This window comes from Brachycentrus maculatus, unplaced genomic scaffold (assembly GCF_059751285.1).
Source record: "Brachycentrus maculatus isolate JH-2025_06_01 unplaced genomic scaffold, ASM5975128v1 h1tg000528l, whole genome shotgun sequence".
Classification (NCBI taxonomy): domain Eukaryota; kingdom Metazoa; phylum Arthropoda; class Insecta; order Trichoptera; family Brachycentridae; genus Brachycentrus; species Brachycentrus maculatus.
In genome coordinates, this window is record NW_028281274.1 from 4,158 (window position 1) to 76,246 (window position 72,089).

Sequence of the window (72,089 nt, forward strand, 5' to 3'; positions counted from 1 at the left end):
ATATTTTGAACTTAAAATTAACCTTTCGTTAACGATGTTATTTTTGAAAATTTAGACTTTAATAAATTTACATATTGTAAAAAAACTACGAAAAAATTATACGGAAGATGTTTAAGAAATAAATAATAGAAATAGTAAGTACTTAAATAAAATTTATAATGTAAGCAATGTAACTTCAAAAAGATTATTAATGAAACGAAAACAATTTGTAGACAATTTAAGTTATACTTTTGTTAGGTATATATAATATTTTTTATAATTTTAAAAATATATATTTTTATGTAATAAATATATAATACGATCTACACATAAAATATTTTATCTACATTCTAACATTATATTGGTGTATAATCTTATTATAGAACACATAAATATTTCAAGTTTATAAACGAATTTTATATAATAATTTAAAACTATATTTAATGTATTTTTTATCAGTAAGAAGGAAACATTTAATTACAGAAATAGAAAATTTTAAAGGATAGATTAATTTATTTTTTTAAATAAGTTTAATTTAATATTTTATGGATTATAATATGTTAAAAATAATTGAAAACAAGTGTCAATTTATTTTATTTACAAAGGATTTATTCTGTAAACGTATTACGTATTTTTTGCGCCAATATTTGATTCGTTGGTTATAGAGATTTCTATACTTTATTAGTCGTAATATTAACATAAATTTCAGAATCTATTCTCAAAAAAACAAAAAAAAAACAAAATTCAAACGTTTGAAACAATTTATCGTAGCTTTGCGATATAAGGTGTTTTGTGACCAACTGCTTATTTTTATAATCTTAAATATATAAATTTAAAAACAAAACACTTGTTTGAGACCACTTTGGAGTTTATTAATGATAACACGTATAGTTTCGAGAACAGTAGAGGTTCTCAAAACATAACATCACATTAATAAACATTAACATTAACTCCAAAATGGTCTTACAAATAAAATATATATATATATATATATATATATATATATATATATATATATATATATATATATATATATATGTATATATATATATATATATATATATATATATATATATATATATATATATATATATATATATATATATATATTTATATATATATATATATATATATATATATATATATATATATATATATATATATATATATATATATATATATATATATATATATATATATATATAATATACCTGCATATATTTCTATGCATTTAAGTTCATTGTAATCAAGTTTTTATCAATTACACCATGTGTTCACACCTAGTCGAAATAAGGTTAAAATATTTTCTGTTGGTGTAATAATTATTAGATTTTTTAATGGAGATTGTTCAATTTTATTGTCCGTTGCTTTAACAGTTACACAATGTCAGTATAAAAGTAAAAATAAATATTCTTGGATAATGCTTGGACCCAGAAAAGAACATTATTTAGTATGGAAAGGGATTTTGCACCGCTACTGAAAAATTACCCTTAGATTAATTTTGTATAATCCAATAAATAAAAACATGTTTTAAATATATATATATATATATATATATATATATATATATATATATATATATATATATATATATATATATATATATATATATATATATATATATATATATATATATATATATATATATATATATATATATATATATATATATATATATATATATATATATATATATATATAAATATATATATATATATAAATATATATATATATATATATATATATATATATATATATATATATATATATATATATATATATATATATATATATATATATATATATATATATATATATATATATATATATATATATATATATATATATATATATATATATATATATATATATATATATATATATATATACATATCCAAACATGTTTGAAAGGAGTATAAAGGATGGAATTTAAAGTTAAATGTATTTCATTTTTTCCTTTTAATTACAAGTTTCATATTTTTATTAGGTTAAAATGGTGTAAATTTATAATCACATTAAGTACGACTAGTATTTTTTGTAGTTTTATTGATTTAAAAAAAAAATAATATGTGACAATTTGAACTGGAATATTAAATAAAAGATATATATTTTATAACAGGCGATAGAAAAGTCATTACATTGATTTGTTTGACCTGTTATATGCAAATGGAAATTTTGTGTGTTGGTATTCCTATTAGTTGCTTCATAGTGTATTTAAATTATAAACACTTTAAATATTTATTTTAAAAGACTAAGTACTATAAAACATGTATCTACACATCAAATTGCAAGTATTTCATTTTTATGTTATATTTATTACTTGCTTTAAAAAAACAAGCTTTCCTAAATAAGTGTAATTAAAAGTGTTTTTCAGTTTTTCACATAAAAATGTGATTTTATATAACTTGAATGATTTTAATTTTATGTCCACGTTTTTGATATGACTATAAATTGATTATTTCGATAAGTAAAACACCATTTTTTTACTCCCCTTAAGATATGATTTCAAATTCATGCTGATATTTATTAAAGCAGATACAGTGCTGCTTTTTACATTTATTAATAAGTCCAATCGATACCAAATGTTAGTATTTACTCACAGCAATTATAATTTTATTTTGTCACATTATTTGTCTAAGAAGTATTATGTCACCAAATTAACATCCATAGCTTCTTTGTAAACCTCTAAATATTCTTATTTTACATCACCGTTATTAGAGTCTAAAGGGGCTGTTGTTCATGACTCTTCGATTAGTTTGCTTTCGAAAGCACATCTCGAACTCTATAGATTTGATCAAAGTTGTGTAAACAAGCGATATAATATGGATATATTATAGTTAGCTCGAGTAAGTTTGATACGAAGTGATCAATGTTCTGTCAGAACTGAATAGTAATGAGCCAAATATCACCAACAATGAATGAAATCATCCCGACGAGAGGAGTGTTACTACGTAGCTACATTCCTCTCGGAAACTTTAATTATATTTAGTTTATTAACAAACCATATTAACCTTTCACTTGCTTTCAATCATATTCAAATAGATACATTTCATTACTTCTTTAACAACATTATAATTTAATCATTTAAATTTTACTCGGTAAACATCACTATTTATTAAAATATATTTTGATACGTGTTTCGATGCATTCAACATCATTGTCAAACATCGTTATGTTAATGTTAAATCACCGGCTAGAACTCTCTAGAAGGGTGAAAAACCATGAAAAATAAGTAAAATAATAATCATGTTGAATGAATCGAAACGTGTAACAAAGGATTTTAATAAATTGGGATGTTAACTATGTAAAAATTAATTTAAAAGGTGAATGAGATAAACAAACTGTAATGATAATGATGTAAAATGAATCGAGGTACAAACGTATCGTTATAGATTTTAATAAATAGTAATATTTACCAAGTTTAATTTTTTTTATCAATAATACCATAAAGTGACCAAATTAAAAAGTGTCACAAAACATATTTGTTATAAATGAACATATTGATTAAGTGGGAAAGTTAATTCAAATGAAGTTTTTGAACAAAAATATTTCGCAAAAATTGTCTAAGAGTACAAATTTTCTTGTTAGGATGATTTCCAGTTCCACGTTCATATGTATGTAGTTACCATATTTAAAAAAAAATGTGATTCGATTTTTTCCAGTCTATCAGATCTTCTGAAATCGTTACCATCCCCTCGTCTTATTTTTTGAAACCCTCAATTCTTCTTTCTTATTCTTTGAAGTCGATTTTTTCTCGGTGTCTAAGATATGATGCAGGAGTTCCTCTTACCGCCAGAGTGCCTTTCCCTAATCTGCTGGAGATGGGCCAGTTGCGCCGGGGTGGGGACCGCGGCGGCCGGCGGGGGGGCGCCGGGCGGAGGGGGCGGCAGCGACTGCCTGCGGCGCCGCCTCAGCGCCGGGCTGAGGTTGTACTTGACCTTGGCTTGCGTGAGAAGTTCCTTGAACACCTGAGTGACGTTTGTGCCGTCCTTGGCAGACGCCTCCACGAAGCCGTTCTCCCAGTCGACTGTGACTACGGACTCGGTTGTATCGTAATCCATCTGTAACAAAAAAGTCACTTGTATCATACAAGGTGATTTGGTCGGGGTTGTGGACGTCTGTGTACCGGCCAACGTCGAGTCGGAATCGGATCTAGCTGACTAATTGAACTAAACACTAATCCCTTTCACTGCCTACACTGGGGTACTTCTAGAAAATTTTGTGATGGACTTACAATCTTGTATTAATTTAGATTGGCAGTGACAGGTATATTGAAAGCTTTTAAATGTAAATTCACAGTAAAATCGGGATACAATTTTATATTGTTTCTCATTTTCAATAAATTTCGCAAGTTAGTTAAAAAAATTCTTAGCAAGAACAGATCTGTCAGGAAGTCTAGATGCTTCTGTATCAGATCTGGGCATGCGGTGGGACAGCTTTCAATAATGTATCATACTATGTAGGTATCCTTCTAGACTCGATACTCAACCCGTGGTCCGCGGGCTACATGCGGCCCACCAAGCTTTTATGTGCGGCCCTAAGCGCATTTATTATCAGGAGTGTGATTTTTTAAATCATTAACACAAGTAACACCCGAAGAAAATTGTCACTATGGTCCATATCAGATGGAGTATAAGAATGTTGCTATTACACAGGCTAGATTTATTCCAAAAACAAATATTTTACAGACAAAAGTACACGCGTGAATAATTTTGTTGTGGAACAGTATGCTGATAAGCGATATGTACTATTATTATTTTGTTTTCTAAAGGAAATGGTGTTTCATAATTTTTTTCATACCAGTATAGTGTTGCGTAACATATTTTTTTTAAAAAATTTAATGGTTTTATACAGCGAAACAATAGAAAACATTTCACAAAATTTATTCCGAAAATTTTTCAAAAGCTTTTTATCTTATTATCGCTGGAAACAGCATTAACATCGAAATTCTTTAATTTTTAAGGTTAAAAACAAGAAAACAATGAGTATGCAAAAAGAACTCCACCGACAATACACACAAGGTGGCTTGGTAGGTCTCTGCAAATTTTTTATTATTTTTTCAATTTTTTTTAACAAATGTATTAAATTTATTGTTAATAAAAAAGAATAGTTTCACACAAAAAAGGTAAAACAATAAATTGAATCTGAGGTTCTTACCTAGCTTTTACAAACTTGAATTACTTTTATGGTAATTTAATAAACCTGCAGATTACCAACTTATCGCGAAAGAACTTTTCTTTATCTTTCTGAATCCGTAGCAAAGGTTTTGCCGAATTTCGATCAACTCTTCAAGTAAGGTTTATTAGCCGGATAAAGAAAATGAGTACGCAAATAGGTTTCTTGAGAATAATAACGAGAATTTAATTCCATTGAGTGAATGCTCGAGCAATTTAAGTCTTAACTGAAAACGCACAATAACAATTTTAAATAATAATTACAACAGAATAAGTTTTGTGCAAAATTTACATGCAAATGTGAAATTGGAAATGTGAAATTGTTCGCTTGGAATTAAGCCGTTGGCTTTGTCTTAAAAATTTAACGTAGTAAAACAACAACTTAATAGTTTTTTTCGCTTTTATTTTATTTGGCCAGTGACTGGGTCTCGTCGTTACCGACATCATCAGACTGCGTCATCAGTCAATGGTTAAATAAAGCCAAACTTGGTCACTGGTAAAATAAAATAAAAGTGTAAAAATAATCTGATTATTGTTTTATTGAATTAAATGCAGTTCCACTAAGAAATACTTTTGTGAGTTAAAATGGTTATGTAAATAATACTAATTTTTGTATTAATTTTTAAATCAAACGCGGATTTTTTTGTGTCTACTAAGTTATATTTTATTAACAAAGACACATAAAAAACTAATATTGTGACAATTGCTTCTCCTAGTTATGGCATTTTCAAATGAATGTGAAGATCAAATGGACTGAGGGTCCTTGTAGCTATTCAATTCTAAGTGAATAAAATACAACTAAGTGGACTCAAAATCTGTGTTTGATTTAAAAATTAATACATAAATTAAAATGGAGTTCTACTTATTAAACGCCAAATCAATAAATAAATAATACTAACCTCTCTGGAATTATCTGCAAGATCCAATTTGTTCCCTACGATCACTATAGGAACTGCAGTACTAGCCTTCGTTTCATGAATTTGATCTCTGATCATTCTGACTTCTTCGAATGTCGACTGATCCGTGACATCATAAACGAGGATGAAGGCGTCCGCGGAAGAAATGGACAAGGCCCTCATCGCTGGGAACTCGAAGGCTCCAGAAGTGTCCAGGATGTCGAGAGTCAGTTGGACTCCTTGCACGGAGAAGTCGCCGTGGTGCATCTCCTCGACGGTTCTCTTGTACTTGGGAGAGAAAGTGTTGTAGAGAAACCTGGCTATGATTGAGGACTTGCCAACTTTTGCAGACCCCATGACGACTATTTTGTGCCTGACGTTATTGGATGCCAGATTTCCACTGCTTGAATTTGTGTCTTCTGTCCTGTCATTCCTGTGAACACAGAAAACATAATTTTGACATCTCAACATAGATAAAAAAGAATATGGAAATCTGAGAATTTACAGGGTTTACGACGTGTAAAAGCCTGGTTAAGTGATCTCTTTACACACGTGTAATATTCATTCTACTTTTGATTTTTTTGAAGTCATACATATCGTAGTCGTACAGGAGAAAGTGACCAAGTGCATTTGTTTACAAAAACGTGAAACTTGACTATTTGATATCTTACCAGCTTAATTTTGCCCTGAAAAAATTCCAAAGCGATTTTAAACTTGGAAGTATAATATATTGACTTGTTAAAAATGACAAACTACATTGATGTTTATTTTCTTGCCAAAGAAAAGTGAGTTAAATGGCCCTCCTGAACTTTTTATATTTTGTTAGTTGGTCACTTTCTCCTATACGACTACGATATGTATATGACCAATCTCATGACGTTCCATGATAAAGTTCCATAACAAAAGCCATCTTATGATTGAATTTAGAAAGCCATTTTATTTGTATTCAGGATCCAACCCAATATTAAGTTACACACTAGGAAATGCCTGAAGGCCTGATTTTTTTATGCAGCTTGTACTTGAGCATTTATTATATTCTTATAATTAAAAAGTATTTTTTAAATAGGAAAAAAAAACTTCCTTATGTGTTCGGGAATTATACAGCTTTACATTTTAAAAAGTAAATAATAAACAATAAGTACATTAACAATAATAAACATAACATTACATTAATAAAAAAGTTACATTGATAAAAATAAAACCAATTAAACAATTCCACATTTATGTTATAATAACTTTTAAAAACAATTTTACAATTAAATTAGAATTTTTACTAAAGTAGAAATTTGTGAACATAGATTTTCTCAACTGGAGAAACCATTTTGCATTAATTGATTCGGTAGTCAGTTTGTGGAAACATCAATCCGTTTTAAATTTGAATTTTACAAAGCAAATACCACTTTAACGAATAGTGGTATTAACCTAGAAAAATTTGAATTAAAATAGAGAAACCATGCTTTAAACTCACATAACGTACATGGAATGTACATTATTCTGAATGGGAACGAAGGACAGAACAAAGAAAGTCAAAAGAGCATGTAATACTGACTTATGATTGGTGCGCCTGTCATCTTCCGGTTCCTCCTTGAGGAAGGAAGGCTGCAGGCTGAACCTCCTCCGGAACTGGTGGCGCCCCTTCATGCCTGAAGCGGAAGTGTGCGCGGGGGACATGCGCGGGGTACAGAGCTCACTTCACCCACCCTTTGTAGAGACCTGATTAGAGATCTGGCCTCTTACTGTTCGCGATATCAGTAGAGCACTCTAACTGGTATTTTAATCCACAAATTTATTTTTTAAGTTAACCGTTTTCAACTTACATCTTTTAGTGAATGTACTTAATTTTTAAAATCACATTTTTATTATCTGTCAACGATTTAGAAATTTCCAAAAAAGCCTGTTGGAGTTTTCCTGAAACAAAAGAAAAATATAATTTATACTTGAAGCGCTAACTTTGTGATTTTCCATTTTTTAAATAAAATGTAACTATGTTTTAAAATCACTATAAATATTTAATTATAACTTAATTATTATGTCTACCAGTTTTGAAGCTAACCGCTTCTTTATCAAGTATTAATTAGTCTTGATAAAGAAGCGGTTAACTTCGTACCGGTAGACATTATAATTAAGTTGAAATAAAATATATATAGTGATTTTAAATGAAAGTTGCATTTTAATTATAAAAAGAAAAATATTTTGTAAGTTCAAACTTAAAAGTTTATTAGTTTAAAGAGTAACAAACTACAACTGATAATTACAGTTTTAAATAAGCATGGAAAAATTAAGCTAGAAGTTTAAAAAAATAATGAGCGAATAAAGCAAAGTTAAACTAATTTATACGGTGAATGTGGTTGGTAAAAGAAACAGCTTGACATGATCAAGTATTTTAAATACTTCAAAAAGGTCGTGTCGGGTGTTGGAATAATCGGAGCATAATGTATGAGGAGATGCATTAATGTGAATATTGTTTGCATAGGCAGATTGGTGTGGCGTTCTTTTCTCTCTGCCTACCTCTGCGGGGAAGCGGCATGATGGCTTGTTATCCAGTTAATGAACTATAAACCGTACAAAACAAACTACTGACCCTTTTCCGTATCCAATGGTGCATAGGACACTGCATCAAATCGATGCAATGTTAATTTGGTCGTTACTTATATGAAGGCAAAGTGATTAGTCCGGCGCTTCAGGTGCCAGTCCAAGAAACGAAAAATAAATATTCGAGTAAAAAATCACTTGATGAATGATAAGGAGAGTCATGAAAAATCACTTTTATTTATGTTGACGCCTCTGGAAATCGAACCCGGGAGCATGGTAGTCAAATAATTAATCACTACAGTATGAAAACGGTCCCAAAGTAATAAAAGTCTGTGAAAATATTATGTTGTAACGCCGCCATCTAACGGACAGGATTTCTAGACCGTATATCATAAAATATGAAAATTAACAAGCTCTCAATTTAACCTTTTTGTATGATATGATTTTTATGAAGCTTTAATAGCTATAATAGTAAAATAAAATTACCCATTAAAAGAAATTTAACTGACGTATCTCTTTTCACGCTCCTGATATTTTTGTTAAATTAGAAGTTTAATTTTAAAGTTGTATAATGTAAATATAGGTTTTCTACTCCCGTTCTTGAGAAAATACATATAAACTTAAATGAATTTTCTCTATCTCAAGAGGCGATTTATTTACAATTCTATTACTGCGATCGCTTTTCCTTCCTTTCGAAGAAAAACATTTGTCATCGTTGATTACTTTCCAGGATGCCGAAGAAAGTTCGACACTTAGGACAAACATAACATCGCAGTGAAACGCTTAAAGGAGGTGACAAAAAATATCTATCGATTACGATGAAAAAACAAAAGGATATCTTCCAAAAAAGAGTGGGTAATATCCTTTTTCTAGTGATAGAAAAATGTCCCCGAGGAAGTCATAAATAATGCTTAACATAAATCTTTGCTGACTGTTTGAGGTTTTTGTGTGAATTCGGGACATTTTTCTTAAAGAGCATTAGATTATTGAATTTTTGAGATATCATTGTCGATTCTAAAATAATAAAATAAATATATTTATCTATGATAAAAGAAGATAGACGTTTTCAGTCCAAAAATATTTTTCACGTTAAATTTCATGAAAAAAATCTCAACCATTTTCATGCTTCGAAAATCATGTAAATCAAATACTGCTATATTATAATTACTTCATAACTGAATTTGACTGGAGCCATACAAATTTTCGTAGATGAATCCTGATTCATACGTGCCTCATATAAATGCAAATTGTTCTCGTAGATAAAATCAGAATGAGACAATTTCCATACAAAATCATCTCTTTGAAAATGGTTCATTATTCTCCTATTTTTATTTCGCTTTATTTAATTTGATTAAGAAAACACTTTTAAAAATACATTTTACTTTTTAAAAAATGTAAAAAAAAGTGTGCTTTTAAAGAAAGATATATCTTATTTCATTTATATATTTGGCAGTCACCTTATGCTAAAAATCAATCCATTTTAAATTTAAGTTTTACTATGTTAATACCACTTTTTCTTAATATTGATATATCCATTTAATTTTTGTACTAATTGTTAAATCGAACACAGATTTCTTGAGTCTACTAAGTTGTATTTTATCGTCTCAATATATATATATATATATATATATATATATATATATATATATATATATATGTATATATATATATATATATATATATATATATATATATATATATATATATATTTATATATATATATATATATATATATATATATATATATATATATATATATATATATATATATATATATATATATATATATATATATATATATATATATATATATATATATATCCATTTAATGTTTTTTTAATGGAAAGATTGCAAGGCTATGATAAGCGTATCGTCGATGAGATTAAGAAATGCGTGTTAAGATGATTTGAGTAAGAAGAATGAACGAGGCAAGGATATAACAAATTAAAGTCAGTAAAATGGTTAAAAGTAGAGGTTGAGAAAGGGTGAGGAAAACTTGCCATGGTTAAAGAAAAAATTTCAACATTGGCGTAAAGTACATCAAATACTTGAAAGTGGATAGGTCTGAAGTAGGGTAATCGCCAACAATACAGTATTTTTTAGTATGCCGAGGAAATGTTTACAACAATACAAAAAAATATATTAAGTTTCTCAAAAAAAAATACTTCCTTCTCCCGAACTAAGTAGGTACTTGCGTTTGGTAATAATAATAGTAATACAGCTACAATTATTAAAATATTATACCTCGTTTTGTGCCGGAATGTCGGAAGAAGAATGCCCCGATATAACGTAATTGTTTGGAAACGAATCAATCCATCAACAGTTGATGTATTGTCAATTTATTTTCTAATGTAAATATTTTTATTGTATGAATACTCATTTACGTAAAAGATAATTATTTACCGTGTAAACAATTCTAAAATGCAAGTCCTTAAGGCCCAGATCTCTAGCGCTCAAATCAAAATGCATAGAGCCGCGCTCATACTTTTTTGTTTTTTAGAATATATATAGAAATAATACTGTTATATTTATTGTTTTAATTCCTTACTTTTAAATAAGTCTTTTCTTTTCAAAATCATAAAACAATTTTTTCAATGCAAAAACGATGTTTTAAGAATAAAATCATTTACGTAAAGTGTTACCTGGTTTTAGAGAAAATAAAGTTGCGATTTAACAAAAACTTGGTATTTACGTTTAAGCGGTTCCTTCTTTAACTTTTATTTCGTAAAACATAACGCATTAAAGAGTAACATTAATATCATTAAAGGAGCTATCACTGTATTATATTTTTGAGTATGTTAAATGGAGAGAAAAAAGTTTTAATGAACAAATCCGTGATATGAATGTGCTTTGTATTTTTTTAAAGATACGAGCATATACAAAAATTTATTCCGATTCGCAATCCCTAACCGGTAGAAAATGTTTAAATTCTGAATTGTTTTTAATATTTCAAACAAAATATTTGTAACATGACCGGTTGATTTATTGTAAACAATATATTAGCAAACATAATACGCCTCACCTTATTGTATACAGACGATTTCCCTTAAGGGTAGGATAAGCAGCCATTATGTAAGATTAATAGAATATTTAAAGTGTTTACTCTTAGCCTACAGATTTTGTTTACCTGTGGTGAAACACGTTCTTCGTAAACAAGCAAACATGAAGCTGATTTGTATTATTTACGCTGTAATGATTACACTGATCGTAATAGACTCAAAGTCATAATTTGACTTTTAGTCTATTAATTTAATATTTTGCTGTGATAACAAATATGCATAACATTTTTTTATGAATACGGTTTTGTTAAGTGATAATTTTGATATAATTTACCTACATTACTTAATCAAAATTACATTTTAATTTTGAACGGTTTATTCGGATTCTGTTTAACAAAAAAAACTTTCTAATTCGTCACGCAGGTCTCAAATAAATGGACGTGATTCACATTAAAGGCGCCTGGAGATTATCAAGTTTGCTAGATTTGTATTGACAGACCTGTTGTATATTTGATATATTTATTAAAATCTATCTTCTTTTTTTCCCAACTCCATCACAACTTCGTCTTCGTGGACTGTTGAGGTCTCCTCATTATCAGGTTTTAGATCCTTCTGTCATGGTCAACGACACCTAGGCCATGCCTTCGAATCATATTTTCTTCCTGCAGCAACCTTAAATTTTTTGGTCTTACTCTAGATGTCTTTCTAGGAAGATCCATGGCAATTGCCTGGTTCACAATATGATCAGGTTCTCTGCGTTCTATATGCCCATACTATCTCAATTGGCTATACTCTACCTGACTTTTGATGTCTGTTACATCGAAGTTTTGTTTTTATACTCGGCTTTATTGTAATAAAGCAAATAAAAAAACAGTCACAGTTATCTATTTAACAAAATGACTAGTGAAAATTAACCGTGATTAATCTCAAAAAAATTAATGCTTTTAGATATATCAAAATCAAACAACATTTTAGTCGCGATGTTTATTTCCCCGGATATCGCTTACAAAAATATCCCTTATTCGTTTAAAAAAAATTGTTTGAAACAAACAAGGGAAAAAAACTGGTTGAATACAAAAAGGAATAAATAATGAAAAACGAAATCATAGAAAATATAAAGAAGGGAAATTGAAATAAAGAAAACGAGAAGAATCATGAAATAAAATGTAACAATAACATTTACAACATTTTGAGTGTGTCCAAATACTTGTTCACAAAATCTGGATTATCTCCAATTACAGGAGTTATTTTCATATTATTTTTTGACATCTCATCAAAGATGAAGAAGAATATGGAAGTCTGGGCATTTACGGGGCTGACGACCGTCATCGGCTGGTTTAAGTGGCCACTTTACACACGTGTAACATTCACCAATTCTACCCATTTTTGACAACCACACTACTCAAATTCTTGGAAGTTCTACATATATATATGAACCAATTTAGAAAGCTTAAAAAAATGATAAAAATGAAAATGGTATTTTCTGGCGTTTCTCATGTATGTGATTATAATCCAGGATTCGGACCTCACATACTAATAAAAGAGTTTCTGCTTAATAAAAAAGCTTCTTTACATCTCACCAATAGATGTCTCTAGTGAAGTTCTAGTGATTCAAGAACAAGGTTTCTAAATTGGTTCATATATATATGTAGAACTTCCAAGAATTTGAGTAGTGTGGTTGTCAATAATGGGTAGAATTGGTGAATGTTACACGTGTGTAAAGTGGCCACTTAAACCAGCCGATGACGGTCGTCAGCCCCGTAAATGCCCAGACTTCCATATTCATCTTCATCTTTTATGAGATGTCAAAAAATAATAAAACAATAACATGCCAAACCAATTATTAAGCTACCGGAAAGGTAATAATAACGTTTTTGACTAGAATAAACGAATATTTAATAAGAATAATTACAAATAATAAAATAAGATGAGTTCCATAGTTTATTTATGTTGAAATCAATGACTACGCAAAGTACACTAGCAAACATTAAAGAATTCGGTTTCTAGAAGTAAATCCGGCAGGAATTTATTTCCTTTGAAATGATCATTATTTTTTAAAACGATTTTTCTTTCTTTTATCTAGAAAAAAAGCTCAATAAAAACACATAAAAAGCTCTGAAGGGTTATTAATAAAAAGTTACTTTTGTATACCAAAAAATATAAAATAATGATTACAATAGGGTTGAAAACTTAAATTGAAAAATGATCTAACTTCAACATAAATATTTTTCACAATATGCTCATACGATTTAAGTTTAGAACTGATATTTTTTGGTAAAACTGCATTTCATAAAATAAAATAACATACATACAATTTTTTTCATTCATTTTGTCAGAAACATTATATAAAATCATGGTTATCAACCCCTGCCTGGTTGTGTATATAACAATAGTTTTGAGTTTTATAACATAGAATTAACGTCGTTACTGACCTTAACAGTCTGTTAATGTCGGTTACGACGAAAGCCGGTCACTGGTCAAATAAAATGTACATTGAAAAAACCATATACTTTTTGTTATTTTATTTCAAATGTTGTTATTGTTGTTGATTTGTTTTACGTCTACGTTTTTATTTTATTTTAGCCAGCTAGTAAAATTATTGTGGTTACCTCGTTTATGACGTGTTATTTTTACTTTCCTAGTTACCTATAACGGTAACAAAATGGTTTCCTTGAATTTCCGCGGCTACCACGTTAATGACGCGGTTTTTATGAAATATTCTGATGAATAACGCTATGCCTAAAATTTATTATTTTTATCTTATTACGAATACTAAATAAATGTTGTATTTTTTTTATACTCACGCCAATACCGCAGGTATGTCTAAAATGACTTAGCTTTCTCTGTTTTCTGAAGAATAATGCAGGGACATTTAAGATAACGCTATTTTTTTTAAACACTTTTTTTATAAGCCTGCGGTATAAACTCTCACGAATACCGCAGGTATGTCTAAATAACGCAATTAGTCAAAATTCATTTATTATATTGGTACAAACATAAAATTTCTATGCCATTATTTAAAAACACAAGGAAATTTATCATTATTTTAAAAAATAATTATTTATTAAGCGCAAGCAAAGTAGTCTTGTGAAAGTACTTTTCCACCCACTTCCATCCTTTATTATATACAGAACCGAGATGAGTGGAGAGGGGGTGGATTGCTTATTATTTCAGACGATGGGGTTATTGTGAATTAGGCCCTCCAATGGAATATTTCAAGATAAAAGGAGATGAACCTCAAGAGACTGAATACAGAAGAATGGCTAAGGTTAACTAGTTTTGAGGTTAATTGCCAACAATATTACACTCAATAATACCTTATAACCATAATAAAGTACCTTATGTAAATAAATGTAAGGTATAATTAAATAATTAAAATGTAACTTTGTTTTAAGATCACTATAAATATTTTATTGTAACTTAATTATAATGTGTACCGGTTACTTTATTTATCAGTTTTGATAAAGAAACTAATTGAAACTAATTTATGAGGTGAATGTATTTGAAATATGCAGCAGATGAAGACCGAGGAAAACCTCGCTTAAACAAGTATTTTAAATACTTGAAAGTGGTCAGGTCAGGACTCCATATAATCGTTGGGTATGTACAAGGTAATTTTCGTCCTACTCCGTAGTGTTATGGTTAGCATGTTTAGCTACCGTGGTCATGGGTTCGATTCCCAGGGGGGTGAAAATAAATATTAGCGATTCACTCAAATATTTATTTAATATTATCCTGGACTAGCCCCTGAAGCGCATGAGTGATCACCTTGCCTTCACGTAAGCAACGATCAAGATAAAACTGCGTCAATACGGTGCAGTGCCCTATGCACCATTTGGGTGCGGAAAAGGGTATGAAGAAAATGTAAAAGGAGGTGCATGAATGTGGAAGAGGCGAAGATTGTTTGCAAAGACAGATGTGTATGGCGTTTATTTTCTCTGCCTACCCCTGTGAGAAAACGGCGTGATGGCTGGTTAGTTAGTGAAATACACTTTGGTTTAACATACTTATTATTTTTAAATAAAAAAAACAAAAACTAATGTAAAATTTGTATATCAATATGATATTTTAGATTTTGATGTGTCGTGGAATTCTAGGAAGAACTTTTGCGTGTCGTAGGTGAGAAAAGGTTGAGGAGCACTGGCCTATAGAACTTCGGAACAATAGTTAACTATCACGTACCATCATAATCACCTCTCGCGATATGATCTGCGCCAGTTGTATGGTCTTATAATACGAGAAGCATATTTCCCTTAAAGTACTACTCACATTAGGGTCCGTAAAAGAAAAGTGCTTCAAAAATGATTTTTGTATACAGAATGCTGAATACTGAACTTTTATCGGCAATAATTTTATGATGAAAATTACTATTATCTGGCATAATATACATATAGCGTTATTCGTTATTCGAAATATATTTTTAAATGAGATTATGAATCAAAATACGTTTACATTATTTTTTGAAATCTCAACATAGATGAAGAAGAATATGGCTTACGACCGTTATAGGCTGATTTAAGTGACCACTTTTTACCCACATGAAACCTACACAATTCTACCTATGATTGATAACCACTTTATTCGTAGATGTAGCTATTGAAGTCTGTTGAATTCAAGGGATGTGTTTCGAGTTAAATCAATATATCTAGAAAATTTTAATAGTGTGGTTGTCAATCATGGGCTGAACGGTGAATGTTAGACGTGTGTAAAGTGATCATTTAACCAGCCTATGATAGGTCATAAACCCTGTAAATACCCAGATTTTTATTTTCTTCTTCATTTATGTTGAGATGTCAAAATATAAAAATCACTCCTAAGTGGAGAAATACAGATTTGTGAACAAGGATTTGATCTCACCTAACATAAAATGTTTCAATTTACGTTTGCTTTTTTTCAAAATGATTAAAAAAATTAAATAAAAAGTTTTTCTCTGTTATAATTCTTTAAATATATATTAGTTAAATATTTATCAAGATATCATCAGAACGAAAATTATATTCTTCGTCTTTCTTAAATCATCCCCGGGGAATCGAATCTAAGACATCAAATAAGAGTCGAACGAGCTACATACAAAACACATTGTTTTCAGGAGATTTTTTCATCAAACCCGACCCTTATTAGTATACTGATTAGGGTCGTATACTTATTACAAGTAACCTAATCACAAGGAACCCCAACCCATACTGCGATCTGTACAATGTTTTTTGCATCTCGTGTTCTACCAAAACTAAGCAAATAGAACGCTTATAAGCGTCTCCCGATCTCTATCAATAGTATGCTAAAGACGCCTTTAAGCGTTTCCCGCAAACAGTGTTCTAAGTATGTATCTATATATTATTTCATATTATTTAATCACTATCAATCTGATATATAACACATGTATTATGTTTTAATGTTGTCATCAAAACATAATACAAGTGCGAAATGCTGAATTCAATTTATAAAAAGGCAGTTGGTTTTAAATTAATTAAGTAAATGGGAAAACCGTATTGAGGTTGACTTTTTAAATACGCCCATACATTTAATCAGCTAAAAGAGAGAAAAAGGAAAGTACTCGGTAGATAAAGTGGTCAAAACTACCCTGTCCAGTATATTTTACATAGGTAAAGCAAAATCGATTATTTTCTACGAAAGCTTTCTGGGTCACTTGACTTAATGCATCCTGCCTTTCGGAATAACGCTTTTGTATGCATTTTCTCAATAACATGGATGAACGGAGAATGAAGATGAAATTTAATGAAACCACGTTTGAATACCACAATAAAACATGAAACCGGTACTAAATTTTTCAAAAGAAAAATCTATGCTCAAAAATTTTCATTGTGCTAAATGACGATGGCCAAATTATCTATAAGTTATTATTATATAAGCACTCGGTTTCAGTTCGCAAGATTCTGTTTTGTAATGATGAAAAAAATTGATTGTTCTTCCGAAAAGTTTTAATGCTATTTTTTAAGTTGAACATTCTACTTAAAATCGTAATTTTAAAATTTCATGGTATACGAGAAACAGATTATCGTTAAAGGCAATACTTGTTCGTTGAAGGGTGCTAGTAGCTTATTGTCGATAATGAAGTTTCAGTAACTTGATCCTAACTGGCTGACTCCTGTATTCATTTTTTTATATAAAATACAATTGTTGCATTGTATTGTAGTATAAATGAACTGTTTTTCCTTCTAGATATTTACATTTACTTGTGAATTAGTAAGGTCGGTAGAACAGTTTCAGATTCTTAATTATTTTTATAAAAGAGGCGATACTTTACAAAATCTTATTTATAGAACAATATTTCTTATTTATATACAATATTTTATGTTTTAGTTATTATACAGACCTGAATGATGGAAGTTTAACTTCTGAAACATGTAGTCTATAATAAAACTAAAGTGGTAACAAACGAAGTGTTTTCTTTAATCATTGTAGGTTAAATAAATTTTTTGTGGCGAATTTTAAATTTGCCTTCATCTTATTAAGATTGTCAATTATGGTGATTTAATCAATCTTTGTTGAATTTTGATAAATAAATCCTTTCGGACTTAGTCTTATATACACGCATACACTCATTACATATATGTACCTATAAAATTCACATTTATTGATTTTCGTAACTTCAATTTACAAGTAACTATTGACATGTGAGTTCAAAGCGTCATCTCTATAGATTTTGAAAAAAAAAGTAGCTGAAACCTTTGATAATTCACGATTAAATGATATTCTTCCGAAATGTAAGCACAACAAAATGTTTTGAATATTGAAAGCATTAACTTTGTGGATCATAGTGATATATTATTTTGAGAAATAAAAAGACTTTATTTATTGATCCACTCACAATATGAGAGGATAAAAAAACAAAGTCTTTTTATTTCTCAAAATAATATACAAAAAAATGTATTAACTTTTTGATTTTTTAAACACGTTTTTGACCAGTTTAATAATATATTTAGTATTAGGTATATGTATGTTAAAATTTTTGTACCCTAATGTTCGATTCAACCTTTAAAGGATTTTTTATAAATATATCTTATAAAATGAATAAACGTTTTATTAAGAAGAGAATGTGGAAGTCCACAAGATTTACATAATGTAAAAATATTAATATATTCAATATTGGCAGTAATATAACCGATGATTAAAGAAAACACTTCGTTTTTTACCGATTGAGTTTTATTATAGACTACATGTTTCAGAAGCTAAACTTCCATCATTCAGGTCTGTATAGTAACTAAAACATAAAATATAAAATTGTTCTTTAAATAAGGAGAGGGGAAAGTAAGGGCAAGGGGTTAGTCAAGGGACGGAGTTTGAAAACAAAGGAAAAATGGAAAGCAAAGGTGAAGAATTTTGAAACAATATATTATTTAATAAATTATTATTAGAATTTAGGTTTTTTTGGATTTCTAAATTTTCAAGATAATTCATAATTTGGACTTTGTATGGAACAAGGTGTAAAAATTTTAATTTATGAGAGTGAAATGAGTGAATCATTGTAACATTGTAACATCTTTAATCATTGTAACATGTCTTACCACAAAGTTAATGCCGAAACAATAAATAAAATATAATCGATATTTGCAAATATTGTAAAGTTTACCTTTCTGTTTCATTAGGACGCTCACGAGGGTACATTTGACTTTATTTCGCAAAATCAACTTAAACTAGTCGACATTAAGATCCAAATTGATAGGGCAACAATTTCCACTTTGTAACTTTAATATTTCATCTATATGAAGGGTAGTTTGCTGGGGGTTGTAAACTGTTCACGCCGTTAACTTTAATACTATTTCAGACAGCGAAATGTTCAATTTAGTCTTTGAGACAATACAGCATGTCGATATACGAAGCTTCGTAGGCGTTATTGGATTTCAGTCGAATATTTTACCGTTTTTAGACAGCAATAACAGAATCGAATGAGAATGACTGTGTTGCTGACATAAAATGAATTTAATTAAACGGAATTCCGAAAAATTCAGTGTAAATTTTGTGTTGACATTTGTATTTAATTGTAGGCGAGTCAACTTGATATGAAACATCTATCGTTCCTCTTTGTATGGAAGAAGATGGAAGTCGAGCAGCCCAGGGCTTACAATTTACCATTCAGCTAGCTTAAGCGATCACTTTATAAACTTGTGTAATATTATTTTTTGACATCTCATCAAAGATGAAGAAGAATATGAAAGTCTGGGCATTTACGGGGCTGACGACCGTCATAGGCTGGTTTAAGTGATCACTTTACACACGTGTAACATTCACCAATTCTACCCTTTAATGACAACCACACCACTCAAATTCTTAGAATGTTACACGTGTGTAAAGTGATCACTTAAACTAGCCTATGACGGTCGACAGCCCCGTAAATGCCCAGACTTCCATATTCTTCTTCATCTTTGATGAGATGTCAAAAAATAATATGAAAATAACTCCTGTAATTGGAGATAATACAGATTTCGTGAACAAGTATTTGGACACACTCAAATGTTGTAAACTTGTGTAATGTTCACCATTCTGCCCATTATTGAACATCCATATTGCATTAATTCTCGAAACATGTATATATAAACATACAATGGTCTCAGAACCTTCCACTTGTCGGAATAATTTTTTGATCTGTTGGAAAAATGATGTTTGTATTTTATTATAATTCCAAAAAAAATTAAAAAAAATTACAATTTGATATGACTATTAACATGCCGATATATAATAAAACCAGAGGCTCTTTTCAAATGATTTTATCTTTGATAATCTTTCGCAGTTTCGTAAAATAAAATAGAGGAAATTACAAAAATTATTAATCTGATAAAAAATATTAAGATAAGATTATTTATTCTATATTTCAACGAGTAATTTAACCTTTATTATAATTGCTTCTTCAAAACATTTTGAAGTCGAAAATAACTACGCAAATTCAGTTTTTTTACTCAAGCTTTCACATTGAAATCTGACTGTAAGCGTTAAATTTACTATAATTATAGCGGGCTTAATGTTATTACTTTTTATGAGAGAAAACAAACTTGGAAAATAATATCGTATCGGCTCTAATGACTTGGAAGTTCTGTAGCTTTCTGCCTAAAAATCTTTCCCTAAAAAGGCTTGACCTTATTCCAGTCGTTAAATTACATTAAGCCTCCATATTTTTTGTTTCTTTAAAGTCTAAATCATTTATCAATAGTTTTTTTCTTTTTTTTGCTCTCGTTTTTACACCCAATAGTTCTCAAAACATTATTATGCAATCGTCTAGTGTTATTACTGATTACTTATTTATTAAATGCTCATGGTATATTACGAATTACTTTTATTATAATGATTAGTCTTTTCCAGTCCAATCTACATATAAATATATAAAAATGTTAAATTAAAAAAAAAAAATATATATATATATATATATATATACCATACAAAAAATAATGTACAAGATTCATCGCAGGGGTAGGTTGAGAGAATAAATCGCCACACAAACTGGTATATACCACTATTTAATTTTATGATGTTTTTTTTTTTATTATGACATTTTATAAAAAAATTAAAAACATTCAAACACGTGTCACAATCGATTTTACGAAAATATGGAAAATATTCACATGGTAAAATATATATAAAATATAAATCTAAATAAAACATTTATTAAGTTTATTTTGAATAATAATACAAAATGTGTATATTCAGCGAAAAATTAAATAAAATACTTATATTTGATATATTCCACCTCTTGATTCTGTAGTTACTCAGTATTACTTTTAATTTAATTATGTAAATTTTAGTTTGTAAATTAAACCATTTATTTGGTTAAATTGTAAGTTTTGATAATAATGTTGAAAGCATTAAAACACATGTCACAATAGATTTAAAAATAAGCATCGCATTTTTATGTAAAATTTAAACAAAATAACGATATTAAACTTCTACAGGGTGGGGCACATTCGTTTTTAAAATGTAAGGTTTTTCTGTTTTTAACACTTATCTTGAGTTGTGACAAGCATTAGTTGTAAAGCGTACTTTTTTTTTTTAAATCCGTAGTTTTTTAAAACATGATTATTTCACCGAATTCCATGATTATAAATAAGATACATCGAATATTAGAAGTACTGATGCGTTGTGAAAAATACATTTTTCAAATTTATCTATAAAACTCAACGCTTTCTCATAAATGGGTCAACATCCAAGTGACTGTTTTTTCGAGAAATAAAAACAGAATCTACGCTTTCAGATTTTGCTATTTGAATATTAATGGCCGGCTGCGCCGTGAATGGCGGGAACAATATATCTTTTTGGCGGGAACGCCTATTTAATCTGTGCCAAAACTACCCCACAAACCCATTAACACTTTCCAAACAAGTACCCACCCATCGCGCTAATACCCTCTTTGAAAGAAGTAAAATAGGAAGAAAAAAAGTGGATATTCTAAATTATTGTTGAATTTCAGCCGCAGGTGGCGATAGATTTTAATGATGCACCCTGAAAGGGATTCGCAAATATGAAGTGATCTGGTAATGATATCGACTTTCTATACTGCTTTCATGAAGGAAAAGTTTTGTTTTTTATTCCAAATAAATACAAAAATAAAAACGATATTCCTAAGCACATATATTTTGAGGAGCGTTTATTTATTTTAATTGATTTATATTGTTTATTTATCAGTCAATTTGTATAACAGCATTTTCTTGAGAAATCACCTCAAGAGCGCTAAACAATTGACAATAATTTTCACATTTAAAACAGATATCACACACACACACATATGTATATATATATATATATATATATATATATATATATATATATATATATATATACATATATATTTATAAATATATATATATATATATATATATATATATATATATATATATATATATACATATATATATATATATATATATTTATATATATATATTTATATATATATATATATATATGTATATATATATATATATATATATATATATATATATATATATATATATATATATATATATATATATATATATACAAAAGGTATATTGACTTGCATATACTACATTATATTGTGGTTTCTAGTTGAATACCAATTTAATTTATCAGAAGGGAAGCAAGATGAAAGCGGATTACTTTTAACACAAATTCATTCAGTTCTATAAAATTACAATCAAGAAATACTTAAGAATAATCGCGTGATTCTAATATGAGAACAGTTGAAATACGTGTCGATCGGAGGACGGGCGGCGACGAAGTGTCACGGGCTCGTTTCCGTTCGTTGCGGGCTTCGGTGTAGGGTGTTCGTTATTTCACTCAATTTGAGTTGCCATGGTAGATGTGTGGGTTGGCCACAATATATATTAATTGATAATTGTATAATATATACATCGTGTTTATTAAAAGTACTTTAAACTTACAACTAACATACGAAAGGAATCCAGTGATAGTGCATATGTACATCTTTGATAAAATTATGCAATATTGATGTGTAATAACGGCCAGAATGGCTTACGTTACACAAATGTATAAAAGATCACTTAAGCCAGCCAAATGCCAGTCCGTAAGCTTTTGAATGCTCACACATCCATCTTCATTCGTTTTAAAACGATTTTAGTAAACAAGTTTAGACACCCATATAACATTTCCTTTAAATAAGTCTACAAATATTTCAAAATGCGTTAGAATACAAAGATTTATCTGTATAAGCCATGATATCTGTAACTCGTGCGTTATTTTCAAGAGTATGGATGAATTTAGGAATTTAGGAATCCTATTTTTAAAAAAAATGGCAGATCTTTATTTATTTTTGCCAGCTTATTATAGAAATAAATGGTAGTGAACGTCTGTAAATAAAGAAAAATGTGACTATCACGGAATTGCTAAAGATAAATATAATCATTTCATTCGGTGAAAGTATGTCGAATCCAGGCCATTTTTTGAAGGCTTGTTTGTTTATACTTGTTTAAAATTTGCTCAGTTATTATAAGGTTAAAACATGTAAGGATCAGAGGTAAATTTTACGAAATCATAAAAATGTACATTACAAGTGCTTTATTTCCATGCGATGTAATGTGTTGAATACCATCCTTTTTATGTATTGGCCATGACCAAAGTTATTAAATTCGTCGTTTAGTAAAATAATGTGTGTTTGCGGAAAATAACCAATAAATATTTTTTTTAAAAAACTAACCATCAAGTCGCTTCTCCACAGAGGTAGGCAGAGAAAATAGAATGCGACGCAAATCTATATTTTTTTAAATATTCCCACCGATACTTCCTATGATGAATGCCTGGAACAAGTGCAAGCATTTTCATGCCTAGGAACCATGTTCTCAAAAGATGAAATAGTGGAAAACGATATGCAAAGAATGTAATAAATGGTGCTTTGAATACAGTGATTGAAAAAAAAAAAAAACGTTATTGGAAGCCAAACTTGCGGTTCACAACGGAGCGCTAGTACCAAGACTGATGTATGGAAGCGAATCATTGAATTGGTAAAAAAAAAAGAGATGAAAAAAGAGTGAACACCATTGAAATGTTTTCCCTTAGACAATTGTGTGGAAAATGTTGAATTACTGAATTTTAAAAATGCAGATATAAAAAATATAAGTCTGAACTGGGATATTCAAAAATATTAAGAAAATTTCATTAAAGTGGTATGTAAAAGTAAAGTTATGAAAAATGTGAAAAGAAGAACAGAAAGAGGACTGTCATAACATACTTAAGAGCAATCAGAACTTAAAATCTGATCGTGACAAATGTCTACGTATATGGAGGACAAGTATGACTAGATGTTTGTGTCAGAACAGGAGAGTGTGGCGTTCCATCCTCCTTGTCTACCCCTCATGAAAATAATGTAGTAATAATAGAAGTAATAGTAGTAATAGTGAATTTAACCAGACTTAGCCACAGCGACACGTGGCCGAGTAAAGTTTGCCTATTGAATAACAATTCGAAAAAATGAAAATCTGTTGATTAAATTCAATTAATTCCTTCTTGATTCTTTCGTAGTTACAAAGGGTCGCAATGTGTTCTCTGGTATGTACGCTAACACCACACGTTTGTAAAGAAAGGTTGACGAAAAAATATGTATACACACATGAATTATTACATCGTTTCGTATTTCTTTCCCCGCGGTAAGTTGTAACCATCAAAACTTTTTATATTAACATTATTTATTATGCAACATCACGTATCAACCCGACAACGTTAGCATTAGAAATGAAATTTGAAAGGGAATTACGTCCCTCGTTGTGGCTTTATAGAACGTGTTAAATAAAAAAAGAGAATATTTTAGAGTCACGTGTTAACAATAGCAAAAAACGACATTTTTAATGCTTTTAAAATTTAAACATGGCAACGTTCCACCAATAATAAGTTTTATATTGACATCTCAACAAAGATAAAGAGGAATATACAATTCTGGGTAATAATAGGGCTTACAACCTGACTTAGGTTGGTTTAAGTTATCACTTTTACACGTGTAACATTCACTATTTTTGGATAACATATGAGTTAAAAAAAGAGTAGTATGATGGTGAATAAAACACTCGTGGTGAATATAACACGTATATAAAATGATCACTTAAACCAACCTGTCAAGTCGTAAGCCCTGTTAATACCCAGATTTTTTAATCTTCTTTATCTTTGGTGAGATGTCAATATAAAACTTGCGATTTAAATTGCTGTAGCTGCATTTGCCCTGTAACCCAGACTTCCATATTTTCTTCATTTTTGTTAAGATACCAAAATGTAGAAATAACTCCTAAGTGAAGAAACACAAATTTGTAAACAAGGATTTGGAAACAACCAAAATTTTGTGGTATTTTTATATCTTTTACAGTCTCTTGCTTTTTATAGTTTTACATAAACTTATAGTTTTATAAACAAGTATTGCAAAATGTGCCCTCTGCACGGGAAAAGTCAGTAAGGGCACGTAATTGTAATTTTTAATTATGCTTATAATGTAATATAAATAAAAAAATATCTTGACTATATAGTGTACCTATTCCATCCGTTATTCACCACTGCCCTACTCCAGGGGGATTTTATTTAAGGCTGAAAGCTCAAACACACTCGTGGCAATAAAAAAAATTCAGTTACGAAAAACTTTTACATTTTCTCAAGCTTTTTTCGCAGTATTTACGCTTGAATAGAAATTCGTGACTGCCTTAATTTTAAAGGACAGAAATAAAGTATGTAGCTATATTTTTATTTTTATGGATCCAGTGGTAAGGGAAGAGAATTAGATTTATTTCTTATTGAAATACTCTTTTTTAGCCCCATATTACCAAATACTTCAATTTCAAGAGTAAAAAGCCATCCATGGTTTTTGAAAGAATTTAGTATGTATATAAAAACAAGTGACATTCTAACAGTATATAAAAACATGTGAATTCATGTATTTATTGAATTCTCTGAAACTAATGTCTTAAAACTACAACCATAAATAACATTTTCACTCGAATTTCTGTAATATACCGATTACAGACGCACTTGTATTTCGTATATTAATTTCAGTATTGACATCTCAACGGAGACCTTAAAAAAGGTACCGCAATCATTTGTTTGACTAGCATGACACAATTATAAAAAAAAAATGTTCACCGTTGATATTCATAAACTTCACCGAGATTTTTAATCAAATTTAAGGATTTTGGTCAAAATTCACTCCATTTTTCAACAATTTAAAAATGATATATTAAAAAATAATAACTCTCAACCCTTTTATATTTCGTATTTCGTTTTTAATTACTCGTCTCTGGATAAGCTATGAAAATTTTTATCTCTTCACAAAAATGCTTTCAGGTTAGTAGAGAGAGTAATAAAGTAATATCATCCTCTCCCGTAAAGGAAATAATGCGGGAGAAAATGTTTTATTTATTTTTTACACGAACGTAAACGGTCGAAGGGGTTTACCACCCTAGCCGTGTATCAAATCTTCGTTCATTCGCCAATCGAACGTATTCATTCTGAATATCAAATTAAATCAATACGCTTGAATATTATTTAAAGTCCGTCTGCATACTGCAATTGTTAGCGAGTTCATTGAAGTTTAAATTGGTTAAATTGTCTAAAGTAAAGTCTTCTTGATAACATATATAATTTCTTGAATGTTGTTTGCAGATACTTTGTAGTAGGTATATTTTATAAGCTTTATAAAATAAAACTAATTATTTGTTGCCATCTTAACATAGATGAAGGAAAATATGGAAATCTAAGCATTTACAGGGCTTACGACCGTCATTACCATGGTTAAGTGATTACTTTACACACGTGTAACATTCACCAATTCTACCCCTCACTTCTACCGCAATTCACTAAATATATATTGATCTATGTTGACATATCAAAGAATAATATAAAATAACCCCTAATTGGAGATAATACAGATTGATGAACAAGTATTTGAACACACTCAAAATGTTGTCAAACTTTGTTTTTAACCACTTTTATTTTTGGTTATTTTTTCCAACTGGTTTATACAAGCACCTTGTCATCTTCAGGGATGGATAAGAAAATGACAAGGTACTCGTCGAAACAAAGTACTCGGAGAAAAAAAAACAAAAAAGTGGTTAAAAAAAGTTTTATTTTATTATTTAAAAAAATACATAAATGTAATTGTTCGTTACGCGAAGAGACTGACGTTTGGGATTGTACATACCAACCCCTTGGTTTTACAGTCGCACGTGGATTGGCGGCCATTTTGCTTGAAGATTTAGGTACTCAACACGCTCACAGCCTTAAACATCGGACATTACACATCGTGTTATTTTATTAGTAACTGGGGTCCATTTAGAGGCCACAATACTATAATTTAATGTAAGTTTTATTCCTCATAAACATTTTCTACCCTTTGGCGACCGTCTTAACCTTACCGACCTTATCCTCTGATTGTGACCTTTAAAAATAAGACTTTTAGAAAAATTTTACGTAAAATTTATTTATGATGTAAGCTGATAAGATACATATCGTATTGAAATTGAATTGAAAAAAAATGAATAAAAGATTTTAAGTATTCAAGAAAGGTACAAGTAAAACTGAGAAATCGAAGAGGTTGTTTTTTTCAAAATGTACAGTGGTACTTCGCAGAAGGAAGAATGCACCAATTCGATATCTCAAAAAAGATGAAGAAAAATGGAGAAGATTGGGTATACTGAATTGTATATGGGTTATCCTTACAACATCTCAATTGTATCCAAATACTTGTTTACAAATATTCTTCTTCATCTATGTTGAGATGTCAAAATATAAAAAGTATTTGGTCATACTCAAAATATTTTAAGGATATATCAAATAAAACTTTAGTAGCGTGGTTTTCTTTTTTTATCAATATTAAAATATCAACAGACAGGCGCCGTGACGTAGTTGGGTAGACGCTCGAATGCGAAACTGGCGTCGCGGGTTCGATTACCGCCAATGGCAAAATTAATTCATGAATGATTAATTTTCGATTGGTCTAGGTATTTGTGATGTATTTTTCACATTTACCTTCCTTATCTTACTATCCTACCTGCAGACAAGCCTCTTAAAATAGGGGCTTTGCGGGTCATTCCTTAAAATAAAATAAAACTACTAAGTGGATAAACCCAGGTTGTGGACAAAGTTTTGAACTTTAAAAATTTTAAACAATCAAATTATTGTAAAAGATATATTTTTTTAAATTTCACTTCCAGTTTACTCATAGAGATTTGTAAAAGATATTAGTTATTTACCTAGAATTTCAAAAGACAACAAAATAAACTATGCTCAACCATATTATTTTTTGATATCTCATCAAAGATGAAGAAGACTATGGAAGTCTGGGCGTTTACGGGGCAGACGACCGTCATAGGCTGGTTTAAGTGATCACTTTACACACGTGTAACATTCACCAATTCTACCAATTATTGACAACCACACTACTCAAATTCTTTGAAGTTCTATGTATATATAAACCAATTTTGAAACATTTTTCTTGAATCACTAGAACTTTACTAGAGACATCTATTGGTGAGATGAAAAAAAGCTTTTTATTGAGCAGAAATTCTTTTATAAGTATGTGAGGTCCGAATCCTGGATTATAATCACACACTTGAGAAACGCCAGAAAATATCATTTTCATTTTTATTATTTAAGCTTTTTAATTTGACCAGATAATTTGTGAACAAGTACACAGTTTGGACACACTCAAAATGTTGTATGTTCAACCATATTTATTAATATCTGAGTGACAGAAACGATTTCCTAAATATATGTTTAGCCATTTATCCATCCCATTTGAGCGATGATTTGACATTATTAATGTGAAACTACCCGGCCCTAACCCATGTCATCTGTGAAAAAAATACTATAAACGACAGTTTCCCCTTCGCATCATTTTCAAATATGAAATATATAGACAATGGCGGGATGATTTGGGCGAGCGAGAAAAGCAGGAAAGTGAGCAAGACATAGATTGACACAAATTAGTATGGGATGTAATGTAATAGGAGATAGTTGGATGAATGTAAAGATATTCAGAGAAAATAAAAAATGTCAAAGGATGAGAGAAAGATAAAAGTGAAAAAATGATCAAAGGGAGTTAGAAAAATATAGAATGCGATTTATTAGTTACACCAATTCAGTTTTTATCCAATTGAGCAATAATAGATATCCATATCCATTATTTTTCATCATAAGAGATAATATTACTAATGTTTGTGATTGTGTACGTGTGTACTATATCAGCTATTAATAAAATGACATGAAAAGACAGTGAATCTTGCATCGATCATATAATGGTTAAAAAGAATACTAATAAACTTGGTCACCCAACCTAATTGAATTCAACAAATCAAATTATTATAAGTGCTAGCTTATAATTAATTTCAAAATAATATTTCTTTATAACGTAAATGAACGTCTCGTCACGGGTTCTGCCTAGTGAGACGTTTCATCAAAAATAAAACAAGTATTTATAAACATTTCTTGAATGTTTTTAACAAAATACTTTGTGGCACATTTTATAAACTTGCGAATAATTTATAAAGTTTAAAAAAATATGGATCTTAAAAAAATATTTTTTAAAGGTAAAATTTTACAATGACATCTTAACATTGATGAACAAGAATATAGAATTCCTTGGATGTTTTTGCAGATACTTTGTGGTACGTTTGTCAACTTTATAAAATAAAACAACTTTGTTTTTAACCACTTTTTAATGGTACATTTTTTTCCAACCGGTTTTGACAAGAACCTTGTGATCATCAGGGTTTATATTCTTATTCTAAAACATTGAAATACTCATAGTTTTACTCATGTATAAACAAATTTAAAAAAATATATGTTTATATATATACACACATATATATATATATATATATATATATATATATATATATATATATATATATATATATATATATATATATATATATATATATATATATATATATATATATATATATATATATATATATATATATATATATATATATATATATATATATATATATATATATATATACATTTATATATATATATACATATATATATATATTTATATATATATATATATATATATATATATATATATATATATATATATATATATATATATATATATATATATATACATATATAATTTTACATAATATGTATTCTGATAACATAATTTATGTGTGTGTGTGTGCGTGTGAATTATATAAGCTGTTTGAACAAATACGTAGCAACACTTTGTAATGATGAAATAAAATGTTTACCCCTAAAATAGGTAAATTTAAACGCGAAACTGTCGAAACAAATTTTAAGCGGATGAAAGGTGCGAGCAAATTCCGAACCCAAAAAATTATAACAGAATATACGGAAAATACATCCTCTCGGTCTATCCGGGCTTTCCAATTAACACTTTTCTGTCCGTCGATATATGACCGGAAAGGCTTTCATTGTTCGGTGTCGGAAAGGCTTTTCCAAGTTTAACGCTAAGCTTGTTTGCCTCACACATTATATAATATTATTACCGGAGCTTTATGTACGAGTATTTACCCGATCCTGACAGTATATATTTTTATAAGGACTTTATAACAAAAAACATTATTCTGTGGGAAAAGTGAATACTCGTCCTAGTATATCGATATACATAAATAAAAAAGGTAAATATTTTTAACATTTAAACCATTTACTTTGTGGTTATCCGTTGGTATTTTTTTTTAATTAACTAAAATTATTGTATAAAAATATAAAAGTGGAAACGTAAATATTGTTTGTTCAAAATCCTAAATCGCCTAAAGTTTTATGTCACTGATGGTTTTGGTATAAAGATTTGATGCAACGTTTCATCTTTATTAATAAAAAAGGTAACAGATAACGGTTGAATTTTATTTTTAAAATGATTCATTACCGCAATGGCATCGCCATCTATTGAAAATAACAGCAATACACGCAATAAAACGTGTCAATTGTAGAATAAACCAGATTTGAATTATAGAATATACCAATCTGTATACATCCAAATAAAAACGGTCTCTGCCAAATGAAAGATTTCTCAACCCAACCAAAGATGGATCCAGTGAACTCACATGTATAGTGTCATGATATAAATGACATTTGTAAGACTTATAAATTCCTAAGTCGAGATAATCCTTTGGAAATCCTAAGCGGAGGAACAAGTATTTGGACACACTCAAAATGTTGTACATACGAGTATGTAGGAGTTCCGAAAATTTGAGTAGTGTGGTTGTATGGTTAGAATGGTGAATATTACACTATATAAAGCAATAAATTATAACCAGCCAATGGAAATCATAAGATCTGTAAAAACCCAGACTTCTTTATTCTTGGACGTATTCACTGCGCAATGCTCAATAAAAGCAACATTTAGGAGTTTTTTCCCGTTTTTTAAATCACATTTTTTAAATCACATTTTCATATGGTGTACGGAGTGCGTGGAAGTTTTTGGTATCGTAAGGGAAGGGTAATTAACTATAACCTAACTATGAGTATTTCAATGTTTTAGAATTAGCACATAAACCCCGAGGATGACAAGGTTCTTGTCAAAACTGGTTGTAAAAAGTGTACCAATTAAAAGTAGTTAAAACAAAGTTGTTTTATTTTATTGTTGATTTTAAAGTTGACAAAATTTACCACAAAGTATTTGCAAAAAACATTCAAGGAATTCTATATTCTTGTTCATCAATGTTAAGATGTCATTGTAAAATTTTACCTTCAAAAAATATTTTTTTAACATCCATATTTTTTCAAACTTTATAAATTATTCGCATATCCAGAAAGGTTTTACATTTCCAAGTGTAATGTAAGCTTTCGTGACTTCTAATGTAAAGTGATCTCACTTTATTTTGTCGGGAAAAAACCCTCGCATCTCTTACGTTGTCTTTTGGGTAGTTATGCCTCGTAATGGTAAGTGGTCTGCCATAACGGGCCCATCTCAATGCTGGTCATATGCTTTTGGGTACCACCGAAAGCACGATCCAGCCCAATGACATGTGTGTAATGTGAATAAAACGTCATGTTATACCAAAATAATAGTAAAGTGATTTATAAAAATGGTTTTAAATAAAATAAAAATTACATTAAAAAACTATGTTAAAAATTAAATTAAATTAAATTAAATTAGAATTGGCTTCGAGTTTAATGTTTTGTACTGATATTTCTTGGTGGTACTACTACTACTATCATCACGCCGTTTCCCTGCAGAAGTAGGTAGAGAGGATAGAGCGCCACAGTTTTTTGTCCTGACATACACTCTTAGCTTCCGTCATGTCCGTATACATTTAGTCATACTTTCCCTCCGATTACGCAGACTTTTGACAATACCAGATTTTTTGGATTCTGATTGCTCTAGAATTGAATTTTATGTAATAAAACAACTACTTTATAATTTTTTTCATTTTTATTTTATTTAACCTGTGTCCAGAACGTTACTGACATCATCGGGCTGGTGGTCTGTTTGTCATCTGTATGCGTTTGTGTTGGGGTCTTAAGGAAAAAAAACTGTTGTATCTTAACAAAATCATTAAAATTAATGTTAAAAAAATTAGTTTTATCCGTATACTAATAATCTACATAAAATCTTTACAATTTCTTAAAAAATTAAAAATGGGGTTTTGTATGTTTAATGATAATATGAAGTAATAAAAAAACTCTGCAACATGATATTTTTTAAGTTTTTCAATAAAAAATTCTAAAAAGTTTATTAAATAATTATGATCATATGCCAAAATCCTATATGCCAAATTAATATGCCAAATACTTGAAAGTGGTCAGGTTAGGAGCCGTAACAATCGACGGGTGTGTATGAGGAGATGCATGAACGTGTAAGAGGCGAAGAATGTTTGCAAAGACAGAATGGTAGGGCGTTCTATTCTCTCTGCCTATCCCTGCGGGTAAGCGGCGTGATAGTCAGTTGGTTAGTTAGTTTAATAATTAGACGAAAAAACCGCTGTTAAACTCTAAGTTTTACCGAAACATTTAGTGTGGATACAAAAAAAATATTCGTATTCTCTTATATACCATGGAGAAATATGAGACACTTATTTCGTTCTTTGTACATCTTCATGACAGAACTCCAATTCATGTAGTATTCAAATCATCAAACCGTTTTCGCGGTTAATTTACACCGATAAATTGTAAATAATTCTCAGTAGGAACTCACAATAAATCGCTAATACCCCGGAGCCGCGCAGAACACAATATCTTTACCGTACTTGGATTATAACAAAGCGATTCTTTGAGATTATTAAATGTCAAGTAGCTTATGAACATTACGGCAACATCTTTTATATTTGATATCCGCAAAAGATTTTAATCTTTTCTTCGTAAAATGAATGACTTCATTTTTATGGTAACGGATTTTATATACAAATTTGAGCACAAATTTTAATACAAAGGCCACAAAGAAAAATTAAATGAAAATACGTTTCAGCCTCTTTCATACATAGATTCGTGAAAATATATTTGCTTATATTAAAAACATCGAGTTTACTTTAAAATTTTAAATGAAAACATAGGTTTTGTGGCGTATCATAGAAGAGATTTGTAACTAAACGATAGAAAAAGAAGATAAAAAAAGTTAATCACATATTTTCGGTAAAGAAAAAACAAAATAAAATTAAAAAAAAAACCTAAATTATCTATCATTTTACTAGAAAAAATGTTTTCAATAAACCTTTTTTATGCTCTCTGATCATATGAATGGATTTGTATGAATATACGAATAACACAGGAAATATCCGGCGGCGCGGTGACCTTATTACAAAAATAATAAAAGGGAACAGATGAAAAGTGTATTATTCCTTTTATGTCGCATATCCGAAAATTAGAGGAAATACAGATAGTCAGTAAAGCACCCTCTAATCATATACGGGAATACTTTGAAAATCTAAAAATATGATGACTACAGAGAAAAAATACTTTTTTAATAAATTTCATTATGCTTTTTATAAAAACAATACTTATCCAAACCTGTGAACACATCCAGTCACTAAAATGTTATTTAAAAATATATGAATCTTTTAATTTGTTCACAATATTCTGGACGTGTCAAAGTCTGGTTTGTTTACTTATTTTACATTTTGATAAATTAATTGAATTTAAATTTTAATAAATAATAGAATTTGGTAAATATTTTGCATATATTAAAAAGGATCGCTTCTAAATAAACCTTACTTGAATCAACCAAAGATACTGCCATGAACTCACACTATATGCAACGTATGAATCGTGTCATAAAAAATTCTTGAATGTTATTCGCAGATACTTCGCAGATACTTGTGGCATATTTTATAAACTTTATAAAATAAAACAACTATGTATTAACCACTTAAGGTATTTAAATGTTTTAGAATTAGTACATAAACCCTGATGATGACAAGGTTCTTGTTGAAACCGGTTAGATAAAGTGTACTAATAAGAAGTGTTTGAAAAAGTTGTTTTAATTTATAAAGCGTATCATAAATATTTACCATTTCTAAAATTTGAGTAGTGTGGTCGGTCAATTATGGGTAGATTGGTGAATGTTAAACGTGTATGCTAAAACTAGCACTAAAACTAGCCAATGACAGTTCGTGATCCCTGTAAATACTCAATTTTCCTTATTATTTTTTCATTTTTGTTGATATGCATTTATTTGTCTTTAACATTATGAAATACCACGATGATGAAAATAATACAGTTGTATAAGACTTTTGAATTTATTAATCTAAACACGACTAGTTTTGATAGCTACAAATGTTCACATCAACAGGTAAAAACACATATTTAAGTAATTAAATTCTCAAAACTTACATTAATAAACTCAAAAGTTGTCGTATTAAATGTTTCATAACCTACTGAATAAAAATGACGGGTTATTTTATATTGAAACTATCTCTTAATATCCTCTCAAAGTATATCAGAATATTTTTACTTTCCCCTGTTTCTTTGCTCTTCATGTTCGTTCAACAATATTCTCAAATTAATAATATTAAGATAGAAACTAGAATCTCCCACGTGAATTTGAGATCAATCTTGTAGAAGAAATTTGTTTTAGCGGCAAGGCAGAAAAAAGGGGAAGTTAGTAGAATCGCGTCCTTCTTATTTAATGATCTGTCTTCAGCACGAACGACCAATTATTTTCTTTTCAGATATTAATTTTTCAAAAATTGAATACGAGAAAAATAAATTATGTACAAAAATCTTGTTTGATCTACGCGGTATTTTGTGGTATCTTAAAAAATCTTCAGTTAAAATCAACAACGGACCTACTTGCAGCCCTTGCATACTTGCGAAAAAATAAACAAGCTGTTTACTTTTTTTCTAATTGAGTGTCAACTGTTTTTTCGTTGAGTGTCATTTGTTTTTTTTTCAATTATTGAGTGTCAATTGTTGTTTGTTGTTGAATGCTCTATTTTTTTGTTATTTGTTGCGTTTTTTATTATTTTTGCTGTTTATTTTAATTTGAGTCAGTTTGCGGCTCGTAGTTGGTGTTGTAGAGTCTTAGCTCAAGGTTTGACCCCATTATGCCACAACTTTATTCCTTTTCTCAAACGAAAGGCGCTTAGGTTTATCTGAAAATTTTACTGAATAGAAATATTCTGTATATTTGATATACCTAAGTATATTTTACTTTAAAATAGTTTTTTTTTAAATTTTAGTTTTCGTTTTTTCATAATATTATCTTGGGGCAAACGCGGTTGATAGTAAAAGCAGGGGAAGCCCAAAGAAAACCTGGCATGAATTTCAATAACTTGAAAATGGTCAGGTCAGGTGTCGGATTAATTGGCCTATATGTATGAGAAGATGAATGAATGTGGAAGAGGCGAAGATTGTGTGCAAAGACAGATTGGTGTGGTGTTTTATTCCCTCTGCCTTCCTCTGCGGGGAAGCGGTGTGATGGATACTTAGATAGTTTTTTTTAACTAACTAATAAACACGTCACTTCACCGCAGGGGTAGGCAGATAGAATAGAACGCCACACCAATCCGTCTTTGCAAGTCACAGTACTTCCGGGATCATTTTTCATAATTTGTAAATTTTAATATAAATTTTTAATAAGAATTTTTTAATTTTTTTATTACGGTGCCGAAATCCCATTATCTTCACTTCAGATGATTAAGACCCTCTAAAACTTATAAAACAAGGTAAACTTTCATCTTCCTTTATCAAACAAAACTTTATTTCGTCATTATTATAAAACCCGCCTTTGAAAATACCGTCCGTGTCTTTGCCTTTATTATACAGAAAAGTCTAGGGTCATCTTTTTCAAGATTTTTTTTTTATCTACTCCAGTTATCGACATGGAGGAGTGCCGTATAAATAAAATTTATTCTTTTATGTATTAATTTTAAATCAAACACAGATTTTTTGAGTCTACTAAGTTGTATTTTACTAACGAAAACACATAAAAAATTGTATTGTGACAATTGTTTCGCCTTGTTAGGGCATTATCAAACGAATTATCAGACATTCGTTTGATAATGCCCTAACAAGGGGAAACAATTGTCACAATATAATTTTTTATGTGTTTTTGTTAATAAAATACAACTCAGTAGACTCAAAAAATCTGTGTTTGATTTAAAATTAATACATAAATTAAAATGGAGTTCTACAAATTAAACGCCAAATCAATAAATAATTCATTCTTACTACTGAAGCTACTGAAATATTATATTTTAACTAATTTTAAGTTTTTTAATTTAATTTTATTAAATGTTTCATAGTATAATTAATTCTGTGCCTACTATCTTTGACAACTACAATATTATAACCAAGACACCTTTTTTTACTACTTTTTTTTTCTTGAATGTTTTTTGCAGATACTTTGTGGCACATTTTATAAACTTTATAAAATAAAACAACTTTGTTTTAACCACTTTTTATTGGTACACGTTTTCCAACCGTTTGTAGTCCATAAGTTTTCGTCTGGAGTGGACGTATTCGCTGCGCAATGCTCAATAAAGCAACATTTAGGAGTTTTTTTCCCGTTTTTTGAAATCACATTTGTTTTAAATTACATTTTCATATGGTGTACGTGGTGCGTGGAAGTTTTTGGCATCGTGAAGGAAGTGTAATTAACTTTAACCTAACTATAAGTATTTCAATGTTTTAGAATAAGTACATAAACCCTGATGATGACAAATCGAAACCGGTTGGAAAAAGTGTACCAATAAAAAGTGGTTAAAAAAGTTTTTTTTTTTTTTTAATATGTCGATAAATAATTATCACACATTCGATTGCAAATAAAAAATACTTGGATTTATTTCTTGTTTTCTTTTGTGAATTAATCCTAGTATGACTATAAAGTACGAATACTTGGAAAATGTGGAATTGGTCCAGATCACAAATTTCGTACCGCTAACATACTAACTAAAGTTCATTCCAATTTACAAGACTATTCTCCATGGTAATAGCACATTTGAGTTTATGAATATTGACACGACTATTTACGACATCTACATATGTCCTCATCTACAGGTAGAAATTAAAACTATAGAGTGACAGAAATAAACTTAAAAGTGGTCTCATTCAAGTGTCTCGTTATTGCTTTTGAAGCCAAATTATTATATTCTAATCCTTTTAAATATATATACGGGTTTTATCGTAATAATGTTTATGTAAACTTCGATTAATGTTTTTTTAAAAAGAATACGTGAAAAATGTTGAAAAATGGTACAATGTAATCTATGGTAATATGACCGATTATTTTAAAGCTAATGTGCACACTGTGTTCTTTGTTTCGCCAGCTTCTGTGTATATTTATGTGTTTTTGAAACGGAAAAGCATGCGAGATTAATAAAATATGATTTTTCTAATTTAAAATTCGGTATCATTTGGTCCATTGGTTCCAGTAATAAAACGTGTTTTTTTTTAAATACCTTAACTACAGCGTCACGTACCGAGTTCAAAATCAACAGGAACTTATTTACACCTAGGACAAACATATATTCAAAATCTGGATACATGAATTCATATATCGCTCACTCCTTTCAAGAACGTCATAAATCAAAAAACTTGATTTTTCAGGAGAACGTTTTTTAAGTTCAAAAATATAATAGATTTATATTATCCACTGACACTTCGTGATGGAATTGCATTTTTAATTTATTATTAGATTAAAACCAATATTTTTAGCTTTTCCACTTTTTTATTTGACCAGCGACCGGGTTTCGTCGTTACCGACATCATCAGACTGGAGTCTGATGATGTCGGTAACGACAAAACCCGGTCGCTGGTCAAATAAAAAAGTGGAAAAGCTAAAAATATTGGTTTTAATCTAATAATAAATCAAAAATATAATACAATGTTTTAAAAATAAATATCAAGCCACTTATTGAACTTTTTACTGTGCAACAGATCTTTTTAGGTAAAACCTGAAGGTTTTTTCTCCATTTGAAAAAATATATAGCATTTTTTAAAAATAATTTAACTATACTTTTTCTTCAAAATGCAAAAACAACACATTCTGCCCAGTAGCGGGTAAATATTAAGTTAAAAATATGCCTCTTTTGCTGGGATATAGTAAATTTTCTAAGCATTCCGAAAACATGCACAAATGAAAATTGACGATTTTTGATTTATGACGTTCTTGAAAGGAGTGAGCGATATATATATATATATATATATATATATATATATATATATATATATATATATATATATATATATATATATGTATATATATATATATATTTATGTATATATATATATATATATATATATATATATATATATATATATATATATATATATATATATATATATATATATATATATATATATATATATATATATATATATGAATTCATATATATAAATATATATATTCTGCCTATTTTAAATACCATTAAAATAAAGGTTTATTTTATCCTTTAATTTTAAATTTAACTTTATCCACTTTATAGTATATCTGAAGATCCAAACTTTGAATTCTCTTTCTCGATTAATGAATAAAATTAGTTTAAAAATCAAAGAAAGAAGTTTCTTATTCTTCCTAAAAATAGACATTGTTCGTTATATTTTATCTGAAATCAGATTATATCTGTAGGTCTCCCAATAATTCTGTTATTTCTTAAGCAAGTACCTCCCACAACTGATCGATCTAAATTCAATTTGTGGTTTATAAGTCAAGACAAAGTTATTTTATTAAGACAATTAAAGCTGAATGATTTTGAAATATGACTTGACTAAAAAAGAGCTTTTTAAATTATTTAGAGAAAAAGAAACCTACTTTTTTTAGGTACTTTAAAATAACTTTTAGGTACTTCAAAATGTTATTTATTAAATATTTTATTATTGTAAATAAACATATTTAGATTCATTGTTTGCTTTCTTAATCATTTTGTTACCGGAGGAAAAACAACGAATATATTATTTACCCTTATTTTAGTTTTTGGTTATATTAAGGTACAAACTATTCTAAAATGAATTGAAATAAGATCAGGTGGAATTCTCTGTTTTGGTTGTGAACATTTCAATAAATTCCAGTCAAGTTCATTGAGCAATTTTCCAACTTGATATCCTCTTTTCTTACTTTAAATCTCAATTTATTCTAGTCGTAAAAATACTTTGTCCATATACAATAGAAACCTTTTTATTATTGTTCTAAAATCTCTAAAATTTCTATTAAAGATCTTGCTTCGAATAATTTGAACTAAGTCAGTTCTTCTCGCGATTTCAAAATCCAATGAATGGATAAATTTAATACATTTTTAAACACCCTCTGTTCGACAAGATGCCTAAAAATACCATGTTTTAATTGAAACGTTCAAAAATCCAAAGTGTTTGTTTCTGTCGTTCCCAACGCACAATGATCGCCAGACAACTTGACTGTAACTGATTGCTTTGTTTATAATTTAAAAATGGCTTTACAAATAATTCAGATTGAAAAACGGTTGATCAAAATAAATATTCGATTGCTATGTTCAAATTGAATTCGTGATTGAATACATTTGAAACAATTACGATTAAACATTTTTTCATTATATTTGAAAGCCATAATGATGAATTTTGATGTCGATTTCTTCTTTTTTAGACCCTCAACTGCACCAAATTGTGCAAAAAGCATTGATTTGACTAGATCATTAATATTATCGAAATGAGATCTCTATGACGAATGTGCATCAAAACGATGTATGATAGATCTTCGAATGGTGATATAATGAAAGAATGTAGAGCTAATATAAGCATTATCGATAAAATTAAGAATGGTGTTTTGAGATAGCTTTGGGCATGTGAATCAAATTCCATCTTAATCGAATGAGTGAAGGAAGAACACTTAAAATATATGACGCGAATGTGGTTGGTAATAGAAGCAGAGGAAGACCGAAGAAAACTTGGCAAGATCAAGTATTTCAAATGACCGATGTTTAAATAATTATAACGTAAATGTGGAATTGTTTAATTGGCTTAATTAATGTAACTGTTAAAAAAATGTAAAGCTGTATGATTCCCGAAAAAAAAAATTGTGAACAAGTATTCGGACATTCTCAAAATGTTGTAGATATAGAGTAAGTTAGATAGGAAGGTACTATTTCTCAAATGGCGCTCACGCCCTTTACACACACGAGTACTTTTTCAATTAGACTGATGACATGGAATGTATACCGAACACCCCACTAGTTTATTGCTTTGTGTGTATTTCCTGGCCGGCAGCTAGAGCCTACACCACACGATACAACCCGTATTGAGGCACTCCATCACTAACTTGTTGGTAACTGATATCGTCTCACGTGTTGCTTCTGTTGACTTTGGGCCCCGCCGAAGCGAGTTTGTTCGTCCGATATGTGTTTGAACTTTATCCGATTTTCCATGTGACGGCGCTAGCGGCAAAAGGGATAGTGAATCAATCATGCCTGACAAGGATATTGAAAAAAGGCCCCGAAATTTCTAGATGTTTTCATGCAGAAAAAAGAAAACCTTTAAGGAAACCTTTTCGTTATTATACAATATTAAAACGTAATAAATTGCTTAAATGTTGTGGTTAATTTTTTTCTTCAATAACAAGGTTGTTTAAGAAAGCAAACGATTAATAACAATTGCAACAAAAAGTTGTTTTCATCAAACAAAAACATCGCTTTTATGTTTAAATAAGTCATCATAACAATATTTTGAGTGACTCAAAATCCTTAAATTCTGAGTTTGCCTCCACCAAGGAGTTATTTATATCAAGATATTTAATGACAACTCAACATAGGTGAAGAAGGATATAAAATTCGGGGTATTCGCAGGGCTTACCACCTGCCATAAGCTAGTTTAAGATATCACTTTAAACACGTGCTACATTTACGATTTCGTCCGTGATTTACAACCAGGCTCAAATTTTGGAAGATATTATAAAGCTTCAATTAAACTTTTTTATACATATACATGTCCACCTCCATAGTGTAATGGTCAACACGCTCGGCTACCGTTCTAGAGGTCCCGGGTTCGATTCCCAGGGGGGATCAAATAAATATAGGTGATTTATTCACTCAAATATTTATTCAATATTACCCTAGACAGGTACCTGAAGTGGAGGGCTGATCACCTTTTTTTCATGTGTTAACGATCAAGATAACACTGCGTTTATATGATACAGTGCCCTATGCACCATTGAGGTGCGGGTAAGGGTTTGAAACATATAAAATTCCTATTTTTTTCTTTATCAGGCACTGCAGAATGTAGGCCGCTTCTAACGACCGAAATTCTCTATTTTGAGCTTTTTTGACCCACTTACTAACCGTATGGGGACAATGTCATCAGCCCTTAATTATTAAAACCAACCTTATTTATTAAATAAAACCTAAAACAATATCCAATAAAACTTTATTTTACATAATTAATTCCAACCATAGATGGTGCCGAAGATGTAAAAGAAAGTTCAATTGCAGTATAAATACATCTTTCGAAATTCGATTAGTAAAGTCAATCATGGGTAGAATACTGAATGTTTTCATCGTATAAAATGATCACTTTATCACTTTTTAAAGTGCTGCAAATGCCCAGGTTTCGTTCTCTTCTTCATCTGTTTTGAGATATCATGGAAAATCTTGAACGGTTTATAAATTTAATATATTGTATAATTTGATTCAATCAATCAAATTCAATAATAAAAATAAAAATAAAAAACATTTTCGATCGAAATAAGATGGTAAATACATACCTACATTACGTTTTTTATGACCATCTATTATTATGACATTTATAAAGCTTCCTTTAAGTATAACTTCCTGATCTGTTTTCAGTGATTCTCGTATTCTAAACAGCAACAAAAAAGATTAAATGAAACGTAAACATTTGTTTCAAGAAAACAAACCATTTATAAACGAAAACAAAGAAATATAAATAGACTGAAGAGAATATTTTCATGAAGAGGGTTGCTTTTGTAAATTTCAGTATAAATCTTTCAGATAAATTCAAATGAAAATTTTAATTCCGTAAGTTCTCAACACACGAACCCTCAGTTAACGAATATTTAAAATCTGAACGAGCTTAAAAAATGAACGTTGAATTGAAATGAATTTAGATTTGCCAGACTCAGCAATATTAACTTTAATTATGACGGGAATGTATGGTCAGTTCGTATCTCTGATCTGCAAAGACTATATATTTTTCTTCTTATATATATATATATTTTTCTATGTTTCTCTTATATTTTCCATTGTGTTTACAGAAGTAAAGTGTTTCTCTTATATTTTCCACTGTGTTTACAGAAGTAAAGTGTTTTTTCTTCAACTACATATTTTTACTGTGATATATACTATATATTTTGTATATTGCTATACTTTTTGGTTATTTTTAAGTCTATGGGTACATACGTTCAGCAAATATGTGCAGTACTTTTTTAGCCGTATGTTTCTCTTATATTTTCCATTGTGTTTACAGAAGTAAAGTATTTCTCTTATATTTTCCATTGTGTTTACAGAAGTAAAGTGTTTTTTCTTCAACTACATATTTTTACTGTGATATATACTATATATTTTGTATATTGCTATACTTTTTGGTTATTTTTAAGTCTATGGGTACATACATACGTTCAGCAAATATGTGCAGTACTTTTTTAGCCGTATGTTTCTCTTATATTTTCCATTGTGTTTACAGAAGTAAAGTGTTTCTCTTATATTTTCCATTGTGTTTACCGAAGTAAAGTGTTTTTTCTTCAACTACATATTTTCACTGTGATTAATACTATATATTTTGTATATTGCCATACTTTCTGGTTATTTTTAAGTCTAAAGGTACATACGTTCAGCAAATATATGCAGTACTTTTTTAGCCGTATTTGAAGCTAAGCATCTCAAATATGATTTTGGATATTGAGTTGACCAGCGAAAACAGTCTAAGATTGATTTTTTGGGTAAGGTTAGGTTACCAAATATAAGTAAAAAAGAATAGTTTTAAAAAAAAGTTTTCAAAATTGTAATTTTGATAAACTTTAGTTTTGTCAAAACTAAAAAGAGTAATTTATTAGATTGAATCAAGGGAGATTTATTTAATGTAATACTGCCATGTCATATTACTCGTCTTGTCGTACTAAGTCGTTTTGTAAACTATTTATTTTTTTTAAAAATAAACTTATGCTTTCTGTGAAAAATCTTGTGACACCATGTCATATCATCTGACGTGCCTATCAGAAATTCAAGTTTCTAAGATCATTCGACAGTTTATCAGTTGAAAACTTTTATCAGCATGTCCTTACAAATATAATTCCTTGAAATTATACTACATAATCGTCAAAACTTATCACAAAACTTTTGACAACAACGAATTTCAAGTTGAAATGAATTTTACGGAAAATGGGGAAATCGGATTCAGTAGGTAATGGAGAAAACCAAACACTTTCTTAAAATATGCAAGCTTTAATAAGTTTTAATAAGGAGGGAAAGCCCCCAACTTTATTTTCTATTAATCCAGATAACATTTATCGTAATTGAATTTTTTGCTTAAAACACTGTTTTTGTATTTAAAAAAAATTCTTTGAAATATATAGTAATTCTAAGGTTTGAAAAGATGAAATGTTGGGATATAAATATTTAAAAAAAAAGCAATATAAATTATTTGCAATTTTAGACGAATTAGATTATGGACGTATTATAAAGTGATCTTACTTACTCGCAAGTAACACGCTAAGTTTGGCTAGCGTGCCTTTGTTGTTGCGGGACTGATGAAATGGAATGTTCTTCCAAATGTAAAAAGAAATAGTGAAAATGGGATAATTTATTGAAAAAAAAATCATAAACAAAATAAAAACTCATTTGTTTCGGAATCATTTCCATAATTTATCACAGCGAAGCTCCCTTGAGGTACTATTCTACGAAAATAAAGCTTTATAAATTATGCAAAATCACTATTATGTAAATTTTGTGCTAAGCCACATCTCTCATTGAAAGCTGAAATTCATATTTGTACTTAAAAATGAGATATTTGAGACAATTAAACAAAGTATATTGTGCGTATGAAACAATATCTCCAAGATTAACGAGTATGCTGATTTTTGGTAGGTATTTCTCGAGTTTTGAATAATACGAAACAAAGCTGGCTGACTTACTAATATTATCAAATAAACGTGTGGATAATCAAAACAACAATGTTGCTTTTGTTATGAGTTATGTGATAGAGAACCCTATCTGAATAAATTGACTAATAAGACACGACGCAGTCGAGGAGGAGCCTAACTTCAAAACGGTAATCAGCTAGAATCAAGAGCTCTTTTTAACTTTAAAAAGAGTATAGCGTTTTTATAAAAAAAAATCATACATTTATATAAAACTTGGCATCTCAGTAATGTTAAATGCATACTTGAAAATGGTCAGGAGTCAAAATCATAGGCGGGTATGTATGTATGAGTGTAATGGTCGGCACGCTCGGCTGCTGTACTGGAGGTCCTGGGTTCAATTCCTAGGAGGCGGGGTCAAATAAATATCAGTGATTTTATCACTCTTATATTTACCAACATTACCCTGGACTAATAGCGAAGCGGAGGGCTGATCACCTTTCCTTCATGTGTAAATAACGATCATCATAAAACTACGTTTATATGATGCAGTGCCCTATGCACCATCGAGTGCGGATAAGGGTTTGAAGAATAAGACGTATGAGGAAGAGCATGAATGTGGAAGAGGCGAAGAATGTTTGCAAAAATAGAGTGGTATGACATTCTTTTCTCTCTGCCTTCCCCTGTAGCGAAACGGCGTGACGGTAAGTTAGTTCATTTAGTTATACATTATCCATAGAGTGAATCATCCAGTACATGAATAATTAATTAAAAAATAACCCTAAGTATCATGTACTGTGGACTTCTTTAAGTCTCTTCGGAATTTCCTGTTAGGACGTGAATAGGTCTCATTTGTAGGAAATTCATTTTGTGGTCCGCTTTGGTTAACGAGGTATTTCGCTCATTTAATTTGGTACCGTTTATATTGGAGGTTTTTATGGGTACTTTGTCACTGACAGATTTCATCTGCTCCAGAGATTGGCCGCAAAAAGGGCCTTTTAACTCCTATTCATTACGTAATATGTGGTTATTATGACACACATCAATCAACACGTTTCGTGATTTTTCCGAATTTACCAAAACATGACCAAATATTATCGAATAGGCTTAATTTCATTATATTTGATCACAAATAAAAGTGAAATGAACGTCACACGGTACTTGTAAGTAACAATATTATTTTTTCATTCTAAATACTTCAGAACTCTATTCAATTCCCAACGGAAAAACATGTATATTTCAAGAATTCTCAACTAATGGCAACATCATTAAACAAAATTCCACATCTATCAAAATAACTTCTAAAATATAAAAGAAATCCAACAAGAGTGCATTTAAATCTAACATCAACTAAATGCCAGGTTAAAAGCCACGGAAACCTCAGACTTCTAATTTCATTCGTTGAAAAATTATTGATACTCGTACAAATACATTTAATTAAAAAACTTCTACCGAAATAAAAATATATGAATTGTCTTTAAGAAAGAATAAAAAATGTCTTAATAATTTTATTTTGCATTTATATAATTTGTACTATTATTTGACAAATAATAAATCAATTAAAACATGGAATCGAACACAGCAATCTCTAAAGTTTATCAAGGAACTCTTTGTCTGTATCAAATATGTACATAGATACAATCACACCATAGCAAAATATTGTATGAAACTAATTCGTGGATATTTCAAAATGTTTTTTTTCCAAATATCGACTATTTTGATGTTTTTACTCATAAACAAGTATTCATTTTTCATATCAAGGGATTCAATCTACACCATAATCCTGAAACTTTTAACATGTGTATATTTGTCCAACTAAGAGCAGTTATTCCGATATCATCCCACTGTGGGTCCTAAAAAGACCATTTAAGAGCTCCAGAGGCCTGAATAGACTTAAGAGAGGACTGAAAAGTAGTTAATAAATATTGTCCTCTCCCCTCTCAACAAGTTTATTATTATTTGTTTTTAGTTAAATAAACCAAACACAGCTACGGAATAAAATAACAACTAAGTTTTTTTTCCATTTAAATTTTATTTGACCAACAACTAGGTTTCGTCGTAACCGACATCATCAGACTGGTGTGAGGCTAGACACGATTCTTATATACACAACAAGGCAGAAGTTAAAAACCATGATCTTTTATAATTTTTCTAAAAAAATTAATTAAAATGGAATGAGTTAAAGAATTGTAGTATAATAATAATTACATGTAAGTTACAAGTTGTAATTTGATATAATTTTATGTTAGAAATCGATTTGTGTGTGAATTTAAATAATATATGTATAGTTAGATCTGGAAACTTTGGTTGAAGACCTCTTCTACTGCTCATGAGTAACAAATTGCTAGCACATGTAAAAACGAGTCTCATTTAAATAACCTTACCTTTTTTTTAATTTTTTAATACTTACAATTTATGTAAAGTAGGTACAGACATAAATTATTAAAATTCGTCGTAGAACTCAAATGTAATATGAAAATTTATTTTAATTCTTGGCTTTTCCCCTAGTGCAGTACATGTGTAATTAATGTAAAATACCACATTCTAGCTTTTTAATGGCCGTCGGGAATTATTCTCATGTTGTAATGGTCGTTATAAAACAGGAGTATCTATGTTAACTTCTCATGGATTCCGAGTACAAAGTTCCTTAAATCTGAGTGCTGGGACAGTATGAAGCACTCACGTTTGTTAGTTATTATTTGCCAAGAATTTTACAAGAGTCATCTACTGAGAACATTTTAAATTATACAAAGGAAGTGACAATTTTATATACTGCAATGATTAAATACGAATATTAATTATCAAAAACTTACACCTTGCAATGTTATTACTAAATATTTGTTTTATAAATGTAGATTGGGATTCTATAAAACAAAGGATATTTCCCTAGTCTTCCTATATATCTTACTTCCCAAACTTTTGTAATGCGTACACTAAGATTTAACCTTCTGAATAAATCGACTTATGCGTAATTCAACAGTGAAATGTGTATGGTATGTTTATATAATAATAATAATAAAATTGGATAACTTATATAGCGCCATTTTCGTAAAAAAATACCTCAAGGGCGCTTCACGGTGAATGAATTGGGGAAAATATTATGGTGGAAATGATTTAGCAAACAAATGTGTTTTTAGTCTTTTTCTAAAGATCATCTCACTCTCACTATTTCTAACCATTGGTGGAAGAGCATTCCACGCCGTCGGTCCTGCAACAGCAAAGGCACGCTCGCCAAATTTAGTGCGTTGGTTGCGAGCTGGTAAGATAACTTTGCCCATTGCAGATGTTGTAGCCGATCGAAGCGTGAGACGTCTATCAACCAATTCATCTGGAATACACAGCTCCTTAAGATACTCTGGAGCCATATTGTGTATTGATTTATACATGAGTAGGCAGAGTTTATACTCAACCCTTTCGGGAAAGCGTAACCAGTGGAGTTTGTGAAGTAGTGGGGTGATGTGACTGAATTTAGAAATTCCAAAAATCAGTCTCGCTGCTACGTTTAACACTGATTGCAGTCGAGTCATTTTATTGTTTGGTAGACCCGTGTATATTCCGTTACAATAATCTACTCTCGATATTACAAACGCATTTATTAATTGACGGGCAGTATTAACTGGCAGATTCTTGCGAATGCTTTTAATTTGCTTAAGCTGATAAAAACATGAACGTGTTGTTTTGCTAATTTGAGTCTCAAGGGAGAGATCAGAATCTAAGAACACGCCGAGCAGTTTGACGGCCGGTGTAGTTGTAGTCTTTGGATTGAGTGGTGTCGTGTTATCAATCAAATTCTGTCGTTTAGGTGTGGCTATCCAGAGATGTTCCGTTTTGGACGGGTTTAACGTCAATGTTTCCTTGAAAGAAGAAAAACTTCTTTAAGAGATTGTGAGAGACAGAGAGAGAGAGAATCTCGAAAAAAATATGATGCAAAATTTGGATAAGAACTGTTCACGAATATGATCAAACAATCATAGGACGCAAGCGTAAATATTCACAAAAAAAATGAAAAATATAACATACAAAATGCGTCTCAGATGTTCATATATAGCGTCTGACGTGTACATTTACAACGCGCACATGCCCGACACTATAATATAATATGCATAACCTTGAAAAAGATGCTTTAGAAATTTTATCCGGCATATATTTTTTATAACTTTATATCAGCATGAAGGCTGAAAATGTTAAGATCATTTATGTTTATGTGTTTTTTCAATTTTAAATTCTAATACACATATTTTTCTTCGATACCTTTAATATCCTAAGGTTTTATTCAGATTATTTCACGTTACTGTAGTTCACTAGCAAGATAAGACGTCATTGATTTTGTAAAATGGAGTTTTGAGAACCATTTGAATTCTGATTCTAAAGTACCTACGTAATAATAAGCCTGCCGGTTCAGTTTGAATAAAGTAAGGGAGTTTCGATCTTAGATAAGAAATTACAAGTTGGATACTGATCTTCTAGAAACTGAATTTGTGCCTGTGTATTCAAGGGATTCAATAAACGGGCTGATCAAAATAATAATAATGAATAAAGTTGAATAAATAAGAGGTATAAGTATATATATTTTTTTAAATTTATATTTAACCGTACTTTTAGAGATAGTGCAGTCATAAAAAATTATTTGCCGATATTCAAGAATAAATTTCTTATTTTTATGTGACTAGCCTACGCGTTGCTGTGGCTCAGTCTGGTCAAATGAAAAAAAATACACTCACATATCTAATTTGTATATGTATAAACGTTCAATAGATGGCCCTGTCATTGAAGTTTAAGGCCTTTTTTACCTATTATCTTTAACATTTTTATTTATTTATTTATTTATTAAAACCGTTATCCGCACCCAATGGTGCATAGGGCACTGCATCGTATTTATACAGTGTTATCTTGATCGTTACTTATATGAAGGCAATATTAAATAAATAAGGCTAATATGAAGTCCAGGGAAATATTAAATAAATATTACAGTGTGAAATCGCTAATAATTATTTTCACACCCACCTGGGAATCGCACCCGGGACCTCAAGTACGGTAGCTAAACATGCTAACCATTACACTAAGGAGGCGGAGTTATATATAGATGTATAAAAACACCCGAGTGTTCCAAATTAAAAATAAGATTTAAATTTATTTCAAATAGAATATACAAATATTACACTGTTTATACATGATGCATTGTCTTATTCACCATTAAGTGTAGATCAAAGTAAAGAGCAGAATAAAATAAATAAAATACAAACGGTTAAAAAAAATCGATTCAGTAAAATACAAGACATTATAAGTGGTGCTGAATGTTACGATTCTTCACTTTGATGACCTAAATCATAAATACCATGTTATTTATAAATCAATATCAGGGGTGAATTAACCCCTAAGACTGAAAATAAGGAGGTGGAAGAAGAGTTTTGGGTAAGAATTAATGTATGTATTTTAGGGTGTAGTTGAAATTAATGGCTTGGTCATACAAAACCAGCATGCTGCGTTTCGGAAACTGTTTTAATAAAAAAAATAATGGAAATTACTGTAGTAATTTTTTTAATCTGTTTTAATTTTTGTACCCTTCGCTTCAAGAACTATTGAATTGATTAAAATAGTAACAAAATTCAACACGCATTCTCATTATGTCAATCTTTTGTATGAGCATCGGGCAAGATGGTCAGAAGTGGTCCATTCATGTCAACTTCTACGCATCCGCACTTGTGGTGAGAAAACCACAGAAAATTAATCAGGAAAAGATAGACTGTCACTTTTGTGACAAAAAATAACATTTTAACAAGGTAGGAAATGACTTATACATAACCAATTTGAATAAATAATCTTAAGTTATCATATACCTTTTTATTTGACTAAGTATCCTTGACATTTTATAATATATGAAATCTTATTTACGTATTTTCTTTGTGATAAAGTTTTTTTTAACTCTTCTTTTCTTGGACGTTTGCTGAACTTGATGTAAAAGTGGAGTCAAATATTTAAAAAAGAAAAAAAACTCACGTTCACCGAATGCCGAAAGCTTTTTTATGATTATTATCCAAATATGAACTGAAATTAAATTAATAAATGAAGCTACTACTCGACATTTTGATTCAAACGTTTTTTTTCAATCTTCAATGTAGGAAGAAAAGCAATAAAGAGTATTTGTGTATTCGATAAATTCTGTTTGATAGTTGAATTAAATTGTTTTCACTATCTCGTGAAAAGTTTTTTGAATGCTTTTCATATTGATAGCTTTATATTGGCACTGACAAAATGAATTTGGGGGAAGTTATACAAAAATATAAAAATTTATACTGTCAAACAAATTTTTATTTTAAGCTAATGAAATATTGATGGAAAAATGACCGTCCGTGCCCATAGAGCAATTAAAATGTTAATGAACATATACTTATAGAAAATATACATTCACTGTACTCTTTATTTATAGGGTAGATTCGTTCCACGCGATACCTTCTTTAAAATATTAAAAAACCTTTTTTTAAAGTACCAAATAAACAAAAAATGGTGGATGGGTTGTGTAAAAATTAATTTAGAATATCAAAACATTTTTTCAGAATTCAATCGGACATGCATTGTGAAGTTAAACATATCAGAAGTGTGCGCTGTTTCTTTTTTTTTTCCATTTAACCAAACTGAGCCACGGTAACGCGTTGCCAGGTATAGCTACTATTTTTTAAATACTCACCTACCTTAAAACTAACGTTGGTGAGAGCAATAAATTTATACGTTTGAACACAAAAAAACTCTAAACGATGTTAATGATTAATTAATATTGGTACATCAATGAAAAATATTGATTAAAAATAAATATTAATTATTGTTTATAATAAATATAAATAGAAAATGTGAACAATTTTAAAAATATATATTATTCATATAAAAAATAAAAGTTTAACATTTTAAAAGAATAGTCATTTAAACATTTAAAAGGCTTTATAAGGAAATAAGATTTTCGAAATCTCTTTTGTTTAACGAAACCTAATTAAATAAATTGGTTTTCATAAAATGAGGGCTTGACCTGGTTTTATTTTATTTGCTTTGAAATGGAAAATAATGAAGAAGAAAATGCGGCCGCACCTAGGATATACTAAGGTTGTAAAAGGAAAAATCAGTATTTCTTAATTCCTTTTTAACAAATGGATATGAGTGGGTGAAGTTAAAGCTGACTGTAAAGAAATAGTGACTTGTTGTAAATAAAAAAAACGTCCTGTGATCTCCCCACACAAATGTGCAGTATAATAAATTATCCACCAACGGTTCTAGCAGCCATATATTATTTAAATAAATCTGCATAAATCCATTTACATAGAAAAATTAATATAAAATTCTGCTTAAATCTAATATGTAATCATGATTATAATACACTGCTTTTACTTGATCAATTTTAATTCAATGTGTCAGAAAAATAAACAGTAGAACATACGAAGTTACGAAGTAACAATATTTCTTCGTAAACCCCATGTTCAGAAACTTATTCACATATATAAAATGCTTTAATTGTTAGTTGCTGTTACAGGTTCTAATTATGAAAAAATGGTTTTATTATAAAAGAGTCGATAATCTTTTGTCTCTTTGAATTAACAAAGAAATGACATTATAAGTTATAAGCCTCTCTCAGAACTGACGTTACTTCACCATGGTGATTTTTCTATGTTGCAATTTATTTTTTGGCGCAGCACTATTTAAATTCAAAAATAAAAACAAAAACTAAATGTCAAGGGAATGTTTTTGCCTAGAATTTTCACTCATAAGTTACAAGTAATTATAGTTACAATAAACACACAGAGTAAACCAACTCACGAGTAGGCATAGGCTCTTAAACTTATTAAGTTGAAGCCTAAGTAGGAACATTATGAGCGGTGCTTCATGAGCGGCAGCTAGATTTCAGAGTGACTTGGACATTAGGTGATTCAAAAATTAAAATGTAATTTGTATAATATTCAATAAAACAAACCTTGTAGGTACTTCGGGAGCATGTGCTGAGAAACATTTATTAAATATTACCGTAAAAATATAAATTATTATAGATTTCACCGAGAATCGATCCCGAGATCCCACGGTATATGTATGCCTCCTACACTAAGGTGTCACTAATTTTCACTTCAACGTAATAATATTCCTTCATACAGTATGAGGAGAGGTATGCTTTTGAATAAATATTGAAGCTTAGTTATTAAGCTCTTTAAACCTTGTATTATATTATTGATACTAAAACACCTTGTATTTTCTCAAGTTTTTGAGTTGGGAACATAAAAATATTGATGATTCTAGAAGAGATGCCATGCATAAAAATAAAATACGTCAACGAAGTACCAAGAATGTTATTGAATTTATAATATTTCAATTTACAAAATAAATAGTTCAATATTGAATTTCCTCCATTGAAACAATCGAGAAAAACAAAAGAAATATTTTCCGCAGTAGAAAATGATCCTTGGGGAAATTATGAATCTATTAAAGTCTATTGGTCAAAGCTCATTATTAGCAAAGCAAGCAGTTTGTTTGTTTTTATATATTTTAATCACGAGTATTTCAGTGCCCAAATAAATATTTTTCATGACTTTAAGTAACATAACTATGAACAAAATAATAAAAACATTTCTCTCACCGCCTATAAGAATATTTGTTTAGTTATTTTATTTATTTATTTCCTCATATACATAATTACAAATAATAAAGTACAATAATGTGCCTTTACTGAGTTTTCCGGTGCCAAAGGCACATTTTACAATATTTATTTAAAAAATTATCATGGAAAAAAAATATATTAAAAAGACATGACTAAATAGTGCAATCTATTTCAGATCTGCCGATTTCCATAATCCTTTTATTTAAGTTATTTAATATTTAGTTTCTATTTTTAAAAACTTTATAGATCATGGAAGCAGGTACAATATACAACTTACAAGGTATACAACTTTATAGCATAATAATCTTTTTATGATTTTTTTTCCTTCAATAGAGGTATGTGGATCTTGTAATTCTATATGCGTTACTATAAAGTATGTTAATCGTGATTTGTGGATTTAGCTGTAAAGTCCTTTCTTGTGTTATGTGAGAGTAGTTCTTAAATGCATATAGAATGATAGTTTTAGCATATACAACTTAGTTGTACTGTCATAAATTGTAAAATGTTGTATATATTATCTATGGGAGTCTGTCTCGGAACTTTAAATATTATTTTCTAAATCGTTTTTTGGGCAACAATAACACTATTTAATAAAGCATTACTCATACTACGCCAACCAATAATTCCACACTGTAGAATAGACCAAAATAAAGCGTAGTAAATTTTTAAAATTTTTTTGTAGATGAATTAAGTATGTGTGATCAACCAACAAACTTAGTCATGATATTTGACATGCAAGAGCCATGATTTTCTATAAACATGTTATCTAGCAAATACCAAATTGTTAATTAATATCGATATAGGGTAAGGAAACAGGCCGAACTTATCGACCGCCTATGACGCCTGAAGATAAACACTTGTTTACGAGTATGTACATCGTGCACTTTAACGGCATTTATAAATAGTACTGCATGCAAATAAAATTAAACTATGAATAAATAAAATTCGTAGTAACGAGACGTTATTTAATTTCTTTCTTCATACCTATAGAAAATACTTCGTAAACCATAAATCTCGGCAATTCTTCTCAATAATAAATCATCCCATAAACGCCTGAGAAAAAAATGCGTATCTTCTTCATTGAGCTTGAAAAATGTTCGTTTTCGATCGTCATATGATTTCAATCAATCAGAAGGAAAAATCTTGGTATAGGTATTTAAAAACTCTACTCTACACATTCTGTCTTATATTTTGATTTGCATTTTGTTTAGTGAGACTTTATTATCATATCCTTAAAGGACTCAAGTAAATAAGCAGTGCTTACACAAGCTATACAAGTACTGGTTTGCAACCCTAAGTGTCCTAGACATGGTTGTAATCTTCTGTATCTACCTACATTTTTTTTAAATTTCCTTTAGCGCACAGAAGCAACATCCTTTCCTTCACTCACGTCATCTATGTCCTATAAAATTTAATCCATATATAATTAAAATATAACTTTTTTTTTATCACCTTAAATATTTTATTATAACTTAATTATAATATCTACCGGTTTCAAAGCTGACTGCTATAATGGAAAATCACAAAGTTATTGCTTCAAATATAAATTATAAATTCAAAAAGTATATAATCCATTCCCATATCTAATAATTTAGGTACAGCGCAGGTCTGATTACTTTCCCTTATAAAGAACAAGATAACACCGCGTCAAACCTACGCGGTTCTTAATAAGATTTTTTTAAATAGTTCGTGGAAAATATACATTTTCGGTAATACATTATGCATCGACGCTGTGTGTCTTGATTGTCAATAACAAAAACAAAATGATCTGTTCTGCTCTTCAAGTTCTAGTCGAGGGTGATATTAATGAAATATTAGAGTGAAAAATCACTGCTATTTATTTGAACCCCCCGTAAGAATCGAACTTTTTACCTCAATCATGGTGCTTACCATTACACTAAGGAGGCAGATGAAATATCTATATAAAATATTTCAATTTAACTATATTTTTGGATAATCCAATGTGACTTGCCATATCATATATTTATTATTTTTGACGCGCTTTTATTCCATAGTCAATGATGAAAAATGTTTTGTTTTAGCTGATATTTAAAACAATAAAAAACTACATTATTGTAGAAGTCAAATTTCAAAATATTCTTTGAGTTTATTTATGAAAAACAACCAGTATTTACAACATATTGAGTGTGTCCAAATACTTGTTTACAAATCTGGATGTTTTCAAATATATAGACCTTCCAAGAAATTGAGTAATGTGGTTGTCAATAAAAGGTAGAATTGATGAATATTACACGTGTGTTAAGTGATCACTTAAACCAGCCTATGACGGTTGTCAGCCCCGTAAATGCCCAGACCTTCATATTATTTTACATCTTTGATAAGATATCAAAAAATAACAATAAATGTTTTTATTATTTCATAAAGTACTTCATTAATCCATTAAAAAAATACAACATTCGCATTAAAATGATGACATACCATATTTTGTTTATGAGGGTTTTCAGGTATATCGGCATTTAAGTATGTAAATGCTTTAAATAAGGTCGTAACATAAATCACTTAATAATATATGCATGAAGGTTCATTTATCGAAGGATAATACAAACACATGAACATACATATGTAGTATGCAAATTACTTACCTTAATTGTCAATATATTATGTAAATATTCGTAAATGTGTGAAGCTTTTCAATCAATACAATTTTGAACCCAAATCTTAAATATATTTTAACTGTTTATCATATTTTCAATTTATATATTTGCTTACTATATAAATTGAACGCTAACGCTCTGGAGGTCCCGGGTTCGATTCCAAAGGGGGGTAAAATAAATATAAGTGATTTTTTCACTGTAATATTTATTTACTGTTACCCTGGACTGGCACCTGAAGCGGAGGGCTGATTACCTTTCCTTCATGTGTAAACGATTAAGATAACACTTCGGTTATATGACGCAGTGCCCTATGCACCACTGGGGTGTGGGTAAGGGTTTTATTATTATTATCATTATTATTATTATTATATATATATTTATATATATATATATATATATATATATATATATATATATATATATATATATATATATACATATATATATATATATATATATATATATATATATATATATATATATATATATATATATATATATATATATATATATATATATATATATATATATATATATATATATATATTAATATATATATAAATATATATATATATATATATATATATATATATATATATATATATATATATATATATATATATATATATATATATATATATATATATATATATATATATATATATACATATATATACATACATAAACCTGTAGTTGTGTATGCATGTGTATGTGTAATACGAGAATAGTAAAATATGATTTGTTTTTTAAATGAACCATTTCATTGTTAAAAAAACAACTTTTATAAAACTAAATAGTATAAAAATATTTTTTTTCTTACCTTTTAAGGCTTCAATCAGAAATTATTCACTTTCGAAAAAAAGTCCGATATGCTCTAAAAATATTGCCCACTAAACGTTCGTATATCGACTTACTGTACAATAGAAAATAAACTATTTAAAATAACGATTCCCGCCCAAATAAAAAAAATATGGCGCGGCGATTTTCTTTTGTTTTCTTTACGTTCTTTTCGTTGAATTTTGAAAGTTTTTCGCGGTCGGTCTTTGGCTTGCGCGGCGTGTCCGTTCAGTAGGGCTGCGCTTCCCTCGGAGGTCGGCGGCGGAGTGTGTACGCCAGACCCGGGCGCTTCGCCCTGCCTGACAAACAAGGAAAACTCCAAGCAAATCGCTATCTCAACCCAAAAGGGATGTGCTATTAATACCGAACATACAATTTGTGCGTACTGTAAAGAAACGACCTTTCGCGGACGTCGTGGAAATGCTGAACTTTTTTCTCAGCTTGGTCAAGATCAATTTTCCTTCTATATTATACCGATAGATAAAGCTTCGTCCTGGCCATAAGGCTCGGCTTTAATCGTTAAAAGATCATTCGAGTATAACGTAAAAAGCAAAAGTGTTAGATATTTCGCTTTATCTCTTAATAAGTATGCACAAACTGTTATTCCCCTTTTGATCGATGCCTTTTTTTGCTCCCTTACCAGAAATATTGCATTTGTATTCATAAAACTTAGATTGCTAAGAGCTTATCTTCTGAATGTGGCAGATAAAATAACTGTTGAGCTCGATTAATAAAGAGAAGAATTTTCTATGCACCTACCTGCAGTACAGCTGTCATTCAATATATTGTAAATAATCAATGTTAAAAAAATACTAATAACTTTGTTTATAGTATGTTCGTTCATAAATATAACACAAAACGTAAAAAATAATATTAAAAACATACTTTGAATACATTCACTTAGTTGCGAATAAAATAGCAATCGGATAAACAAAACAGATTTTTTTTATTGAATTCAATTATTTTTAATTTAAATTTTACTTGGTGAATACCACGATTGCTTACATTTTATTGTCATACGTGTTTCAAAGCATTCCGCAGTGTCATAATAGATTTTAAGAAATATTGTTATTTACCAAGTGAAACTTTAATAAAAATTGATATATACCACAAATTGATTGTCGAATCAATTAATGAATGAATTTGATAATATAATTTTTTTTATTTGAACCACATGAGCTTATAACACCTTGAATATTGTTTTCAAAACGATATTTAAATATACGCCTTTTATTTAGTTGACAAATAAAAACATTGCAAAACCCTAATAAATTAACATATTGTAGTTTTGTAGAGTGAAACAGATTGTAGTATTTTTTAATGATTGAGTCCAACCCTTATTTGCATCCGATGGTGCATAAGGCACATAATTTGATCGATACGGTATAACCTTGATCGTAATCTGTATAAAAAGTCTACCCAAGCTCCTTTACCTAACCGTCAAAATAAATTGAATTTTGTTAAGGAGATAGTGTATTAGTATTAATCAGTCTTGATAAAGAAGCTGTAAGCTTCGAAACCAGTAGACATTATAATTAAGTTGTAATAAAATATTTATAGTGATTTTAAAAAAAATTACATTTCAATTATATAATGGAAAATCACAAAGTTAGTGCTTCAAATATAATATAAATTAAAAATTTGTTAGAATTACAGTTGACGAATGTAAAGGAGACGGGCCAAAGAAAGTACTGCTAAATGGTAATGAAACGAGAGGATAAATTAGAATGTGAAATAGTATGAAAAGAGAAAAACAAAAATGAAGAAGATTATAGAAGTATTAAAAGGGCTAACGACTTGTCAAAGGCCGGTTTAAGTTTAAGCTTTCTACACGCTCACTACTACGCATGATTGACAACCAAACTACTCAAATTTCAAAAGTTGCATTAATCCTTCAATTGACATCTTATGTATTTCACTTGTTCTCGTCACCATATCGCTCACTCCTTTCAACAACGTCATATATCAAAAATGGGCAATTTTCAGTTGTGCATGTTTTCGGAATGCCAAAAAAATGTACTATATCCCAGCCAAAGCGGCATATTTTTAACTTAATATTTACCCGCTACAGGGCAGAAAGTGTTTTTTTTGCATTTTGAAGAAAAGGTATCGTTTAACTACTTTTTTAAATTCACTAAATATTTTTCATATTGAGAAAAAACATTCAGGTTTTACTTAAAAAGATCTGCTGCACAGTAAAAAGTTCAATCAGTGGCTTGATATTTATTTTAAATACATTTTATTATATTTTTAAACTTTGAAAACGATCCCCTGAAAAATCATGTTTTTTGATATATGATTATTGAAAGGAATGAGCGATATATGGTTGAGTTGAGTAAGTTTTTATTTATTTACCAGAGACCTTTATGAAATGTTTACCAGATTCTTTCCAAATCATTTTTATATACATTAAGAAATGCTTAAAACATGATTATCATTTTTTTCAGTTACGACAACTTTAAATCGATAAACCTACGTATCGATTTATCATCCGTAAGGTTAATAATCTGTAATCGTCTCATTGAGTACATATTAATTTTCTATTGCGTTAACTGGTTTTTCTTAACTCTTCAATATTAATAACCATGAACCAAATTAAATATTCTTTGAATCAGCTTTGAGATCAAAAATATATTAGCATTTTTCGAAAGTTTAGTAACTTCCGCAGTAACTTAAAATTAAAACGATTAATCATGGGTTGTGGTAACCAAATTCTAAATTCATTAATTAAATAAACGAATTCCCTTGTTATCCCAACCTCACCCTTGACCTTATTCCACACTTAATTATCTCAAATTAGGCATCGCAGGATAGCATCCTCGAACGTTTAATTAAGTTACACAACGCATTTCTCCCATAAAGGAGAGATTCCACTTGTGAAATGAGTGGAAAAAATCACGCAATAAAAAGGTTTAGTATTTCCAAAACGTGCCGTAAACCAAGAATTCTCAAATCGCCAATTAATGTGTTAGTTACGAGAAAAATGCATTAAAAACACTCAAAATTGAACTGTTCTCTCGTAAAATATTATATATTATCCGAATACAACCACTATCAGTTCTTCATGTGTCTAAGTAAATCAACGTTATTTAAATTTCAATCAGTCTGTGGTAAAATGTTTATCCAATGTTTATCCAAGAAATTTTATTTATTATATACCACTGCCTCTTTAAATTTATTGTTAAATATATTTTGTTGCATTCCATCAAAGACGTTGTTTACGAATGATGTGAATTGGATCAAAGCACGTGTCACAATAAAGTTACAACAAATTGTAATATTTATCATATGAAATTTGTATTCAAAAAGTTTTTTTTTGCTCCACTTATCGTAAGTTGTTTTTACATTGATTATCATCAATGTAAAAACAACTAACTTTTAGAACAACAGATGTTTTCATCAATAAGTGAAAATATAAACTCAATTTGGATATTAAAAATATATATGAAAAAAAAGAAGATTTAATTAATACATAAACATAATAATGCCTCTTGTCATCTAAAAAAATTTAATGAAAATAGATTGTTCTAATGAATAATTTTATTTACGACGCATTTATACCTAATGTTTATTGAAAGTAATTTTCTTAATACTTGTTATGCGTATGTGCGCATATATATGATACATCGATTTCAATATTACTGAATTAATTTCAACGTATCAAAATCCTTGATTTCACTCCATAATTTATAACTTTAGGTTCTTAGCAATGGAGAATCGGCTTAAACATTCATTATATATAACAATGAAACAATAAAAAACTAAAGTGTGGCCAATAATAATTGTAAAACTAACTTCTTTCATGAATCCGCAATTCGATTATATCTCACCAAAGACGATATTCATTATCATCATAGTTTCATCTATAATATCCGAGCAGATAGTACTATCTGTATCCAATCACTCATGTTGTTTATATAAAGTTGCCATTTCAGGTATATGCTTCAGGATTTTCAGCAGATTAGATTAGATTCTGAAATCATTATTTGAAATTCCACATAATCCGACTTTGAGATATCCATATAAATACGTTTGGAGTACAGGGTTGGTACTAGGACTCAGTTGTGCACTACCACTTCGACACTGCGTGTTAAATGATATGGGATGATCTTAAATAATGAGACGGATATGTCTTGAAACCGGTAGACTAAAATCTCGGTGAGGTATTACAGACTTTTAGATATCTTTTAATAATATTACAAGCATTTGCATGTTAAAAATGTTAAATTTATTAACGTTCAATAACATAACATACGTTTAGATGATAAGAAAAGTTATATTAATGGCCCAATATACGATAAATCGCAAAATTATTTCCTTTTAATCCAGGTAACACTTGACATAATATTTTTTTTACTTAAAATACCATTTTTGTATTGAAAAATTATTTTTTCTTCGTAATAAATATACGGATTTGAAAAGAAAGTGTTATTAAAAGGAAGGGAGTTAAATAAATATTCAATATCTTCTCCGTCTTATTCCTCATTACTGAGGGTTGAAACCCTTTATTCAATATAAATTCTAAAAATAACAAATTCCAATATATAGGCTAAAAAAACTTGTACACGGAAACACGTCTGACCCCTAATGCGGCTGGTTGCGTTCTGAATTTGAACGTTTTAATCTCAGCCTTAATAACGATTACATGAGTAATATTTAAATGATTAAAAATTTCATTTTTAAATAACTAGGCCTAGTTATCACACATAACTATAACTATTTGCAATAAATTAGGTTTATTTTTTATAAATATCACAAATTGCCACATATAAATTAAATAATAACTCTTGATAACAGTTATTAGATGTAACATTAATTTTTCCGAGCGCAATCATAATTTTACTTCAGCGTTACTCTACATGCTTTGTAAAAAGCGAGGAAAAAAGTCTGCCATCCGCCCGTAGTGCTAATTGGTTCCCTTTGATATATTATTTAGCATATTGGATGGTTTTTCACAGAACAAACATAACATATTAAGTGTTACCGTAAACAACGCGGAAAATATGACAAAGTTATTTTGTAAATAATTAATGCCTTTAATCGTTTTACATTAGATAAAATACCTTATTTAGTTAATATTTCAATGTATTGTGTATGTACTAGAAGCTAAAGCTTTCATCGCATTGGGTGGCAAAGTTTCCGCAAAATGGGAAAAGTTTTGGATAACAGTATGTAGTTGAAACAAAAACTATGACTTCTGTACAAAAAAAACTTACAAGGCATTTGCATTTAAAGATATTTTCATCTAAAAATTAGCATATTTGTGTAAAACAAAATGCGTGTGTTATTAACTTTGTGAAGAAAAAATAATCAGAACAACTTATCAAGTAACTTATGAAGATATTGGAAATAAAAAGCAATATTGTCCAGCGTAGCACTAGGATATCCATCCATCGGTAGATTAGTACTATATTCGACGTGAGAGATCTAATTATAAAACCGAATTAAATAATCGACTCATTCGTTGCTAAATTCTATTTTTGGGTTATTGTGTACAAATTTGATTGCACATTGCGTATTTTTAGCCCTTGATAAATTTGATTGCAAAAATTAAGTTGTTAAAGAAATACGAATCGAGAAAAAGTAACAAATTTCATCCCAATCGGATAACTGAAAAAGTAACGTAATAAAACAATTACTTTTTAGCTTTTTCAACATTTATTTTATTAAATAAGGTTTCGATATGTATTCTGCAAAAATCGCTTTTCCATAATAACAGTTCCAAAAATACTGCTTTAAGCTCTTCCCATATTTTGTATGTAATTAAAAACGTTCATGGCAATCAATAAATAAATATCAATTGATGTATAAATAACTCCTAAGTGACGAAAAACCAGAATATGTGAATAAAAATATGACACAACAAAAAATGTTACATCTTTTACGCTTCATCTTTGTTCTTCCTTCTTGTAGATCTTCGGATCTGTTTGTCCTATTATCCGTCTTTTGTTACGTGGACTGTCAGCTGTCGCGCCATCGCTTTGGAGGTCTTCCAGGTGATTTTATTCCACCCGGATTATTTTAAACAGCAATTTGGGCCAGTCTTTTTTCTTGCAAAAGAATTTTTCTTTTAATCTTTTTTTGACTTGGTCATTCAAAAATCGTCTTTGCTGTCTACCCCATCTTATTTTATCCTCCGTACTATACATTTTCCAAATTTACATGTTCCTTACTTGGTCTCTTAACATGTTTTTGATTATGCACTTCAATGCCCTCATTTCTAAAGTTCTTTAAAGAGATTAATTTTAAATTTTTTCCTAGGCTTTAATCAATATAAGAAAATACTTAATACCACATATGACCCCTAAATGAACTTCGCACCAAAGAATTCTCAGAAAACATTTCAATTTAAGCAATTGCCTTTATTATCAAAATATATTCAATACCTTTAAATTTTTCTAACGCGTATAATGTTTCTGTACGTAGAACCGTTCATATAATATTTTGTATATTACAAGTATGAAAATGCTGGAAAATTACCCGTGAAATTAGGGCGTGTATCCGACAACTGGTGTTGCCGCAGATAAGCTATACTCAATTTTGATTACAATGATAACATTATCAACGTGATTTCCCCTGAATTGAGAAAAAAAGTAATTGTAAAACTCGCGCACATGGATGCTTCCATGATCGTTACTTTTGTACGAGTGAATGGGTTGAGAAACCAAGCAAAAATTTCAAAACAAAAGTTTAATAAGAAATTCTTTTGTCTAGACATTTCTCAATTTGTATTTTTATTGTGCATAGATGATTCGAAGCAATATTTGAAAATTTACTCTCTAACAGATAATACTCTCCATCCTGAAGCAAACAAAAATTCAAAGTTTTATTCAGAAAAAAACAAATATTGTGCCTGTCATACCAAAGCCTCGAACAAGATGTAAGGACGTTAGTATCATAATTAGTACTTCTTCTTCTTTTGACCCTTACCTGTGCCCAATGGCGCATAAGACACTGTATCTTATAAGTACAGTGTTATCTGGATCGTTTAGATAAGGTGGATTAATCCAGCACTTCAAGTACCAGTCCAGGTATAAAAAACTTAATAACTAACCAATTACCAAGTCGCTTTCCACAAGGGTAGGCAGAGGGAGTAGAATGTCACACCAATCTGTCTTTACAAACAATCTTTGGCTTTTCCATATTCATGCATCTCCACATACATAGTAAGGTTCATCCAATAAAGAAAAATGATCCTAGTTAAAAATCACATAAACTTATTCTTACCCCTGGTAATCAAACCCGGGACCTTTAATACTGTGGCCAAACGCTTTAACCACTTTATTTTGGAGGGGGAAATGAGAACTACCTACCTAAATCACTATATTTTAAAATTGACACGCTTTTTCATATCGTAGTCGTCCAGGAGAAAGTGACCAACTAACAAAACGAAAAATGTTCAGGAGGTCCATTTCAACCACTTTTACTTGGCAAAAAATAAAAATTAATGTCGTTAGTCATTTTTAACAAGTCAATATATTATATTTCTAAGTTAAAAATCCTTTGGGATTTTTTTCAGAGCAATATTAAGCTACTAAGATATCAAATAGTCAATGATCACGTTTTTGTAAAAAATGCACTTGGTCACTTTCTCTTGTATGACTACGATATATGAGTTCTCGCCAATATCTAAGGTTAATTTTAATCAGTTTGTTTAGCTTTTTATTTAACAGAGACCGTTATTTATATATTAGTAAGATTCTTTCCGAACTATTTAAATTTTTTATTAAACTGCAATTTCTATTAAAAGAAATTTTCAATTTTCCATTTAACTGCCTAGTGGGAAAACCCTAATTTCTGAACAAGGATTCGGACACATCCAAAATGTTGTATCTAAAAGTAAACTGGAGATGCCTGAAATAAGCCGACTTCAAAGAAAATCGTGGCAGACCGCGTGTTGCTTGCGGGCCGTAATTTTCTAGGCCTGGTTTGGGGAACGTTTCAAATAATGATGAGGGTTCTTAATTATTATCCCAAATTGTATAAAACGGTTATACTGACGGAAGTTGTCAAAAGTTTTTGCTTCGGAGAATACACAAAACTTCTCTTTATATTTGAACTTTCTTCTCATCCCTAAGAATATAACTTGTTTAAGTAAGCAAACTATTTGGGCGACCTTAATTACTTTGTTTATCGGTTTTATTACTTAAAAATTTGTTCGAGGAAAATTGACGGTCAAAGTATGCAATAAATTTGAAAAAGTTGTAAAAATAATTGGAAAGTATTTTCAAAACATTTAATTAACTGCGTTTAAATTAATGACGTCAATATTTTAATCAAACATGTCAAAAGGTTCTGGAATAACACCATTAATATTATTACCTGACTTAACTATCAGTCTGAAGATGAGCGCTAAAGATCGAAAACACTAATTGGTCGTATAAAAATATTTGAAGTATTTTATTTATTTATTGAATGATCACAAGTTCTAGCTATAAAAACTTATTCCATTATTAAAAAAGTTGAAATTATTATCATATTTGAAATTTATCCATATTTGAACATTTTAAAACAGTATTTTTTCTTTGATTTATTGACTCAGTAGACACATTGTGATAATATCCATGTATTTTGTAGTCAAATTTTACTCGATTAATACTAATAATGATAATGATGTTGAATGCAACATAATACGTTTCACAATAGTTTTTTAGACGTAGTGGTAAACTTATGTTAAATAAAACGTATTTTTTCTGGTTAATTGAATGATTTACATGAATTAAATCTCACCATTTTTTTAAGAATGTTAATTAAATATTTATTAAGGAATCTTGACATCGACATATCAACAAAGAAGTTTAAAGATTTTTTAATGGATTTTTTTCGGTTTTTCTTTTACTGTTGATAGTTCTCGCATTTGAAATTTCAGGTGAAATTTCAAATATTTCTTTATATTACTTCTTTTTTTTGCTTACTGGAAAAAACAATAATCAAACACGTCGTATACCATACAGCGAGAAAAGAAAAGAACAAAAACGTTTTTTTAACGGTCGAGCCATTATTAACTTTCTAAGAGCAATAACGACTGTCGAAATGAATTTAATGAAACTTTATTTCAAATAACTTTTATTAGATGTACTTTCCAAAGGTTTGCAGCGATTTTCTTTATACGGTATGTGAGTAACATCAACCCCTGGAATCCGAAGATTACACTGACGTAATATCTACGTGGGAAAACGTGAACATTCTATTTTTAATATTTTCAATACATTCTCTACTGAAATCCACTGAAAATATATCATGAAAAAAAAATTTTATATTGCTCAGATTTTTTTAAAAGTAAACATAATCCTTTATGGGATAGTATTTGAAAAAAAATTCAAGGAATAACCCGCAAAGCCTCTACTTTTAGAGGCTTGTCTGCAGGTAGGATAGTAAGGACAGGAAAGGTCAATGTAAAAAATACATAACTAATAACCAGACCGATTGAAAATAATTATTTCTCGAATTTATTTTGCAATTGGCGGGAACACACAACGCCAGTTTCGTGCCTGTCAATTTTTAAATTTTATGTTTTTAAATTGGTTGTTAATGAATAACAATATTTTTAAAGAAATATTTTAAAATGTATTTATTTACTAGGTGTACCCAGCCGTGTGTAGCTGTGGTTTAGTCTGGATAAATTGAAAAGAAAGAGAATAGAAAGCACACATTTCTAATACGATTCATTTGACAATGGCAACGAAAACATTTTGATAGTTAAGTGACAGCACCTGTCAAGCTTCACACACTTGTAATATATTTTATTTCAAAAACACATTATCTTTTTCAGTATCAATTTTATTGTTAAGTTCAACAGATGGCGCCGCTTTTGAGGTAAAAATTGTTTTTTTTTCTTGTCACGGGTAAAAACATCTATCTCAGGTATACACGTGTGTATTCAAATACTACATTGTTTAAATTTCAAAGCAATCGTTGAATAAGGTTAGGAAATAAAATTTTAAAGCAATCGTTGAATAACGTTTTCAATTTTGATCAATGAACATTAATATCAAATCCTTTTATCGAAAGTTAATCTGGCATTGCACAATGGAGTCCTAGCTCCAATCCTATAACAAGGAAGTGAAGCACGGAGTTAGCAAATGAAGGATAAAAGCAGACTGAATGCAGTACTTTTTTTCTTTCTGTAAGTCTGTTAGTCAAATATTTGTATTTAATATTAATACTTTTATTCTAGTTCTACTTCTTATAAAATCTATTGTATTCTTGCCAGTGTCCTTTACTATGACCGGAATTATATTGTATACCCACACACAAGACATGCTTTTGTGGGATCTTTTTTTGTATTTATATTTTATTTATATTTTTTGTATTTGTATTTATATAATGTTGTTTAATGAAAAATAATTAAAAATAAAGAAAAAAATAGCTATTCGAACGCTGATATAGAAATATAATGCAAGGCTGAGGTAAGCATTATCGATACAATAGGAAAAGGAATGAGTGAAGAAAGAAAAGTGAGACAAATGCGAATATATACATATGTCTAATAAATTTAAAAGATAATCTTAATTTACAAATTACAGTAAATGTTATATCGCTCACTCCTTTCAAGAACATCATAAATCAAAAATGTACTATTGAAAATGTACTATATCCCAGCAAAAGCGGCATATTTTTAACTTAATATTTACCCGTTACACGACAGAAATTGTTGTTATTGCATTTTGAAGAAAAGGTATTGTTTAGTTATTTTTTTAAATATGCTAAATATTTTTCGAATGGAGAAAAAACCTTCAGATTTTACTTAAAAAGATCTGTTGCACAGTAAAAAGTTCAGTAAGTGGCTTGATATTCATTTTTAATTTATTGTTTTAAATTTTTAAACTTTAAAAACGTTCTCCTGAAAAATCAAGTTTTTATTTTATTTATGACGTTCTTGAAAGGAATTAACGATATATGGTGTAATAGCGGATTCATTAAGAAACGAAGTATTGGAGCAAGACCTATAAAATTGCAATTTTAATGTTAAAACTACTTATCTCTCTGAAGTTCAGGTATAAAAATGCAAGTGATAATTTGAGTCCATATGACAGGAAAGACCTACTTAGATAATCAGTTAGAAAACTGGTTGTAAGAAGGTAACTATTTAGGTGATGCGATAGTAAAATTAATGTTCGCGAAATAAACATTTATGACGCGAAGATACATACTTAATGCGTACGAATAAGTAATTTAATTTATGCGTTTGTAATAAACGTGCTCGAATATATCTTGATAGAGTTTGTAGGGGAAAATGGGGGAATGAGAATCATCGGCTAATTGGGAGAGGGAAGTTTGTAGGCTGCCATGATTTTCATTTGAAGACATTAAATGAGCTTATGTATCAACCGTCCAGACGCCATCTTGGCCCGTTCCATTTTCTAGTTGTCCCGGAAATAATTGAGAAATTATATTAGATTTTTCACTTGAAATCCATAGAATTTGTTATATTGCTGAATGCTCAAAAATAATATATTAAATATATATATATTTTTTCACTTCCATACTGTTGGTTAAGCTCATTCTGTTACAGTTCTGGAGGTCTTGGGTTCAATTCCCAGGGCAGTCACATAAATTAAAATTATGATTTTTCACGCTAATATTCATTTAAAATTACCATCACCTGGTAACGTATGCGCAGGATTAATCACTTTGCCTTCATGTAAGAAACTATCAAGATAACACTCTGTCAATACGATACAGTGGCCTGTGCACCATTGGCGCGGTAAAGGGTTGATTTTTTCCAAAAAACGTTTAATTTCATTTGTTAAATAGACATTTTTAATTACAAAACATATTCTTCTATGTGCCTCTCCAAAATGAGACTAAGCTCTTGTACTTGGAGAGAAACTTACACTGAATATTTATTTATTTCATTTAACAAGAGTTAAAAATATATTTTTTTAATATTTATCATGTGAAATAAATTGGCATTAATATTTTAATATCTTTTTTTATATCCATATCGAAGTTATTCAAATATTTGCTTCCCAATTATTTGTAATTTTGATGGAATTTCTTGGTGTTGCATTTTGTTTTACTTTTTTTAGATTAAATATTTATCATTTTTTGTGCTCAAAATTTTTTTATATAAATTTTGTAACCCTGTAGATTCTGGGGACTTTTTATGGAATAAGGTTTCTTCGTTTTAGAATCACTTAAAAATTGTTCTGTGAAATATTTTTAGTTCATTGTGGATATGCGTTCAGTACGTAAGCTTTAATAAGTAGTGTGTCCTAGGCGCATATAGCGGAAAAATATTTTAAGATTCTTGTTAATGATCAAAGGAATGTTTTGGAATGCAGTACAGGTAAGCGAACGGTTCACTGAATTGGAAAATCTAATATATTCTTACCAGAAGGCTAGCTAGAACAGACCTCTGCCTAACTAATCATATCTCCAGTCCAATGAAAACAGGGGCAAATCATATACATTTTCTTGTTTTTCAAATAAAAATAATCGTATGTCTTTATTCTAGCAAAATACCGTCAGTATTTTTTACTTAATTAATATTATTACCTTATGAAAATTTACTACATACATAAAAAAGCGTTAAAACTGTTATGCATAAAGAAAGAGAAAATTTCATCTTACTCTCATTTGCGTCCAATGACAAAATATATTTACAACATTTTGAGTGTGTCCAAATACTTGTTCGCAAAATCTGGATTATCTCCAATTACAGGAGTTATTTTCATAAAATGACTCCTGTAATAGGAGATAATCCAGTTTTGTGAACAAGTATTTGGACACACTCAAAATGTTGTAAATAAATTATCTGGTCAAATTATTAGCTTATATAATAAAAATGAAAATGGTATTTTCTGGCTTTTCTCATGTGTGTGATTGAAATCCAGGATTTGGACCTCATATACTATTATACGAGTTTCTGCTTAGTAAAAAGCTTCTTTACATCTTACCAATAGATGTCTCTAGTGAAGTTCTAGTGATTCAAGAACAAGGTTTCTAAATTGGTTCATATATATAGAACTTCCTAGAATTTGAGTAGTGTGGTTGTCAATAATGGGTAGAATTAGTGAATGTTACACGTGTGTAAAGTGATCAATTAAACCAGCCTATGACGGTCGTCAGCCCCGTAAATGCCCAGACTTCCATATTCTTCTTCATCTTTGATGAGATGTCAAAAAATAATACAAAATATATGTTTTGTTTCATAATTTCTCCCTATAAACTGTTTTCCTAACGCCTTTTGTATTTGCGAAACGAATTTTCCTAAGTTTATTATTCAAAATATTGATAATCAAATTCCGCCTCTGTTCACATAGAACAACTAGTTTGGATTCCCTCCGCCTGAAACATGTTTTGGGCTTCATTTAACAAACTTTGCATATTCGATTTATTTATTTCTATGTAATATGAACCGTTGTTGCTACGTTCGAAACCGAATATCCAGATTTCAGATATTCATATGTTCAAAACACAAGCGCAAAATATATCAATAGGAAAAAAGAAGATAACAAACTTCCTGAATTTCTAATTATTATTATATTTTATGTAACTATTATTAATTGTTTTGTAACGAATCTTATAAGAAAATAACAAAGATTTAAATTTTATAATTAAAATGTTACTTTGTTTTTAAATCACTATAAATATTTTATTTTAACATAATTATAATATCTACCGGCTACGAAGCTAACCGCCTCTTTATTAATACTGATTAAGTATCGAAACCGGTAGACATTATAATTAAGTTTTAATAAAATATTTATAGTGATTTGAAAACAAAGTTACATTTTAATTATAAAATGGAAAATCACAAAGTTAGTGCTTCAATATAAATTAAAAAGATTTAAATAATTTGTTTGAGCTGCATTTATCCATGACATTAACAAATAACTAGAAAGGTTCTAATTTGCGGATGTGGGTTAATTACATGCATTCAATTTACCAATATAGAATAGAAAAAATATTTAATTTAAAAAAAATTATACAGAATTACAGAATTACAGTGCATTGGTGAGCTTATTGCTAAGAAGCAATATCTTCCAACTACCTCAAAACTTGTGATACTAATCAAAGTTTGTAATAAATGGAGAGATAGTGCTTCTACATTCATAAGTACCGACAAAAAAATTGCAATTCGAAAACACAGATATTTACATATATATTATACATAAAATGAAATATTTTGATGAAAATAAGAAAGGCTTAGGAAGTAAGATCAGGTAGGAAAAAGTAGTAGAAGATGTCAAGGAAAGATAAAATGGTATATATTTTTTGCATTGCGATGCATTTTTCAGATGAAAAGTTAATCATTTCCAAATAGTCTGGCCGTTTAAATAGACAAAAAATACTGAAAAAATGGTGTGCAGAATACAATACTCGTATAACGATTAACATGATATAACGTATAACATGTGCTCCATTTTAGTTATGAAAACTTACTACGTAATATATAAATGGTTTAAAATCTGCATGACCTTTTCCTAGGCACTGTTTTTTTTTTCTGTATATATTATAAATAGAGTGCTTTAAGCATTACTCTAGTGGTTTTTTGTACAATTGTTCCAACATACTTGCAAAAGCTATATAACATACATAGTTTGATCTGTTTTTAATCACATCCCGAGTTTTTTATTTTAAATTACTCGACGTCCCGGTGAAAGCGATCTCGATAAAACGAGAGAATTTTGCGTAGAAAAATATTAAGAAAAATGAATTTCAGTTACGGTGAAAGAAATTCTCATAAAACTTAAATGTCCATAAGTTTTTTACTGAAAAGTTATATAACATTATAACTTAAAACTCGTCTAAAATCTAGATTGAACTTTGTTTTTGATCATTTTTCATAAATATTTTAAAGGATTTTTAGGCTGTTTAGAACCCCAACATTTTGGTTATCTTAGTTTTAAAAGAACCGATAAAAAACAATCGTTACATACCTTATTACTTTCTTTTAAATATGGAAAATATTGTATAAAGGTGAAAGAATTTTTTCTTTGTTTATTTCTTAACTAAGCTTATAATACATTAAGTATACAAACTAATATTACATTATTTAATTTGACATCATATGTTATTACATTTTCCTACAGTAAATATAATATTTCTTTTTAATTATACGATATTCTTTAAATTACAAATCACGACAAAATGTTATCACTCAATTAATTGCTTTGATTATTTTTTTAAGAAGTAAACTTACGGCTGTCATTTTTTTTCAATATTTCATATTTAAAAAATCATTTATCAAGTTCAACTAAATATAAAATAAATAATATAATAATATATCGTAATAAAATAATATCATAACTAAAATTCATATTAATTAAGAAATAAATGCAATCGTGTTAATGTTTAAATCAAATATATTCTTTTATGACATAGAATAATGAGCTTTTTGTGCAGTTTTCTTCAAAATATGGGCAACATGGAATATTATTCTCTATGAATGCGTCAACTGTTGCGCGCTTTGTCTGATAACAAACAATAAATTGTATATTAATGTCATCTAGTCAAAAGGTCATTTTACGTGTATGTAGTAAAAAATACGTCACAACCGATCGCAAAACCTTGTGAAAAGTATCTCCAAATTGCATGGATTTAA

The 72,089-nt window shown here is 29.2% G+C and overlaps 1 protein-coding gene across 1 annotated transcript; it reads right to left on the reverse strand.

The window, feature by feature from the left end:
• Positions 1-3,404: 3,404 nt before the first annotated feature.
• Positions 3,405-56,804, reverse strand: LOC148301692 (ras-related protein Rap-2b-like). Its single transcript, XM_088272860.1, has 4 exons — positions 56,520-56,804; positions 7,599-7,957; positions 6,053-6,482; positions 3,405-4,040 (listed from the first exon to the last, which is right to left on the reverse strand). The coding sequence occupies exons 2-4, from the start codon at positions 7,718-7,720 to the stop codon at positions 3,741-3,743; spliced, it is 852 nt and encodes a 283-aa protein (XP_088128986.1). The 5' UTR covers positions 7,721-7,957; positions 56,520-56,804; the 3' UTR covers positions 3,405-3,740.
• Positions 56,805-72,089: the final 15,285 nt, after the last annotated feature.

Bases quoted from the DNA above. Each gene is read 5' to 3' on its own strand.
- LOC148301692 (XM_088272860.1), bottom strand. From the start codon at position 7,720: ATGTCCCCCGCGCACACTTCCGCTTCAGGCATGAAGGGGCGCCACCAG. The intron at 6,483-7,598 runs GTCAGTATTACA...CTGTGTTCACAG, and splicing joins GACAGGCGCACCAATCATAA to GAATGACAGGACAGAAGACA. The intron at 4,041-6,052 runs GTTAGTATTATT...TTTTTGTTACAG, and splicing joins TTGCAGATAATTCCAGAGAG to ATGGATTACGATACAACCGA.